The sequence below is a fragment of the Perognathus longimembris genome, chromosome 24 (assembly GCF_023159225.1).
Source record: "Perognathus longimembris pacificus isolate PPM17 chromosome 24, ASM2315922v1, whole genome shotgun sequence".
Taxonomy (NCBI): Eukaryota; Metazoa; Chordata; class Mammalia; order Rodentia; family Heteromyidae; genus Perognathus; species Perognathus longimembris.
Window position 1 is genome coordinate 11,884,711 of NC_063184.1, and position 72,089 is coordinate 11,956,799.

The 72,089-nt window shown below is 36.8% G+C and overlaps 1 protein-coding gene and 1 pseudogene across 1 annotated transcript; both read right to left on the reverse strand.

The window, feature by feature from the left end:
• Positions 1–23,517: 23,517 nt before the first annotated feature.
• Positions 23,518–24,382, reverse strand: LOC125341451 (40S ribosomal protein S4, X isoform-like). The gene has a single exon (XM_048333507.1). The coding sequence runs from the start codon at positions 24,380–24,382 to the stop codon at positions 23,717–23,719; it is 666 nt and encodes a 221-aa protein (XP_048189464.1). The 3' UTR covers positions 23,518–23,716.
• A 47,113-nt stretch (positions 24,383–71,495) lies between these two features.
• Positions 71,496–72,089, reverse strand: part of LOC125341480 — a 656-nt pseudogene continuing 62 nt past the window's right edge.

Below are 72,089 nucleotides of genomic sequence, written 5' to 3' on the forward strand. Positions count from 1 at the left end.
CTTCCAACTTCAATGCAGATTGCTGCTTCCTGAGTGGCTGGGATTACAGATGCGCACTCCCATGCTCACCTGAACATACCCCTTTTAAAGGAGAGGTATGTCTGTCTGACAGATACTTTGATGGGCCTGTGTGTAAGGTGGCCTCAGTGTCCATCACAGTGATGTCACGGAACTTCCCCCAGAGGCGGAGATCACAGCTTGGCGCCATTATGATATCCCTGTGCTCCAAGACAGGAGGTGGGGCTGGTTTGGGCCGCCTTCTGGTTCTGGACCCGGGGAGAAGGTAGTAGTGGCTAACAGCCACACAGCCCCAGGGCGGGAGAAGGAGCGGTCTCTCAGAGACCGCCCCTCAATGCCAAGCTGATCCTCAGCAGTCAGCTACATTCAAATTCTCCAAACTTAGAAACAAGCAAAGCCTTGGTTGAACTATGACATTCCCTCACGCTATCTCCCCCAATCCCCTGTGTCCCCCAAGCAGGCTGTGTTCTGTTCTGCATGGGGCAGAGACATGAGTAAAGTAAGACGTGATATGAAAACCCTGCAGAGGGCCTGTGGGGAGGGCCCTGAAGCAGGAAAAGGAGGGAGAGGGGTGCAAGCCAGCTGCAGGCCAGAAGTATTAACACCACAAGCTGAGACTCAGCGCCCCTGAAGGGGCCTCCTGAGTGAGGAAGAGCCTGCTGCTGTCCTGGCTGCCCAACCTCCTCTAGTGACAGACTACACTTCTGTATGCACTAAGTGAGAAATCATCCAGGCAGGGCAGCGCAGGCCTAGAATCCCAGCACTGGGAAGAAGAGGGCCCGACATTTATACACCCCAAAACTTGTGCTTTCCTCCGTCAATTCATCCCCACTAAGTAGTGACATGCCCTAGAGGGTGGCCTGTGCTGCGGGGGTTCCTGAGCTGCAGTGTCTCTCCTGTAAGATGGGTGCAACTATTGTTATGCCAAGTCACGAAATGACCACCAAGAAGGCCACCGAGACTCAGACGTTCCGAAATGCAAAAGCAAGGCAAGGCTTTATTCAGGCGAGCTGCAACTCGGGCCTCATCCTACCCACCGACACAGCGGAGGTTAGGAGGGAGCCCCGAGCTGTGATTACACAGGGCTTATAAAGGCAAAAAACAAAGTTACAGCAATCAGGTGTTCAAGCAAGCAAAATTAGGACACGGGTGCAAATGTGATTGGCTCAGGGCTCGAGGCATTCTAGGGGCGGTTAGAGTTAAGCATTCCCAGGGGGTTAGAGTTCTTGATCATCTGGGCCCTAATAAGCTTGCCCTGGGTTTGCTCATAGTTTAAACAGACAACAAAATGGGGGCTGCCTGAAAATGGGGTTTACTTTAACTCTTCATTCCCCCCTCCATTCCCCCCTTCTGATAGGTAACTTGAGAACCAATCGTGGTTCGCCTTGCTTATTAGTTTCATTCTGACTGAGAATCGGTAGGGATAGATTGGTATTGTGCCCGCAATACCATAAGTTGTCATTGGTGCTTTACTCAGTTGGTAGCAGGTGTGGCTCAGAAGGAGGTCCAATCTAAAGGGCCTTTAGCTTGAGCCAGATCTTTTGGTGGACTTGCTATAGGGCTCTGAGGGGGCGATAAAAGCTCATAACAAATGCGATTGCAAGTTAGGAATAACATTTAGATGACATCACACAAGTCCCTTAGCCCTGCAGATGCAGGTACAGATAAACATAGTTTTACACCAAAGCCCCAATTCTGCCCCTATTTATATTATAGCCAATTTGATTACATACCAACTTTACTCATATGCTCTAATTTTAAAACATACTGATACCATTTGTTACATACTCAAACTTTCTAGGGATTGTCTTTCTCACTTTTAACATACCAAAACCTTTTAATCTAAAGGAAACATTTTTGTTTTCTCTCTCTAAAGTCTTTCCTTATACAGTTTTATAATCTGTATCTTATAAAATTTAACATATCCCCACTAACACCATCTTCTACTTCCTCATACCATCAGTGACTTACTGGAACATTCTGTGGCAATTTCCTTTTTAAATCCCTTTCTTATTCAGAGGAAACCATTTATTTCTCTATCTCTTTCTCCAAGGCTTTCTATACTAACTTTCCTCTTTACATTTCCTGGGGCTTCTTTGCTGCTAGAGTTTTAAACTGTCTACATTTTCCGGTTTATCTCAACTACATCAAAGCAATTTACTGTGACTCCACCCACAGGCTGTTGGGGAAAACAAAGATGGGGCAACGGTCAGTCCAATGGGACTGCTGCTCCTAAGAAGCCAGACCAGAGCCAACTATTCTATATCTATATTCTATATTCTATATCTATATTCTATATCATGAGCCAACTATTCTAGAGTGGATTTGTCCAGTTTCCAGTTCCTCTAAGTGCCTAAGGTTGGCCAGTGGCTTCTGTAAGATCCACCCCCCAGGAGGGCTCCATGAAGATGCCCCCAGCAGTTTAAATCTCTGTCCAGTTACCTTGGTACCTGGCACACCTGATGGCAGTTACCTCCCTCTCTTCTGAGGTCACACCCTAATCCATCTGGACACATTTTAATACTCTTGGACACACCTCCCACCCCAGGCATTGCCTGGAAGTGACTCTCCAGCCTGTCATACATGCTTGGAATTTAGCAGCAGGCCAGTCTGCTTGAAAATTTCTTACAATATCCAATTTTCTTAATAGAGCTAGTTAACTCCAGTCAACTCAAGAATGTCCCCCCAAAATTTAAGTTTTAGCAGATCCAAAGCACTTTCCATCAGAAATCAGCTGCGTGTGATAAGAGTCTCATCTGAAGATGTAGATTCTTCCAGATGACTGTTAGACTCTCCTTGATCCTCACTCAAATGCAATGGGCAGGAGCCATGGTGGTGTCAGGCAGCAGTGGCTCCCAGTGGTTCCAGTAGAATGTTACACCTTCTGCTGGGTTGCCTGCAACTTTCTCCATAGACTGGTAAGAGAAGCTTAACCTAAGTTAACCTAAAGCCTAACTTTAGTCAAATTTCCTAGTATTTTCCTGATTCCTTCTTAAGCACACTAGCTTTTGTAGGCTGGCACATCACTGAAAGTCAAGACAGCTTTAGGCAATCAATGGCCCTTGGGTCATTTTTCCAGGGCAATAAGTTTAAATCAGATATTTCCAATAAGGCTAGGATTTTTTTTAAGCCAACACAGAAGGCTTGGCCTGTAACCATTTCTCACAAGTGCAGTCTCTGTATACTGTTACCTCTGTTTTCCCTGCCTCTAGTTTATCCTGCCTCATCTTCCCCAAAACAACTCTGGTCCCTTGGTCCTAAAAGGGGGTGCTGATGGGTGAATATTATCAATCTTCTATAACTTCTTCATGCTGACTCAGGGACGTTGACCTTACCTAGCCAGGAACCTTAACCGTAGTCTACTTTACCAAGGGGCTGAAGGATCAGATGTCCATTAGGAGCTTTACTCCAAACTGGAAATTACATTCAACATTTTAACTTTCAACTATACAGACTTCTTTTTGGGCTACCTCAGTGTAGCCTTTTAACATTCTAGTTTGTAAAAGCTTTTTTCCTGACTGGCTGGGAAACTGATCTCTGATGACCTAAAAAAATGCCTACATTACCTTTGCAGGCCTTTAACAGATCTCAATAAGGACACAATCTCAGGTCTACAAGCTTTCTTTCTGAAACAGATGTATCGGCTTAAAATTCTCACTGCCAGTCAGAGCTTTGGCTGGAATATGCGTCCTGTCCATGTACTCTCCAAACGCCAGCCCATCCAGAGCTGTCCCGAACGTTCGCGAGTGTCCTCTTCCTCCTCCTCCTCCTCCTCCTCCTCGTCCTCCTCCTCGTCCTCCTCCTCCTCCTCCTCCTCCTCCTCCTCCTCCTCCTCCTCGTCCTCCTCATCCTCCTCCTCCTCTTCTTCTTCTTCTTCTTCCTCTTCTTCTTCCCCTTCCCCTTCCCCTTCCCCTTCTCCTCCGCCTCCTCCTTCACACTGTGTTCTCTGGGGTTCCCTTGCTTCCCTTTCTGCCAGGAGGCCATCTGCTCCTCAGTCTCCTTTCGCACTGAGCATGCGTGCAGCGCATCCCCAGCCTCATAGAGCCACGGGTCCTGGATGGAGAAGGTAGAGGGATCTCAGGCCCTTTTCTCCTTCTTGTGTTTTTTGAGCTTCTTGCCACCCTTGGTCACTCCCTCACTCCTTCTGCGCTCTAGGGAAGTCTTGAACCAAGAGCCGTGGGAAGCAATCATAGGTAATAACTTCCTCTTCTTTTTCTTCTCCAAGCAAACATACTCCAACTGGTCATGAGCCTGCTTCCCAGGGCTGTAAGACTTAGCTTGCCTGGCACAAACAATTTGGGTTCAGGTAGCTGGGGCAGCTCACCAATGTAGCTGTGGCCTTTCTTTGTCTTCTTTTTTTTTCCCCCCATACACATCTCAGGGACTGCCCCTTGGCCCATGTTAAAGTGGGAGGTGGCCCTTGTGGAAGACTGGTCAGAAAAATAATTGTCATTATTTAACACTGAGTATTGAGTCTCTGGTTCTTTAGCAATCATCTTTTTCTTTTTCTCTGAGAGCCCAAGGCCCAGGTCTGCTTTGTGGGTCTTTGTGACCATTCCTGTGGGCCAAACCTCCTGGTCTCTCTTATGTTGCTTTGTATGTATTTTTTTTAAGTTTTTATCATCAAACTGAATTACAGAGAGGTTACAGTTTCATACATTAGGCATTGGATACATTTATTGTACTATTTGTTACCTCATCCCTCATTTCCCCTCCCCCTCCCCCTTTGTCTCCCCCCCCCAATGAGTTGTTCAGTTCATTCACACCAAACAGTTTTGCAAGTACTGCCTATGTAGTTGTTTGTCTTTTTTCTCCCTGTGTCTCTGTCCACTGCCTCCAACTATTGAATAACATGGCGATACAACACACTTATCCACACCTCTAACTTGAGTCTGTCTCCACTTATGCAATCTTCCTATGAAGAACAGTTTCTATGTGTAGCTCTCACAGATCTATCTGACAGTTTCTCCAGGATATCATCTCAGAAGCAGGATTTGTATTGTTTTACTATGAGTCGTGTGTGTGTGTGTGCATGTGCCAGTCCTGGGGCTTGAACTCAGGGCCAGGGTGCTGTCTATGAGCTTCCTTTGCTCAAAGCTAGTGCTCTACTTCCTGAGCCACTGCTCTACTTTTGGCATTTTGGTAGAATATTGGAGATAAGAGTCTCATGGACTTTCCTGCCCTGGTTGACTTCCAACTGAAATCCTCTGATCTCAACCTCCTGAATAAATAGGATTACAGGTGCGAGCCACTAGCACTTGGCTTGAATCCATAACTTGTCTTAGAACTAGCATCTACATTGTATTTCAGAATGTCTACATTAGCCTAAGTTTCCACATCTATCTCCTTTGGAGATTTTTCCTTATTTGTTTATCTTTGTTGAAATTGATCCTTTCCCATTTTAGCAATAGAGTTGCTACTGTCTTCTCATTGATTTGTGAATTCTAGCTAAAAGTTCTTTGGCAATTTTAAAGAGTGAAAGTTCTCTTGTTTTTTTCTCTGAGCTGTCATTTGTATACTAATTCTTTTTATGTTGCCTTTTCTCAGAAATAGCAATTTGTCTTAATCAAATTAAAATTTAATAGAAAATTATTTTTGCTCTTGATGGTTATTCATGAAGGTATTTTAAAAAAAAACCCAAAATGTCTAATTTTAAGAATAGTTAAGCAATATGGGGGTTTGCGTTTAAGTTTCTAATCATTTTAGATTATTCATTGTATTATATTTATGTACAGTGATACACTGTGCTATTCATTGCAAAAATTTCAATGAAGTACAGAAATCTTATAGTTTGAGAACTCAGTTTCCCATACTGTTATATTAATATGGTAGATTGTCATAATTAACAAGCAGCAGACTAAAATCTCTACTTCAGTAGTAGTTCCTTAGTTTTTACCTAGGTTTATACTAAAATATGTTGCCATTAAAATGATTTTACAGTTTTGTACAACGTGACAAAAGACTTGTAATATAATAGTAAGAAAAATCTGATGTTTTCTGTCTTCTTATGATATTTAAATATATGTGGAACAAATATGCATATATCATGAGAGTAAAGCTCAATGTAAATCAGATACCACTTTATAATTGAAATACAACCTTGAAGCAAATATCTCAATGAGATATCAACAATCTCATTCAAAAGTATTTAAAGTAAAATATGTGTTCCTATCCCTGTGGTACTAATATAAAACATTGCAGTGGGCTTCATCTGGTACAAAGCCCGTACAATGTGCTACAACGTCAGAAAATAGAATGCAGGATGACACATAATGACACCCATCAAATATAGGCGGAAACTAGAAACAGATACTGCGCTGGGGAGTAACGGCTGTTCTAATGTTATATGGTGTGATTTGAAAAGGTTACCTAAAGTAGGATGTGTAACTCTTTTGCCCCAGGACCATGACTGTTGTACTCATGATTTATATAAACATGTGGCATTCTACAATGTTCTCTCTCTCCATAAAAATCATCCTTAGCCAGCTGGGTGATGTTAACTAGGAACTAATCATAAACACCTGGGTAGTTTATATACAAGTCGCTTTCCCCCATACATTGTTCTTAAGTATCTGTCTACCTTCATGCAAATTATTTCACTTTATTTTATTTCTTCTTGAAAAAATGAAGGAAATGCATGTTTTATCATCTTTATAAGTAGTTGTACAAAGGGGTTTCAGTTCAACAAATCCATGTATAAGTACAAATTCATTTGATCCATGTCCTGGCTTCTATCGTTTTCCCTATCATTCCCAACCCCTATTATACTCCCAAGTTCTGTGATTTCTTTTTAATGTGGACCATTAACAAACACCAGCCTGTTTCTGTTTGAAATTGTCTCTTTCTTAGCCTTGTAGGAGAATTGCTAACATTTTCTATTCAATGTACCCATCCCTTTTTACTTTTCTTCTTCTAAATAATGGCCCATGATAAGGTAGTCTATTAGGAGAGAAATGATTATAATTTAAAATTGGTTTCATGTCCTTTTTCCTACATCCCAAATATCAAATTTCACATAAACAGTTTTCATCAGAAAACTGCATTCAAGCTTCCAATCACTTTTCCTTTCCATATTATATGTATGTCAGATTTTGTGCCCTTTATCTTGCTTTTGTGCATGTTGTGCTTTATTTCTCTAGCTATATTTCCAATGAAGTGGGGAAAATGTTTTCAACTGATAAAATTCTCTGCAGAATATTGCTGTCATAGAATCATGACCGCAATGATACTTTATACTCTTTACAGAGATGCAAATTCTTGTCTTTTCTGCTAGGATGCTCTTTTAAACTGACAGTTTAACTTTATTCCCATTTGGTATTATCACAATAACAATTTTAGGCAAAAATAAATATGATTACAATATACTAAATTGGGTTTAATACTTTTACAAAATGCTGCAAGAATAATTCTTCCAAGTTACTTGATGAATTTTTTAAATGACTGAAACTTATTTCACAAATGTGATATATACCACAGACATTTGATGATTGATTGATTGATAGAATGGGGACTTGAACTCAGGGCCTCAATCTACAGCTTGATTTTGTTGCTAAGGTTGCTGTTTTGCCTCTTAATATTGCAGCATTTAAAAATAAGAGAGAAGCTGGGCACCAGTGGCTCATAACTATTATCCTAGATATTCAGGAGGCTGAGATCTGAGGCAGGGAAGTCTGAGAGACTCTAGTCTCCATTGACCACACAAAAGCCTGAAGTGGAGCAGTGGCTCAAGTGGTGGAACACTAAGGACAAAAGCTCAGGGAGAGTTCCCAGGCCCTGAGAGTCCCAGGACCAGCATTCACACACACACAAAACAAAAAACAAATAAGAGAAAGAAAATAAAAAAAGAAACAGTACTGGTGGCTAACATCTGTAATCCTAGTTACTCAGGACCAAGTCCCTGAACCTCCTTTTTCCAAGCAAAGGCCAGAATTGCAGCTGTAAAACCAAGCCAAATGCAAGGCAAAAAAGCCCTGAGTTAAGTCCCAAGGCTATCATCAATGTAAAAATGTAGGAGAAAAGTTGATTTTGAATACTTCCCATTTATTAAGATAATTATTAACATTCAATATTGCATTTAGTATTTTATATACTTTATTATGTCCTACCTGATTATTACTTTTACTTTATAGATAAGGAAGTTAAAGAATTTTTTTTTGAAGGTTGAACGGGTAGGATTTATTACAATGACAAAGGAGGAAGGGGAAGGACTTGGGCTGACCGACTGATTGGCTGACTGGGCTGCCCATCAGGTGATGTCATGAACCTTCCTCTGTGAGCAGGGACTACAGCCCCCCCCCCCCCATGGGCCGGGCCCCGCCATTAGACATGTGGCCAAGGCGGTAGGCCAAGCCGAAAGCCTAAGAATTTAACTTCTGTTTACCTGGGAAATAAGTCATGCCCATGTCCATGTGAATCCATCTTTGATCTCAAATATACATAAACAAAAATGCAAACTGGCTGTTGGGGGACTCAAATCTGTAATCCTAACTATTCAGGAGGCTGAGATCTGACAACTGCAGTTCACAGCCAGCCGGGAAAGAAAGTCCATGAGACCTTAATCCCTATTTAATCCCCCCCCCCCAAAAAAAAACCCAGATGGCTCCAAGGCTATCCTTGAGCAAAAAAGCTCAGGAATAGCACTCAGGCTCTGAGTTCAAGCTCCAGGAACAGAACCAATAAAAACAAAACAAAACAAACAAACAAATATCCCAACAATATGCAAACAGAAATTGAAGTCTCAAATATCTATATGGAAGTTGAAAATCAATTTCCATTTTTCTCTTACCATTCTGGGTTATTGTCACTAATAGAGCTGATAAATGTCTAAATTCTTTTATCAGGTAGCCTCAATTTCAACAATTATCCTTTCTAACCTGAGCTAACTCTTTTGGCTCTAAACTCATCTCAGGTAACTTTGAGTCACCTAGAATGAAACATATTCCTATGCAGAAAACCATAAGAACTCTACAAGGAGTCAGTGTATTTGGTCTTGGGCTGTTTTCAAAAGGTAACATGTTGTAATTGTGGTAGTTAAATATTTAGACCAAAGCAGAGGTATTTTATCTTCTCCCCAGAGGAGTGGAATGAATGGTTAATCAGAAGTTTATTTTTGTCATCCTATAGTATGTCTTCCAATTGAAGCCACACTGCAGTTAACATTTAAACTTTAAATTGTGTACCATAAATCTCAGGGTTGGGGAAGAGAAGAAACTGGGCAATGGAAAATACAAACAAATATGGTGCTTGTAGAGAAAGCAAGGCTAAACGATAGATCATGTGGCCTTAGTTTTCCTCACTATGATAAAATTCCTTTAATGCAACACTCGAAGTGCCATGTTAATCTCATGCCAAGTGAGGCTGGTTAATTGAAGCACTATATTATTCTTTCTCATTGGGGGTAAGAGTTTTGAGCTATAATAATTTTTTATTTGTTAGATAATTTTTTTTCTCAGAGCCATTGCATCAGATAAAATATCTTTAAAGAATATGTGATCTATTGGGGAGAATAGACATGGATTTAAATAGCCAAAAATAATGGCAGCCATTGCTAAATTGGGCTGTAGTTACATGAGAGAAGTTGAATAAAGTTCCAAAGAGCAAATGATTGTTGGGTAAACCTTATAGGGTAGAAATCATTTAGGTGTACATGGAAAGGAAAGATGTTCCCATGAACGATATTTCATAGAAAATAGAATGAGATATTATCTAGAAATTGAACTTGAGCATGGCTGGTGGTTAATTATAATAAAAAAATATGATAAGTGTGGAAAGATGGCATCAAGCCAATTTATATGGATGTGACCTATAAATGTTGCCAGTACAAAACACTGGATTATTTTTGATGTTGTGACCATGGGCAAACCTTGGTTTTCTTGGATATAAGACAGAAACACTAGGAATACATATTATATGGGACTACTACAAATGATAAGATCACACATTCACATGTATTAACATTGCTTAATATCACAGTAAGTACTCAATAAACTTACTAATGTGTCTGTTGCTGCCTCTCTATCTATCATCTATCTATATATCTATCTAGTCATCCACCCATTCACATATGTGAAGATACATAGCCAGTGAGTATTTCAAGGCTTGAACTTCATGAACTAAAAAGTTGAATTTATGACTGAAGCTTTCCAGTAGGGCTGGGGGTGGGGGTAGATGAATGCTTGGTACAAGTCTTGGTAAATTTTAGATTTTTGATAGTGCAACCCAGTTTACATACTTATGTAGTTGGAACTGAATTTGAGAAAAACCTACATACAGAATAACTATTTAGAAAAACAGAGAGAAAAGATATTGAGGGACAAAGGAAATTGAAAAGAGAAGGGAACATTTAATGGGATAAAGAAGAATGTGCAAGCCAGTTGCTGCTGACTCACACCTGTAATCCTCAGGAGGCCAAGATCTGAAGAGCACTTCCAGCAAATTTGTGAGACTCCTATCTCCATTTAACCCCGCCCCCCCCCCTCGCCAAACCTGGAAGTGGCACTGAGGCTCAAAGGAGGAGAATGCTAGTGCTAGTCTTGAGCATAAAAGCTCAGGAACAATGTCCAGGCCTTGATAATACCACCACCACCAACAAAAACAAGTCAAATGGATATGCAAATTGTGATGAAATAAAGACAAAGAAGTGTATAGTGTATTCTAGGATGTAGAAAAAGGCAATAAATATGTGTATTTTATACAGTGGGTCAGAAGAAAACTAGGTTTTATTCTTTAGACATTTGTAATAATGTCAATTTCAGAAGTATGTCACATTTACCTCTTTCATCATACCTGTGAATGCCAGTTGCTATGGAGATCTGCCTACCAAAACTGATTTATGTCATCACCCAATGATTTTGAGCAGATTTCATTTCATTTTCACTTCAGAACACTCTGAGTGAAGTGTGTGGAATAGATTCTGTTGAATATTTAATATATAGTGGATAGAACTGAATCTGATCTCCAAGAATTTCCAATGAGTTTGAAATCTAGTTGTAAAGATGAATGCAACATTTATTTCAAGGCTATGAAGAAAGTTGTTGCTTGGTGGATAGATGGATAGAATGCCATGAGGTATGTGTTTAGACTAAAGATTCTAAAAATAACTGGTGCTTAATCTAAGCTAAGAACTAACACAAAATGAGATGCTAAGGTTTAATGCTTAAGTCTCATAGAAACTCCTAGAAGGAAGAGGCCAGTGTGGTCACGATTCTCATGATTTCTGTTTTCTCCATACTAAGAATTATAGAACTGTTCTAGTGGTAGAAGATATATATCTGTCTTCATGATATACATGATACATAATATTATATAATATACTGTGTACATGATATAATAATACATATAGTTGTGTATATATGTATTATATATATAGAACCCCAGTACTTCTGCAAGGTAGGGAAGTTTTACCTCCATGCTTTATCTACAGCTATAGAAGCTATTATTTATATATCTGAGTGATATTTTATAGTGAAATTAATTACTGTATGTGATTTATGCACCCATCAATAAATACAGAACATCTCCTAGATGTCCTACCAATGAGTACATGGAAAAAAGATGTTTTATCTTTTTTCAACGAGTCAATGTTACATAATCACCTAAGCCTTTCTATTTCCTCTGGAAAGCTTTAGGAACATAAAACTCATAGTTTATGAGGAAAATAATAGGCCTTGGATGCAGTTCTTTAGAATCTGGGTTGCACTGGGACACAGTATTGAGGATAATCAAACTGAAATCGGGTGCTAATTGAACTGACGTTAGATGCTACATTTTCTACTTTACAAAGTTCATAAAATGTAATCAGTTTACAAAAAAACTTCTAGGTCCTCAAACATAAAGAATCTCTCATAAGCAGTACTTGAAAACTTCTTAGGAAGAAAGCTGGGCAATAATTTGGTTTTGTGATTCGGATGTTCTCCACCAAAGTTATTTGGCTGTGTTCCTTAGTACAAAGCCATCTATGGACTGTTTGTAAATACATAAGGATAACGATGTTGTAGTTAAAAGTTACTTGCATAGGCAAGATGTGGACCATATGAGACATTTAAAAGTTAAATTTAAATGAATTAAAATTATATTTAAAAATGAGCTCAGTTTTCAGTTCCACTAGGTATATTTCAAGGGATCAGTAGGCTTATTGTGACCATATTATACTGTACAGATGATCAAAGATTGTTACTTTTGAAAGTGCCATTGGACAGCACTGGGGAGCACCCCATTATCCTATTCTGGACATGAATTGAAGGAATATTAAGAAGAGGTAGATGAATTTCTTCTTCCTGATCTTCAGAAGAGAAATAAGTATATACAATACATAAAATATATAATACCTAATATATTTATATAAAATATACAAATACATATACATATATAATATTTGTAAATATATAGGAAATTTGGAGATCTATGAGACTTAGCCACTTGATATATATAACATATTTATATACAGATATATACAAATCTATAAAATATATATGCAACAATATAAATGCATATATGCATATATATTATATATGTAAATATAATGTTTATAAATATATAAATAGGAAGTTCTGAGATGATCTCTGCAACCCAGAGTTAATGTCTTCATAATCTTCATACAGACATGAATACTGGCTGTTGTATTTTATTTTATTTTTTACCAGTCCTGGGCCTTGAACTCAGGGCCTGAGCACTGTCCCTGGCCTCTTTTGCTCAAGGCTAGCACTCTGCCACTTGAGCCACAGCACCACTTCTGGCCGTTTTCTATATATATGGTGCTGGGGAATCGAACCTAGGGCTTCATATACATGAGAAAAGCACTCTTGCCACTAGGCCATATTCCCAGCCCTGGCTGTTGTATTTTAATCCACATAGTTCTACATTGTAAAAACTTGATATCAAGGGATTTTACTAGCTACAAATGTCATGCAGCTGTTTCTTAGTGTGCACATTTTTTCACTGACTGAAGATTACTCAATGGGTCAAGTACCTTGATATTTCCTCAGTCTGCTGACTCTGAGTCAGTGAGACAAGACCTGTGTGAAATTGTATTTTATTTTCTTTCTAAGTTCAAGCATTTGTCAAGAAAGCATTATAAACTAGTTCAAGTCTTCTGGACAAATAGACAAATCTTCTGGATAAACATAAGTTAAGAAAAGAGTACACTTGGATCTGAAGCTTGTGAGAAATCAAATACTGATCTAATAGATCAATAGAATAAAAGGACCACATATTAGAGTACTTACATTTAATTGAAACTATACTTGGAGATTCCAACTTGTGGTTTTGCTAATCAGACTGCAGATAACTTGGCAAACACCTGTAGCTCCAAAACTAGTGTTTCAAAGTGAAAGTTCTTCCTTCCAGAAATTACTAACTACTTCAAGTAATTTTTCATGGCAAATATTTACACGCTCAGGCCACCAGCTCATTCCATGGTAGCTAGTTTGTTTTATGCTCCTCTGTTCTATTTGGTAAGTTTTGATTACCCTGTGTATCATATAAGATACATAAGAACTTCCTACTCATAAGTCCTTTGCTATTGCTTGACCTTTTATGAATTGTATACTTGGCTGCCATTTGAGTGTTTCTAGAAATGGTCAGAAACAATGATACATGCCTTTGAATATTATGTGGTACAGGAAAATAAATCCTTTTGAGATGACAGTGTTTGCAATTTTGCTTCTACTTTTAGGGATACAAATGTGTCTTGTGGCCTTCTTTCTCTTCCCTACAGACCTATTTCAGCACCTCTTCTTACTGCTGTCTATTAATAACCTTAAGATACAGGGCATATGGGGGACTTTGTGTTACCCCCAAAGTAGAATAGGGAAGCCGATAACAGCCAACCCTAAAGGGAAAACACAGTCCATTGCTCAAAGTGAGTTTATCTACCACTGAAAGACTGGTGGAGCCACAAGGGGATTTAAACCAAATGTCCAACGGAGTCTCCAAATGTCAAACCTGATACTTAAACCGTGAACCATTCCCTTGTGTTTGTCCAGTGTGATTCTTACACTGACCCCTGGATATTAGAAGGACCCTGTACCCTTGTGGAAGCCAATCCACATGCTCCCATTATGAAATGAGTTTGTTTAGCTCTGACTTCAATTGTGATAGTAAATAGTATTTCCCACGTTAAAGAGTGAGGCTGAGCTCGGGGTGGAGCACACCAGCTCACTTAATGTCTCCAGTGATTTTTCTACTTTGGAGACGAAGTGTGAACCTCACAAGAACTTTCAGATAATGCAGGGCATACTGCTCGGAAGTTGTCCTCTTCATCACTTTTAGTGCTTTTCATTTTATTGACTTCCTTTGATTATTTTTTAACAAATTCCCCAGAGTCTGTTACATAGGATTTTTTTCATTTGTTTTTTTTCCCCCCCTTTAACTATCATTTCTTCTAGGACAAATCCTCAAACATGCGCAAAATTTGTATTCCATTCGAGCTTGGTGTGGAACAGCACTTGAGAGCGCGCTCGCCAGCTTCGGCCTCTGGAAATGCCGGGGGGCCTCTTGCCTCACTCGATTGGCTCCATGAGCACGGTACACCTGTGCTCGGCGGGCTGCGCTGATTGCCTTTTAGCTTCTGAGTGCAATTCAAGGTGATCATTTTAATCTCTCAGGCCCCGTATGGCTGGGGACCCAGTTATCTGATAAATTGCCTCTCTCCCTGGGCACAGCAATTAATATCGGAGTGCTGCTACTCATCATTCCTGGTTCTTAGATGAACTGAACACGGAACAATGAATGTGTGGATGTGTAGATAGGAGATGCAACCACTGGTATCATTTGCACTTCTTGTCACTTCAGGTGAGCAAGCATTCACACTGCGCGCACACATACACACACACACACACATTGCCTTTGCTGTCAAACTTTCTGACAGTCTAACTGCTTCATAATCAATTTTTTATATTATTCACAGTTTATAAATTCCCATTTATAATTTTTTCCATTATTGTTATGCTTTGTGAATACCCTGAACTTTTCAATAGGTGTGTGACACTTGCAAACTAAAAGTGTCCCTATGCCATATGTTCTCAGAAACACAAATTATAGTTGGATTTAGCAGGAAAGTAAAGTATTCTTTGAATAATAACTGAAGAAAGATGCTGGTTGGAAAAGGAGGATGAGTCTCAGGGTGTCTCAAGTACACTTTTCAGCACTAGAGATAGAAATGTAAATGGTGCACATATACCAAAAAGGAACTGCTGCCCCAAATTAATGGTTGGCAAAGACAATGTTTCCAATTCTGTGCATAAAAAATTAGAAATGGTATTCAATGAAATCTGTCAAACACATTTCATAATGCATACAGTCCTACATTCTGACTTTAATGGCATTGTTTACATTGCATGCTTAGCTTATACATGGATTAGTAATATTAGTCATATGGGTTCAGATCTCAGTTGAACTTAATTGTTGAATTGTGGTAAGAAAAAGGAATGCATTGGAAAATAAGAGAAACTTATATCAGAATGAAAAAATTCAACTTGTGTGTGGGTAAGGAATTTGGAAAATGCTAGAATCAGGTGCAAGACTGTAGGAAAATCTCTAGAAATAATAAAGATGCTTCTTTCAGGAGACTTCCATTTTAACAGCTTTCAGGAACAGTATCATGCTACTTCAAACTCAAACATCAGACACTACTTCAGACAACAAACATTCACTACAGAAACAAGGGTGGTTCATCCATTTGATCTTGGCAGATGGGAGCTTCCTCTAATGTCTACTTTGGTCATGGTAATTAACTTTATTTGTTCCCCAACTACAGATGAGATTGTTTATTTTGTAATACAAATGTTGGCTCAAGATAGAGAAGGTATAGAAGTTTTACTCAACATTCTGATATGATGTTGCTGCAGTGGTCCCTAAACTCAAATTCCTTTTTCTTTCTTTTTAGTGCTGGATACTGGGGCTTGAACTCATGGCCTGGGCTTTGTCCCTTAACTTATATTGTTTAAGACTAGTGCTCTACCAGTTGAGACACAGCTCTACTTCTGGAGTTTTGATAATTTAGTGAGACAATTGCCTCCTAGACGTTCCTGCCAGGGCTGGCTTCAAACTAGCCAACAGGGTCTGGCTTTTCCTAAACCCTCGTTTCTACATTATAATCAGAGAAAGACTCTTCTGCCTGAGCCCCGAGTATTGCAGTAACAGTAATTATAAATTGTCTCTTGGTTGTATAGTCTTCTCAGACAACCTATTAATGCCTCAATTATCTCTGCTAATTTTCTTACCGTTGTTTAAAAAAGTTGAGATCTACTTTGTTTTGAGTACTATTAAAAATATTTGCCACTTCTATCTCTTGCAACAGCCTTTGTCCTTGTAATGGCTTCTGATTACAAATTCGTTTGTTGAGTTGATTGCTGGTGGCTCCTGCCTATAATCCTAGCTATTCAGGAAGCTGAGAGCTGAAGATCACGGTTCAGAGTCAGCTTGGGTAGGAAAGCTCATGAGACTCTTATTTCCAAGAAGTTACCAGAACGCTGGAAATAGAGCTGTGGCTCACTCAAATGGTTAGAGCACTAGTTTTGAGCATAAAAGTGTAGGGAGAGCATCCATGGCCTGAGTTCAAGGCCCTGGACAAATTTCCAAATTCAGTTTTTGGTATCTCAATATCTAGCTCTAAATACAGGTGTATCACAGAATATATTTACTGCACATATGCATTATCTATGTGTTTCCCCTCCAGTTTTTGTTTCTATTTATCGTATTCTTGATAGATATGGGAATAGAAATGCAGAACAATGTGGCAGAGCTGGGTTAAAATCCATGAACTTTGTGTCATTTAGTTGTCTTAATGACGCTACTATATTTTTCTGGTTGTAAACTGTAAAGGATTTTGTATTTTTAAAAAATTTTATAGTTATTAACTCATGTAAATAACATGTCCTATCAAAAAAGTTTGTTAGGTAGATTCTGATTGAACTAAAAACATCAATATAACTTTCAATTTTATCTTTTAAAAAATATACCTCAAAATCAGTTTGATGCACCAGATATTGTATATACATGTATTGGAACTAGGGAAGGGAAAGGGAATATCAAAATCAAGAGACAAAGGATAAAAAGACAAACCAATGCAACAGCAATATTTACAAAACTATATAGCGTAGACAAACTGTACAACTCATGGGGGGGTAGGTTGAGGGGAAGGCAAGGAAAAAATGAAGGAGGAGGTAACCAGTTGGATAAGAAATGTATGCACAGCCTTATGTATAAAACTGTAACCCCTCTGAACATAACTTTGGCAATAAAAAATGAATTAAAATACTAACAAGAAATTTTTTATAAAGAGAGAGATATCCCACAAAATAACCGTTTTATCTCATGGTTGGGTATAATTTCAGTTGTGTAAAAATTTATCCTCTGAAATGATCATCAAAGATGGTTTTGTGGCCCAGGTCTGTTTCAAGTTAATTTTTTAAGAAACTAAAGATTTATCTTAGTCATTTTACATTATGGACGTAGACAGCATAGGTAGTAACAACAAATGTTGTCTAATTTGACAACAACATAAAGTCCTATCAGAGATTTATGAATAAAATTCATCTACTGTATTTATGCTTCTAGATTGCTTTTGTAAAAGCGTTTTGAGGGTTTCCCCCCTACATTTATTTTGAAAATTGCCAGCGTGACTACATTCTATTCCATGTATTTCTAATGTTAGCACTGTTCAGGGAAGAAGAAATAAAAGTCTCAGAAGATTATTCCCACCCCTTGTTGTCTAAGTTCCTCAACCATGCAGGGCTGTTTCGTCTCAGAACAACTGGAGTGCACTGTTTGTAATTATGGAGGCGGCTCCGTTCAATGACAAGCACCAAGAGAGAGTGAGATCTGTGATCTGGTTGTGATTGAGAAAGATAGAATACTTCCATGAAACCTCAATCCTCTTAGGAGCTAGAATCAGTCAGAGTTTGCAACTCAGTGAAAAAGTTGAAGTAGGGAAGAGATGGTCAAAGTGGAAATGGCATCCTCTTTCTGCAAAGGACAGATTTCAGCACTGTTTTGTTATTTTTTCTTATAAAGATGGTGTTCTGAACACCAAGCAACACCTTCATCCTATACCAGAGTGACGAGTTAAATGTAAATGAATCTGATCATGAAGATTTTTTCTTTTGAACTATACAAGTATGAAGACAACTGAGGTATGCTATTGATACAAATCATTTGGGAATTTTATTAACTCCAGTACATTCAAGGACATTGCAATGCTACTACTGACCCACGGATTGTATCTGATAGTTTTAATATTAATAAATATTTTTAACTCAATTAGTAATAGGTGATAGGAAACAAAGTAGAGTGAATCTTTTCCTTGGCTTATTTTTTTGATAAAAGATAATCTTGTATTGAGTTAACCTGATTCTCAACATAAGGTCTCCTTTTTCATGTATTGTTAAATTCTGCTTCTCAGTTAGAATTCACTTGCTTTTCCAGGATTTGTTTAGAGTCAAGGGCGATAAGGTCCATGGGGAAGTGTGCAGGTGGAGAGCCAGGAAATTATACCCTGGAGAAACACTGGGAGTTTTTAATCACAGAGATCTGACCCATAATGACTGATGAAAACATTCTGCTACTGGCTAGTGAGTTGCAGACGGTAGAGCTGTTCAAACTCATTTGAACTTGTTTCTTCCTTAGGTGATCAAACATCTGCATTTGTGAATGTATGCCTATCCGTATTGGATTTCAATGGTTGGTATTACCCCTAATTTCAGTTATTTACAATTGAGATGCTAAGTATGATTTATCCATGCCGAGGATTATGGTACATGAGCCTTTCACTCTGTATGTTAAATCAGAAACTTATGTTCCATCATTTAGTCTAGTCTCAACATGGATGTGCACAAAGACAGGCCTGTGCACACACAAGTATACACACACGTGCAGCTGTGGAGTCAAATGTGCCTATGTGTACACATATGTGCACAGAGATGTACACAGAAATGTACTTGTGTACTCATTCCCAAACTTGCAAATACTTTTTTTGGTCTCAGAACCTTTGTATTTGCTAATATAACTTGGCAAGTGAAGCAATGAGCTTTTTTTTTGTTTCAAATCCAATATATACAGAAATAAGCACATATATTTGCAAATGCCTGTGTATACTCATATATGGCCAAGAATTTGTGGTATTGGACAAAAATAAAACACATACTTATGAACCCTAAGTGGCATTTAGTGTGTTATCCAAATATGATTTGTAAGGTGCTTTGTGCATAGAGCTGATGATAGAAAAGACACAGACCTGGCAGATTGAGAAGAGTCAGAGCTTTCTTTCCTAAATTTTGCCATGCAGTGTAATCTGTGTTTATATAATTCATTTTGTTTGAGAGGGGCAGGAACTCCCATCTTCACTCCTTTTTTCCCATTGATCTCAATAATTCTTTTGGTCTTTTAAAAATTAACCAGAAAAGCTACCTCAGTTAAAATGAAATCTGTATGATTAATTGAAATGGTTAAAAAGAAGTGAGGTCTCTATAGTAATATTTTAAACATAGGGCATATTCATGTAATTTTTAATTTTACTTCATTACCAAAATAATGAAGTTATATTACTAAGAGTTACTGTTATAGCTTGTTTTTTTTTTTTTTTGGCCATTCCTGGGCCTTGGACTCAGGGCCTGAGCACTGTCCCTGGCTTCTTCCCGCTCAAGGCTAGCACTCTGCCACCTGAGCCCCTTCTGGCCGTTTTCCATATATGTGGTGCTGGGGAATCAAACTGAGAGCTTCATGTGTAGGAGGCGAGCACTCTTGCCACTAGGCCATATTCCCAGCCCTATAGCTTGTTTTTTGATGCACCTATTAGGATAAAGTATCAAACTCTCTATGAACAATAAATTTGAATGTTGTTTTTAAATTATGTTACTATAAGCAGTCATTTGTAGAGAATTTTAAGTGATTTAACTTAAAAACAGTTGGGGAGAAAGTTGCTTTTTATCCAAATTTGTCGGGCTCGGGTCGCCTCCCCTGGCGTGGGGGTCAAAGCTCAGCTACGCTTCTCACAACTCTCTTTCTCACCCTCTCCCCTGGTCACCCGGCCCGCAGGTAAGGCCAGGATGGGGCGGGGGAGCCTGCACTGACCTCACGTGGGCGCGGCCAAACGAGAACGCTTACCCACCTCCTTACCAGTAAAGAAAGCCAAGCATATGTGGATCTCGGAGAAGCTTCAAGAGCAATCTGATTTATTAAGGCGGGGATAAAGGGAAATGATAGGAAGGAATGAAAGGAGACTGACCGGCCAGGACGCTGATAGGCTGTGAGCTTGTCATGTGACCCCCTCATGAGCTAACGTCACTCCAAAGGGCCGGGCCAGGGAGAGACTGGGGGCGCCTGGGCTGGCAAGAAAGTTGGGGGCTGGTTGCAAAGCTGATTCTTCTGGTTCCGGACCCAGAGAATTGTGGCCTGCTTCCCCATTCCCCAGGGCTGGGGGGAAGGGTGGCGTCTCGGGTGTGCTCTCCAATGCCCTTCACCCCGAAGTCCATAAACCTGGACCCCAACACAAATTAACGCGATTTTCTAAGGAAGATTTCAGATTATTCTACTTTCTTCTCATAGTATAAGTTTGTAAGATTGGTTTTGTAACCTGTGACACTAAATTTTTGGTAAAAAATTTTTGGTAAAAAATGGAGCATGTCCATTGGGTATTTTCTCTACTATGATGATGAATATTATTCAGTGTTTTAAATAATTTATATGTATGTATGTGTGTACACAAATGGGTATATGTTTATATGTATATACATATATCTTTGAACATTCACAAGTAAAAGAAAAGTCTTATAAGACAAATAATAAGTTTCTATGGATTTCACTACATGATGAGAGGAAAACACAGCTTTGAGCTATATATTAAACATAAACATTTAATTATAATAGAAATTTAACTAAGAAAACATACGAATAGCATTTGACAGTTATCTCAGAGTACCAGCTGTAGACACATTTCCAAGTGAAAACATGTTAGGAATATAAATAAGTAAAATCTGATTACTTTATTTAACATTTTTAATATTTTCAATCAAGCTCTTGAATGCTCAGTGATGTGCAAATACTTTTTGTGTGTTAAAAGTTTATATAGCCCTATGTTTTTGAAGATATAAAGCTACTGTTTTGGAGGAAAGTAAACCACCAGATACTGCAACTTATATGGACATAGACCGAGTTAAAATACATGTGTTCCTTCCCTCATATCTCTTTTTTTTGTTTCTAAATATATATTTGTTTGAAATCTGTGTCAATATCTTTCTTTATACTGGAGTAGTTTGTAGTTTCTCTAGACTCAATACAGTAAGTTGTAAGTTGAAGAAGAATTTGTCCCAAAACAACCACCTCATTGTCCTGAGCAGATCCCAGCATTGCTAGTGATGGAAAATGGCCTGAAAAGGGATATTAACATTTTCCAGTTCTACTTACACTTCCTCAGTTACTCCTGTGCATCAGGCCTGTTGATGAATCAGATAAAATAAACTTGATTCTTAATAGTCTGAGCACAGCTTGGGTGGCTACTGTCACTGATTAAAATCATGCATACACCAGACATTGCAAATATTCCTGACAGGCCACTAACCTGTAATACCACACAAAGGTTTAGATTTTTTTAGTAAAAAGATTTCATTATTTTCTCTTTTGAGTTTTTATTATCTTTAAATACTTGTACAAAGGAGTTACCATTCAACAAAGCAGTTTATGAATACAGTGCATTTTGATCAATGTGGCCCATTTCAGCATTTTCATCCATCCTTCCCAACTCATTTCTTCACTCACTTTTCTTAATTTTTAGGTTATATATTGATTTTTTTTAACCATTTAACAAGGCAGTTTGTATGTACATTGCATCTTGATCTATGTCATCATATCAACATCTTCACCTCCCTTCCACCCATGGCTTCCTGTGTTTTTCTCAATTCTATGGCATACACAATTAATTCTGGACTGCATTCTTTGCCCTACCCTTCATTCATCTACCTTTTCCCTTGGTATCCCCCTCTTCTTGCAAGCACTCATGTACTCATTTCCTGGTACTTATTTTGTTGGGTTTTGACTTAGTCTTTCTAAAGAATACTAGACTATTTAAGCTCTTTGCAGATTCTACTGCAGGGTTTTTGTCCTAATGTCCTAAAGTAATTGCCATTTCATGGATCTTTGTCTTTATATGTCAGTGGAATATCTTTTCAAATGCAGGCAGATTTCTCACAACTATTTTTCAGGAAGGGAAACTTTGGATTCATTCCCTTGGAGTTTTCTGTGATGAAGATACAAATATGTCCAATGCAAGTAGAACAGTAAAGATAGTGTACTGCTGAACCTGTGCACATTCTGGACATGGAACATTTCTAAGTATTGCCCCAAACCAAAGGGTGAATTATCCTAAGGAAATGTATCCTTTGATCAGTGGTATTGAAAAAGTGGCATGCACTTTGAAATGACTGATACTGTTCCTTTGGAATTTCAGTCAACACACAACCCTGAGTAGGCAAAGCCTCAGTTAAGACCAGACTTTCCAGTGTAGATGGAATAGATGCAGAAATACAAAAATCTTCTGAGCTTGCTTGGGGCTATAATAATCACATGGAAACATCCTTCCTTCTCAAGCAGTCTGAATTGTTTTAAAGTTCTTGTACTGGGTCTTTCTATAATCCTACAGAACACTTGGAAGGCCAATAACCCAACAGTCTTGCCCCATTTCTTTGTTTAGAGCCCCATCTGGCTATAAATATTTCTATTCCTTGGAGATAGACCAGAACTCCGGGCCCAATTTACATGGCTAAAGTGGCACACGTATCTTTTCACTCGTATGGCCTCCACAAGCTGCAATTGATTAATTCTGTGGTTGATTTATTTTGCAAGGACTTTGTAACAGCAGCCTGTGGCCTTTGGACCACATGGCTCGATTGCTTTCCCCAAGCTCTTCCCATGGCTCTCAGCACAGCTTCTCCCCAGCTCTAGCTTAGGAAGAATGCAGAAGCACAACCTCTCCTTAATGTGAGTCACCGCATCAGATTTGTGTGTCTCCTCCCCAGTTTGGTTTGGACTGCTTGTGTGGTTGACTGACTCTCAGTTGCCTTTGCAGTCTTTTAATGAGGAGTAAACATTGTTTTGGGGTGGCACAGCTGAGGAGCAGGGAACTTGGAAAAAGATGTTGTTTTTGGCAGAGAGGGAGATATGATCAAGCCTAACAGCTGGTAATAGTGCACTTAGTGTGATTAAAAGAAAAGTATACTAACTGGTAAAACCCACCGTGGAGAGAGGTAAAGCATCAGTTAGCAGCTCAGACTGTGACCTCATACATCTTGCAAATCACTGAACCTGGAGTTACTGCTTCTAATAGTACCATCATATTAGTATCTCCTTAGCATCTCTACAGGAGTATTACTACTACTACTACTACTACTACTACTACTGATATTAGTGTGTTCTGGTCCTGGGGCTTGAACTCAGGGTCTGGTGGCTGTCCCTGAGCTTTCTTGCTTAAGGCTGGCACTCTACCAGTTAAGCCACAGAGTCGCTGGTGGCTTTTTAAAATTTTTAAATCACACCATCATCCTTTTTATTTAAAAATCCCTTGATTCTTATTTCTGATGTAATACATACCATTTCATGATTCTTATTTCCAATGGCACATAGAGACAGTAAATGAAATTCACCCACTGCTCTGTTTGGCTTCCAGCCTCTTGTCCCTCTTTTCAGCAATGGTGAGGCAGATCCCCTTTCCTCAGCGAAGAGAAATCCATGGTTTATTGCCTTTGCCAATAACAAAGATGTTAGAAAGTCGGGTGGCAAAGCTGTTGCCATTGGCATCTTTCACATGAACCACATCAAAAGAACCTGGGTGTCTCTCTCTGTTGGTAATCACACCAATTCTTCCTAAGTTAGCACCTCCCATCACCATACACAGTTTACCGGTGTCAAACTTGATGAAATCTGTTATCTTGCCGGTCTCCAAATAAATTCGAATGGTGTCATTGACCTTGATGAGGGGATCTAGGTAGCAAATGGTTCGAGCATCATGAGTCACCAGATGAGGAATTCCTTTTGTGCCCACAAAGATCTTTCTTACTTTGCACAACTTGTACTTGGCCTCCTCAGGTGTAATGCAGTGAACAGCAAGGTGACCCTTGGTGTCATAGATCAGACGGACATTCTCCCCAGTCTTGTCAATGCTAATGACATCCATAAAACCAGCAGTGTAGGTGATATCATTTCTGACTTTGCCATCAATCTTAATGAAACGCTGCATGAAGATTTTCTCGACTTCATCTCCTGTCAAGGCATACTTAAGTCTGTTCCTTAGGAAAATGATGAGAGGCAGACATTCTCTCAGCTTCTGGGGACCAGTGGATGGACAAGGAGCAAACATTTCGGTCAGTTTGTCCAACATCCAATGCTTGGGAGCGGCTACCTGCTTCAGATGCTTTTTGGGACCATGAGCCCTGGCTCTGCTGGGAACAGAAAGAGGCCCGCCTTCTTCTGGCGCTCAAAAAAATTAGGGTCGGAGGCTGCGTGAGCTGAGCTGGGGACTGGGACGCTTTGCCCAGTGGCATTTCCGTCCCCACGCCCCCCGGTGGCTTTTTGGTGGCTAATTATAGCTGTTTTATGGCTTTCCAGCCAAGGTTGGCTTTGAACCATGATACTCAGATCTCAGCCTCCTGAAAGTTAGGATTACAGGTACTTGTCTATATTATTATTAAGTAGTCACACTTCCATAAATAAAATGTTTCTTTGTATTCATTTTATCAGTATTTGCTTACTTACTATTGGTCCTTCAGAAGATAAAATATTTAAGAAAATATACCCATCTTGACTTGGGTGACAAATCACCCAAGTCAAGAGTTCAAGGCTCTATACTAGCACAAACAAAGGAGAAAATGACAGAACACACTTTTTTATAAACAAACTACAAAGTAAAACTATACCAGATTAAAAAATAGAATTCAAAGAGCATAACATTATATCTATAAGGATTCATTTTCTGAAAATAAGAAATTTACAAACTCCTATCAAAATGACGAACATTTAGCTAAAACTCAAAATGTACTTGCAAGCTGGGTACCAATGGCACACAACTGTGATCTTAGCTACTCAGGAGGCTGAGATCTGAGGATCCCACTCTGAAGCCAGTTCAGACAAGAAAGTCTGTTTGACTCTTTTCACCAAAATGCTGGAAGTGAGACTGTCGTGTAATTAGTAGAATGTTACATTTGAGCAAAAAAGTCCAGGGATAGTACCCAGGCTGAATCTATCAGGTTGAGTGAGCCCATCATCTTGATTGAAGCATTGCATATTGAATGCATGAGCTTTTAATCTGTGCCTTCCCCATTAGGTTGATCTCATAGAAATGAATAGTTTAATCCTGGTGACCAGAGGCTGGAAAGGAGGAGGAATAGGCAAAGATTAGTTACTACAAAGTTATCATCAGATAGGAAGAATGGATTTCATATTCAATTTCAAACTAAGGGAATATAACAATAGTGTATTGTTTATGACAAAACAGGTAGAAAAGAAGATTGAAATTATTCTCACCCTAAGGAAATGATAACTGTTCAAAGTACTGAATATGCGAATGACTTGTAGTATTAGACTACACTCAGCAAACACACACACACACAAATTAAAACATTGCATTGTACACTGTGAATGTGTATACTTATTATATGTCCATTAAAGGTAAAATGAATTTTTTGCTATTATAATCACCATTTTGTTTGTTATTGGCTTCTTTCAAATGTGTTTTTAAAATTATCTTTGAGTAATTTTACAGAGAGGTTTCCAATCAATGTGTCAGTTTATGAGCACAATGCATCTTGATCAATGCCACCCCATTCAGCATTCTCTTCTATCTCGTCCAAACCCATCCATCCCTTCCACATAAATCCTTAAAAAATCATATCATGTGTAAATTTCTGTATAAGACACACAAGACAAACAACCAATTGAAGCAAATTATGTCTTTTAGTTAGTCTTTATTCCTAGATATAGTCTTATTTCATAGAATAACAAGCAGTACAGCATACAAAAAACTCCATCTTTCTAAAAGAAAGTTAACTTCACACAACCACATCAAGAATGATAAATAATAATATAACAAATAATATTTAACATTTACTTGGTGACTGGGATAAAGAAATATTTTAAGAGAACACAAACATTCTGTTTTTCTAAATTTATTTCATGACTCTCTCTTTCTCTGTTTTTTCTTCCTTCTGTATACCCTCTTTTTGGCAACTTCATATCATTTGATTTTAATTATAACCTGCCACATAACATGCAGGAAGAGAAGAATTGAGGAAGTAATTTCGATGCTCGGTTTCACTTATGCCACAGATTATCTTTATCAAGGAATTCCAAGGACTCAACCTTTAAAACATATTCAGAATCCAGATTTTTACATATTCTGTTATCACCAATCTTAATCAAGAACGTCTTAGGTTAACTGTTACCTTTGCCTTCTGCTTTTGAGCTGCCATTGACAACACGACTAGTACTATGTATCAGCTGACCTAGTCTTTTAATTTTTTATATGATCTTGCTAGGCTAAATGGAATGGAACCCAGAATGAGGATAAATGGATTCTAAAGATAAACTAACTGATGAAGTTCTTATACAGAATATTGTTAAGAACTCATGAATTCTTAAAGTATCTTGTGGATTCTTACATGATAACTTCTTATTGTTTCTGATAGTTGCGTATAGTTCAAAGTGTTACCATTCTCGAGTAGATGAATCTTGCAAAATCACATGAAATTGATCCTAAAATTCTGATCTTTTCTTCAATTCTTAACAATCTACGGATTTAGAAAATGCTTTTGGACTTTTATAGCTTCATAAGGTTCCCTTTAATGAAATTACTTTCCATAGCCCAACAATGTTTGACTGTGATATTTTCTCCTCTTGTTTCCTTAAATTTACTTTTTCAAAAGCTTTTAAATATTTAAAAGATAACTGAATTTGTATTTAAATAGCATGTTTGTTTTCTCAGAGAAAAAGCACCTGAGAATGTGAAACCACTTTTACAAATGAACAAGAAAATGTGAGGTCTGCTTATGTTTCAGAAATAAAAAAATTTATTTTTATTTTCAAGAAATGCTAAACTTCTCAATTATATTTTTAACTGAAGCAATTTTATCATGTAAATGAGTGTAAGGCATTCAATTAGAATTAATTTATGGAATTCATGTAAATTAAAAATTAAATGCATTTAATCTAAAGAACATTTCATATGTACCATATCTTTAGCACATGTATTTCCAGTTTTGATTCTTTTTGTAGCATTCATTTATAGAATTCATACTAAGATGACTAAGTGATTTTGATTCCAACAGTATTTTTTGCTTTGTAATTGTGATTCAATGGTTTCTCATAATCCCTAATCACTGAGTTTTTGTTCCAATGAATAGTCTTAGCACTAAAGTATATTGGCCTAGTGGAAGCTAGTATTTGAGTAATGAAATAGAATCATGTGAAAAAGTACAAGAGAAAATAATATTTTTCAAAGAATTTTAATAGAATATTTTCCAGAATATACTTTTAAGAACTGAAAACAAATTGCATAAGTAAACTATAGAAAGTTCTATTGTAACAATAACTTTTTTTTAAAGCTTTCCAGTCAAAGTTTAATCATGTGGACTGAGACTTAACACTATTACAGCAATCAGCCTCTGAAATGCATGTTTACTATCTGATACTGTGTCAAGGATGAATGTTTGTGTCCATCTTGGATTTCTGCCCTGCTGGAGAAAAAGACACTGTCAGTTTGGAGAAGAAGTTACAGGTGCTCAGCAAGGTGTCTATCATAAGTTCCCTTGAATTGGGACAAATACAAGAATTGTATACTTATTTTAAGACAAAACATGTCTGTCAAGGAAAAGAAGACAATCAAGAAACAAGAACCCTATGATTATACAACAAATGTTGAGGTTACAACTGTTGATTCTCTTTTCAGAGAATATGAGCCCAATGGTATCTAAGTGCAAAGAAAAAAAAATTCATGGAGCGTTTTCCTAGTGCTATGCATCAGTAACTGATTGCTCTGTATTCAGTGGGAGACCAAATTAGACTATTAAAATATTTCCTTAGAGTCTAAGTGATTATATCTTGTCTCTTCTAACCCCCTCACAGACTGCACACAGTGAGCCTGTCATTATTGCAATGATTCAAATCACTTTTCAATTTGGGAGCACATTATGATTTCTGTTAAATAGGGACATGGATAGGAGGGAATACATTGGATTAATGTCTAATTTACTTTATTTGCCTTTCTTCTTATAACTGGACAACTACTTGTATTCTCATAATTTTTGAATCATCACCCATGAGTCTTTGGTCTTTAGAATGAGCTCTCTGAGTACTAGTTATTAGTTAGCAAATTTAAAGAACAGGATGCATGGACCAAATCTCCATATGCAAACCAAGAGAAAGTGGAAATTAAGTGATCTCGTGTAACAAAGGAACAAAATGAAATTATTTCTCACAGTATCCTTTGTTTGTCTATTCTTAACCACTATCCTAGAGAAGTGTAAATTAAAACTGAAATGATTTATTTCAGAAACTAAATAAATAGAGCCTACTGTTGACTTTTTTTTTTTTCATTTCCTTGTGTATCTTCATTTCTGGTATTTTTTTTCTCCCCATCCTACTGCAAGTGCTATTTCAACAAGACCATGTAAAAGTCTATAATTGCAAGAGAAAATGTTAATATAACATTTACACAGTTCAACAGCTTCAAAGCTGTTTCATTGACTGTGCTTAAAAGGAAACTTACACACAGGGCCTCAAGCACACATAAATGCCAGTTTAGTGGGGCATTTTGTGACAGAGCCTTAAAAACAGAAACAAAAATGAAGGGAATCAAACAGTCCCATCTCCCAGCCTAATTCGAGCCATTTAGAAGCTCTGTGGTTAAGCCAAGGATTAGTAGCGATACTATCTACATCAGCTTTGCTGTTCAGGAAGAAATGTCTCTCTTATTAAAGAGAAAAAATGGGGGAGGGGAGGAGGAAAAATAGTTTAAAGCCAAGTAATTCAGCCTTGCATAAATCTTTAATGGGTTCTGTCTTCTTATGATTGGCTATGCGTTCTTTTCTCTGCCCAGGGGAAATGCTATATGTCTTAGAGGAGAATAATAGTAGCTCCATCTTGTGTGTTATATGATATCTTCCAGTAATCCTGAGGATTTGGGCTTTGTCTGCCATAAACAAAAGGCCACCCATACATAATGTGTCTGGGCTATTCCAGACTCCACACCAAGCAGGTGACACCACAAGATGGACTGGAGAAACTAAGCCCATTTGTAGCTAGAGGCAGTTTTGCCTCTCAAGACACCTTGGAAAATGTTTTAAAAGAAGAAGAAGAAGATGAAGAAGAAGAAGCATATTTTGCTTCTTCTAAGAACAAAGTGTGATCAGCACCTTGCAGTTATGTCAATTTTCTAGGCTTTTGGGAGGAGTAAGAAAGAAATACCAAATAATACCCTGTGTTCTGTGAGCTGATGGAGAAAGTGGCATGTTTGTAGGTTAATTTGTTAGAAATAGATGGATGATTTCAAAGCCTCTCCGTGAAACCACAGAAAGAAAAGCGGTCAGAGGAATAAAAGCATTTACCATTTACATGCTAAGATTCCATAAAAGAAGAATACACAATATGTAGAGAAGTCTATGTTATCATTATATCGCAGCCACTCACTCCCCCTGCCCCAGGGCAAGGCTTATTGAGCTAAGTTTGAGCAGTTAATCTTCCTAAACTGAAAGATTTATTCACTCAAACAAATTCCACCTATTACCTGCAAGGAACTAAATTCAACTTTCAGCAGGTAAGAAAGCTTTGACTATAGATATCTTCCACAGACTGACTTTGACAATATTGAGAGGAGAATCAAGTCTGAATATGCTGTTTGGTTAATTGTCTTTGATATATGGATTTTGATATATGATTCTATGATTTCTAATTGTATAGCAATATAAATAAGCTGTTTTTATGTCACTATTTACTTAAATAGTACCAACAGATAGAGGGAAGTTTTTAAGTTAATTGGGTAAAACAAAGTATTTGAAAACCTGAATCTTATACCAAAGAGTACTTTTAATTTAAGAAAAAAAAGAAAAGCTGGGCTGGGAATGTGGCTTAGTAGTAGGATGCTTGCCTAGCATGCATGAAGCCCTGGGTTCGATTCCTCTGCACCACACAAACAGAAAAAGCCAGAAGTGGCGCTGTGGCTCAGGTGGTAGAGTGCTAGCATTGAGCAAAAGGAAGCCAGGGACAGTGCTCATGCCCTGAGTTCAAGCCCCAGAACTGGCAAAAAAAAAAAAAAAGAAAAAAAGAAAAGCATAGTTCCTGCTGTTTTACAATGACAGCAGAAAATATGTCTAGAGCACATTTAGTTGTTTGCACAGATGCATGTTTACTTAAAATTCCTAGGAATTTTGTGTGTGTGTATGAGATAGGAAGGTCATGTGCTTTGTCAAACTCAAGTTCTGAGTGAAGAAATAAATTATTATATGGATTATTATAACAAACTGATATGTTTTTCAGAGACAAGTTTATCCTCACTCAGAAGTGGAGGCGTAGGTCAAATGGTAGAACAGAAACTCAGGGTGATAGCTTGGGATCCTGCGTTCAAAACTCTGAACATGCACACAGAAAAAGATTGTTTTCATTGAGATTTTGCATATGTACATACACATAGAGTACACCTGTATATGTATATGTTTTATACACACATATCTGTATATGTATATTATGTTACACATAATGCTTTATATGTAATCTTACATGTTTTATACATCCACACATATATGCATATGCATATAGTACATATATTATACACATGTTATATATAATACATTACATGTACCATAATACATTATCTGTGATGTTCAATATATTATATGTAGATATACACATATAAATTATTAATATGGTTAATGTGACAACTTTGAAAAAAGAATTAACATATACTTTAATAAAAATATTAGGAAGTCTGAGCATATCCTGTCTGCAGTGTGAGCAAAGGTGGGGCTCAAATGAGCAGAGAGGGTGAAAGAGAGTGAATTTAGAAAAAATGCTTTATTTACATGAGTGAAAATGAGTCAATAAAATCTGATGAGATTGGTCTGGCAAAGGGAGAGAAGGAGGAAAGAGAGTGACTCAGATCAAGTTACATTATATATATATATAATGGTTATGACAAAATGAAATTCCCACAAACAGCTAATTAAAGCTAATAAAAAATAAACATGAAAAAGAAAATGAATCCCACTTTCAAGAGACTTTCATTGACAAACACATATATCAATTCTGCTATTATAATATGCGATGTCAACTATACTAAAAAAAAAAAAGCAGGTTTGTCGTAGTAGAAAACTTTTTCCTGAGTGTTATATATTAGCATCTTTTATATAGGCACCAAATACCAATTTTATAATGTATTTCCAATAAAGAGTAATAAAGTTAAATTTGAAAGTTTACCCCTAGTATGCCCAGCATATAAAATAAGAATAAAACTGGTCAATGAATTGTTCAACAGATCAAATTTTCCTTGATCATTATCATTCTCTCATCTACAAACATTACACATACACACTATTTTTAATCTCCTAAATTCCTTATAGAATTTATTACTCACCAAGAGATGTTAAGAATTTCAGTATGGACTTCCTAGCTCTTGATTTCGTTGGCTGGTTCAAAAGCCTGATAGTGTCCTGATATCTGAACATATTGATATTTCACTGTATTAAAACTCTCATATTCTACATAATCAACTTGCATTGGTTAGTTAGCATGCATTGGCGTTAGAATTCACTTGTGTGATATACAGTAAATGTTATAATGTTTTGAACACTTATTATCTTCAATGGCTATTAACAAGAGTAATATTAGCTGTCAAAACAAATGAAACTCAAGATTTGGGAGATAAAGCATAGTGATTGATTTTCTAGCATGGCAGTTCAATAGAGGTACCTCTGGTTCGTAGGTAGCTTGCTTAGTGTGGTCACTCAGAATCTCCAATTCCTGACAATTATGGTGCCAACAATTCCTTAGGCGAGGATCTCGGTGCTCTGCCCCTATCCTAGTCTTCTGTAAGAGTTCATACTATTGCCACACATTCTCTTCCAAGGACCAGTGCCAGGGTATTACAGGAAGTACCTCTATACATCACGGATCCAGGACGGCTGCCTCAGAGAGGTGCTTTAGGTTTAGGTTTCAAGTTACCTGTCTCTATTTCTTTTCATAACTAACACTTTTTTGTGTGTGTGCCGATCCTGGGGCTTGAACTCAGGCAGTGTCCCTGAGCCTCTCTGTGCTCCAGACCAGTGCTCTACCTCTTGAGCCACAGTGCCACTTCTGAATAGGTAACATTTAAACCTACATCACCTAACTTAAAAACTACCAAGTTCCTACCATGACATTATTAAGTTATTCTAGATAGAATTATTCTAGTAATAGGAACTAACATAAATTTTGCTTGCCCTCATGAGGTTAACACTGTTGTTTTTAATGTTTTCCTTAATGTTATCTTTAAAAGCTACTAATGGGACTCATGTTTTAACACAGAAGACATATAGGCAAATTCAAATTCACCCAGGTCAGAAATTATACAGCTATAACTTGAAAACCTGTCTCTAGGTCTTTAGCCATTTTACTCAATTGATTCTTAATGCAGTTACAAAGGGTATAGACACATGTTCTATATCCCTCAGCACGTGTGGAAATCGACAGTCTAAAGAACATATGCACTGACCAGCTACCCGGGAACTTCTTGGTTGTGCCAAACCCCAGATCCACACTGATGGAAACCTTCTCTGCCAGGAATGGCCGCCAGCTACCTGTGTCTGTATCAATCAAACAGGCAGGATCCTGGATGACTTCATGAATACAAGTGGGTCAGCTTTTGGAAGTAAAATGGAAACTGAGGCATGTCACTGCTGCTTTCTCTTGGTATCACTGCGCACTCAGCACCTTGGTGCTAGTACATCACAGGCTCAAGAGCGTCCGTGGGGACTGCACGAACCCCTTTAAACCTCCATGCTCACTTCGGAGCCAGAGACAATCTTAAAGGAAACGTGTTGTGGATATCCAACGATATAACTTTCTTTTATATCTGTTTGTTGACAAATAAGATCAGTAACAGGAAACATTACAATGAACCTTCCAGCTACCCGGGACCCTACTCCACACCCTTCACCCCTACTTAAGTCTCTCTCCCCCTGCCCGCATGTTGCCATGCCATGCCCCTTGACTCTCCTCATGTCACATGGCATTCATCTTCAGCTGTCCACTAAAGTTGATATGCTTTGTTTAAACAAAAGATGATAACCCACACCAAATTAAAGAAATTGAAATAATGTAAATGTAGCCTGCACATTGAGTTACTGTATATTTTTTTGGAGGGGGACATGGCAATCCAGCTCAACTCACATGATCTTATTTGTGAAAGTGGATACACAGGTTCTACTTTATTTTATTTGTATTGCCTTTAAATAACTGTACAATAAAATTACCACTCAACAAAGCAGCTTATGGATACACTACAACTTGATTAGTGTCATCCTTGTCATTATTTTTCCCCGCGTCTCCGAATCCTTCCCCTTCCTTCAATCATCTTAATTTTGTCGGATATGCAGGATATGTAGAATTATTCCAATCAACTTTGGTTTCTTCATATACAGCTTCATGTATTTGGGAACAATGTCTTGTTTTTCTTTACTTTTGTCTTCTACCAAGCAAACAATTCTCTTTCATGAATTCTAGTGTAAAATCCTCTTAGGGCTTGATGTTCTGGAAAGTTTCTCATTTTTTACCATGCCTCATAAATGCTTTTCTTCATAATCCAACACTCCATCATGACCATTGCCAGCTCCAAAGGAAATAATTTCCATTTACTGCTCAGTATTCTGCTTCTGTTAAGTCCATTTAAGACTAAATTACTTTCTATGGCAGTCACATCATAGTATTAACTTACTTTGAGCTATTCAACTTGCCACTTTAATAACATCCAGGTCTTTTTTTTTTTTTCCAAATGAGTTACTGATGAATACAAAGAAATATAAGCTCAAGGTGTCCTAGCTTTCCTTTAATCAACTGGTGTGAAAGTTAGTGTGTCTGAGCAAAAGAGACTAAAAAAGGTGGAAAGTGAACACACCTGGGTTAAATTTCTTCATTATATTTGTCTCAGCATAGGTGCTTGTTGCATATTAGAGTCATAAATATTAATGTGCTCCTGCTTATGCCTTCTTAAAATTTTATCCTTACTTCTTTGGGCCTTTCAAATATGGATAACAATGAAATACTGGATAAAAAAGGAAAATGCAGTCTTTTCATTGAGATCATGTTAGCTTGATGTCAATAAGCAGGTATGCTATGGTGTTATTCAAGTCTTCATTGCAAATCCAGATGGTTTATCTATCATATTCTGAGAACCCCTGTCTCACAACACTTACCAAAAAATTGGATGTATTTTGGCATATTGCTTCCTTCTCCTAAAACTTATAACTTATCATTTTATAATCTATTGTAGAATTTGACTGATTGGGAATGTTAAATTGTACCCTTTGGGGTAAAATTAGAATAAATCCAATCTTGTATATTTTATGACATACTGCTGAGCACTGTCAATCTCTATTTAGTGGTTTTCAATGATTCATGAATTTTTTAACCTAAAAGTCAGTATCAACCAAGAGACATTATACCTGAAGCAGACACATAAGTTGAATTTTCTCTTCATTTTATCCTTATATTGCTTAAATGCTAAGATTAAATTTTAAACCTTTTAACAGTAGATTAATGTTTCACCATTTTAAATTATTCTACTTTAACCTTACTTGCTAAGAGTAGCAATAAATGAATTCAGGTCAGCATTCTTCTTGTGAGAATATTATTAAATAGTTTCTTTTTAAAATCTGGGGCAAAGATGACACTGGGACAAAAGGGGCTGGATCTAATTTAAAAACTGTCACATCAAGCCAGGCTCACATGCAATTCTAGAAGGCTGAGATCTGAGGATGGTGGTTCCAAACCAGCATGGGCAGGAAAGTCTATGGAACTCTTATTTCCAATTAATCAGCCAAAAAAAAAAAAAGCCAGAAGTGGAGCTGTGCCTCAAGTGATAGAACACTAACCCTGAGCATATAACTCAGGTACAGTACTTATGCCCTGAATTCAAGGCCCACTACAAGCACAGGCACACACAAAATCTTCATATCAAACAAAACAATTAAAATGTCATATCTATACACAATGAAATTTTACACAGCCATTAGTAAGAATAAAACGTTGTCAATTGCAGGGAAATAGATAGAGCTAGAATAAATCATATTAAGTGAGGTAAGCCAAGTTCAGATAGACAAATGTCATATATATTTCTCTGATATGCAGAAATTAGATTTAAATGGTCTGGGATATGATAAATTCTACAGGATTCTAGATATTCACACAGAGTAAGACCAAAGAAGGATACTCTTAGGAGAGAAACACAAAGGTACAATGCCAAAATGCCTCTTCAAATTTATTTAAAATAATATACATACTGAAATGAACTCCAAGATAAGGAAATGACACTTTTTGTTTTGTTTTAGCTTTTGATGATTCTGTCTTCTTACCTTATGGTGTACTCAAGTGTATATCTTAGGAAGAGTTGCAAGCGGGGGGGGGGGGGAGTACAGAACTTGAGGGAAAAGGGGTGAAAAAGTAAAACCATGGAGGTTACTTGGACTCTGATGAAAGTGAACTATACAACTCATTGGTTGAGAAGGGAGGGAGGGACTGGGAGAGATGAGGGAATAGAAGATACTGTAGGGAAGGAAATGGACTCATAACCTAACTCATGGAATTGTAATCCATTTGTACATCACCTTTAAAATAACAATAAAGTAAATTGATAAATAAAAAAGAAACATCCAGCATATTCAAAGGGAGAGGGAAGGGGAAAGAAAACCCAACTAACCAACCAACCAAACAAAAAAAAACAGTAAAAAAAAACAAACAAACCCACAGCCAGTGAATGGACAGATGTAATGAACGGACAGTTCTCAAAAGAAAAAAATAAAATGGCTAGTAGATAACATCACCAGACAGGAAAAAATGTGAACCAAAACTCCAGCAGAATTCCAACTTAACCCCATTTGTTTCTCAAAGATCAAGAAAACAAACAACAAATGTTGGTAAAGCTAGAGAAGGGAAAGAACCCTTGCACATACTGGTGGGAATGAAAACTGGTACAACCATTCTAGCATTCAGTCTGTAGGTTCCTCAAATCACTAACACTAGACCTACATTCAGAGTCTGTCATATCACTCTTGGGAGTCAATATATGAGGAGATACCTACATCCCCTTTTAATGAAATTTGATCTTTAGCCAATAAGTGAATCAAGTTGGCTCTTGAATTTAGTAGACTTTTGTATGTGTTTTGTTTATCTGATATGCCAACTATCATCTCCCATTTGTGTGTGTATGTGTGTACGTGCACGTGTAGATTTCATAAACTTTAATCAATCTTATTCCAAGGACCTCTGGTTTATTTTAAAGAATCATAACATTCATATTCACACACAAGTTGGAAACTAGTAGTACTCAGTGCTAATGAAATTTCTTTTCTGTAAACAGGATTAAATAGCTGTTCATTTATTATGCCATGTTTAAAGATTATTTTCTGTGTTCATACTGATCGAACTCAAATTCAGTACACTGGAGATTTGTAACATGCATGATTTGGCATAGCCTTTATGTGACGGTTGGGATTTTCTTTTTTTTTTCTTTTTTTTTTTTTTGGCCAGTCCTGGGCCTTGGACTCAGGGCCTGAGCACTGTCCCTGGCTTCTTCCCGCTCAAGGCTAGCACTCTGCCACTTAAGCCACAGCACCGCTTCTGGCCGTTTTCTGTATACGTGGTGCTGGGGAATCGAACCTAGGGCCTCGTGTATCTGAGGCAGGCACTCTTGCCACTAGGCTATATCCCCAGCCCCAGGGATTTTCTTATTGTTGTCTCTGTGCCTTGAAGCACTATGTGAGAAGTTAGACTGCCTTCGGTCTATTGTGCTATGAGTACTCCAGCCCACTTGGGCAAGATGTGGAGGGTGAGTTGTATGAAGAAAAGGAAAGTACCCAAAACATCAAGGTGCTAGGTGTGTGTGTGTGTGTGTGTGTGTGTGTGTGTGTGTGTCAGAGAGGGAGAGAGAGAGAAAGAGAGAGAAAGAGAGAGGAGAGAGAGAGAGAGAGAGAGCGAGAGCATAAGTTACATTTGCATCCTCCAGCTTTAAACCCTGTATCTGATGCACATGCTTGGAAGACAAACTATGTGGATAAGCTTTTCCTAAATCCTAAAAGTGTTAACACCACAAAATTTTGAACAAAACAAAATGACTGCTCTGATAGTGCTTTTTGAAATAGTTCTCACCAAAGCAATGTCTCTCAGATCCTTTTGAAAGAGTTCAATGCAGTTGTTTATTTTTTTCCTTTTATTGTCAAATACATATTTGTAGTAGTCATTCATTGACTATTGGAATATTACTTAGCAGCTCATGTTTCATTTTCTATGTAGTATCTTCATGTAAAAAAGGGATCTCAACACTCTATTTGTGCTAGTTTAGTTTCCCAGATCATCCTCCCTTTAACTCTGCAGATTTCCCTCCTCACATTTTTGTTTTATTTAAGGGGTAATACCTTGTCATCTACTTTGCCAAAAATGTATCATTATTTTGTTCTCTGGTAGATCCATTTCTACATGAGGATTCAGGAATTTCCCCAAATGACATTGCTGCTAACTTCACCACCTTTCCTTAATTCCTTCATAATACACTAAATTGTAAAATTATGGGTTGGCTAAGAAAAAGTGTTTAAAAGTACAGGGCTTATCCAAGAGACTCAATTGTTCTGAAAGTTTGCTTTGTACACACAGGCATATAATTCCCCTTCATTCACATTTGACCAAAAAGTAATATATAAATATAATAAACAGTAGTTAAGCATCTAATTAACTGTAATTTTATTTGTCTTAACATTTAGAAGAGTTTTGAAAAGAAAGATTTGGGTGAATGCCTGTAAAATAAATTGTATCCTGACTTATGTGTAATAGTTGCCCTTTCTTTTGCCTTGGGGAACAAAATGTTTTTAAATTTTGCTTTACTCAGAACATTTAGGAAGCCTAAAATAGTTAGTGCTATTAGTTTGTTAGAAAAAAATGCAGAATATTACTAATAAAATGCATTCATTAAAGTACAAGTGTATGTTTTTTTTTCTCTTTTGATCACCAATTATAAATTGGTCAAATTTGTTGATCAATTCCTGTGTAACTTTTGGTATACTTAATGAAAATTTAAAAAAAAAATCAACCCAAAGATTAAGCAAAATTAACAGTCATGTGGCTAATGATAATAATATAATAATATATAATAATATATAATGATAATAATATAATAATATATAACGTATAACACATTATATATATACTACATCTCATGTTTCTGTATGTAGGCCCCAGCACAGAAATACTCATTCTATATTTAGAAAAGCAGTGAATTTTATATCTTCTTAACATTTGTGAAGAGAACAAAGTTCATCTGTGTCATTCTCACCATTTCCGAAAACTATTAATTGTTTGAAAGGATAAATTCCTCATATAATCTTTCCTCTTGATGTCTATTCCATTAATTATAAATCACTTGACTTTATTTAGTCACCTTATTAACCAAGTCCACTATATCAAAAGGTCCTGAGTTCTTTACATACAAACCATGTCTTCTGCCTTGTCAATGACCTGGCCAGCGATCTTGGAAACATGAGGGATAAAAATGAGAGCATTCTTGATTAAATCAATCATTTAATCAGCTAGAATTAAGAGCTATGAGGGAGACAGGAAAAAACCCACTGAAGATAATTACCTCTGCTATCAAAAAGCTTATAGTCTTGTTAGAAATGTAATACATGCAAGAGGTGATTAGAGACTAAGACAGAACATAATGAAGTGTTTAATTGGGGCGGGGGATGCAGCATCTACCACTTTTCCAATGAACTGAAGAAGCAGACAAGACAGACCTGGGCCTCTTTCAGTCATACAACCTCCATTCTGAAGGGAAAGCCTTTAAGGATCAACTCATCTTTTTTCTAGCTATACTATTTTCTCGATCTTGCTCTGGAAATTGAGAAAATCTTCTCTTCACTAGAGAGTGTAATTTAACTGATCTTTATATATGTCCCTAAATGTGGAACATATATATGCATATGAATATATGTGTATATATACATGAATATATACATATATAATCTACTAAGAATAATAACCAACAAAAATGTGACCATTTAACATCACTGGATTACTCTTGCAAAAAGTAGACAAACATCTTATTAATGATAATCAATGTTCAAAACCAGTAGAAATAACATCTGGTTAGGTTTGAATGTCATGGGCATTAGAGAAAAGAGTCTAGTTATCTATACTATGCAGAGACATCCCAGTTATTTTAAGAAAGGACTTCATATGGAGGCCAGGCATGAGTACAGCATACACTGGTTCATAATGGACATAAATGAGAATGAGCAGACTGTGCTCATGAGGGTTGTTGTTCCTAAATAGACTGGTGGTATTTAAAAGTCAAGTCATATATTCTCATAAGGATGTGAGAAGACCATGACCAACAACTCTTAAAAAGTCATTGTTTTTGCCAGGTGCTGGTGACTCATATCTGTAATCCTAGCTATTCAAGTGGCTGAGATCTGAGGATAATGGTTCAAACCAGCTTGGGTAGAAAGTCTCCCTCCCTCCCCCCGCCCCAGACTCTTATCTCCAAATAACCACTCAAAACTGGAAGTAGAGCTGTGGCTCAAAGTGACAGGACACTAGCCTTGAGAAAAATAGCTCAGGGGTGCCATCCAGGCCCTGAGTTCAAGCCCCATGATTGCTAAAAACAAAAACAAAAAAACCCAAAAGTCATGTGTTAACATCTGTAAGCACAAGGAACCTCAACAGACTTCCAACAAGACTGGCTAAGAAGATATGTTATAGTCTGATCTTTTCTCCAATTCTTGTGAATCTTAAAGCACTTACCTACTTCACAATTCTTTCTTATTTGAATATCTTATAAAGATATCTTATGATAAGAAAAATAGAGGTTTTTTTGAAAAAAAATTTAAGATCCAACCTGAGTTTATAGGTCAATTGTGGCTGAATGTCTTACAATGGCAAGTGTGGAACAGAAGTTGAGAGCTAACTTTCAAAGTCTCCCCTCTGCTCTGGATCACCTACTTTGTGCTCAACTTGGATATAGATCCTATAGGGGTGTTATCAGATCAATAGTTAATTTGCACTTCCCCTTCTCAGCAGTGATTATCATAACTTCAGTGATACGTTAACTTTAAATCAGTAACTGCTCCAGAAAAAGTCTCTTCATTAAAATGTATCAAACAAAATCTCTAGTTCTAGGTGGGTGGCAATGTATATACAATCACCATTTCTTTATTACAAGAAGCAAGGATTTTCTTTTTGTCATTCATCTTTCAGTAATAATAGTATAATGCCTCTCAATTATCTTAATTTGTCCCCTTCTGGCTCTCTTGAAATCCATTTTTCAAAAACTATAAGTATTTCACCAATCTATAGAGATTCACAATGGCCCACTCCATTGATGCCAGTGTGCTTTCTGATAGGAGACAGTGGCAGGAAATAACTGTAATCTGCATGTCTATGTGAGATACATGCTTGCAAGAAGGTTGGAATGACATCCCCCACCCCCAATTTTAGTAGAAGTCCAGAAATCCAGTGGTTGTCCATGCACAAGGTTTGAGAACCTGTCCTCAAAACTTAAAAAGTTGCACAGCTACCTCAATTATCATTAGGAAACAAGTACAGGTGCTGGAGCTCTTTAGATTTTGAAGTCACTGAAATCATGTCTTTCCTTCTAAATAACCCATTTACTAAATCTATCTTTTGTCCTGGACATAGAATAAAGTTGCTCCAGGCTCCACTAAAGGCAGCTTTTTCACTTGTTTTTTTGAATCCAACAGAAATAACTACACTTCAACATTAGAAACACATGTGACTGCTTTGGCAATGCCAGATAGCAGAATTGCAACCCAGGCTCTCTATGTTGTTTAGCAAAGATTTCTACAATAGCAATTGTCCTGTTACTGGAATACATTGAGCACACTCGATGGCCTCCCTAGTCACAATTAACCAGTGTTCACACCACAAATAGTTGGATTTGGAGCTGTGTGATAGAAGACTATCATTAGGGTGAGGTTTTAAGAGATTAACCTCCAGTACTTTTTTAAAGAACAAAAAGTAACCCAAGAAGTATTTCTAAGTTTCATACTTGTCCGTATATTTGCTATATTGCCACTCTGCCCTTCATTTATATCCTGTTAGCCATAAAGAATTCCCATAAAACCATTTCATTTTACATACCATTGAGAATGAAATGCTTTCTGTCCTCATAGTAGATGATTCCAGCAATATAGCTGTTTCTTAGAGATGTATTTGAAACCAGGCATAACTGTGAGATACATATTTCTAGATGAAGATAGAACCAGCTGTGTGTATAGCATATGTCTGTAATCTTAGCTACTTAGGAAGCAAAAGGCAGAAGAGTGATGTGTTTGGAGTCAGCTGGAACTAAGTTATAAATCACTGTTGCATGTCATGGTCAGGGTGAAGATTTTGTCCATTCCAGTGACTGTCTGTGAGAGAATCTTTAGGAAAGTGTTGGCCCTAGAAGACAATTTAACAGGAGGCGTGGGGAGAATTTTTAGGACAGCAGGTTCTTATTGAAAGAAAAAGAAATTTGGAATAGATCTTTAAGGAAGGAATCTATAACATGTCAACTCCGATTCTGACTTTATAATCATTTGTATCAATAGGAGTATATTTAGTACCCACGATATGTACATATAAACAGAAAAAATGCATGGACACTTTCTGTGAGGTAAAAATATTTCCTATATAATGAGATTTAATTGGGTGGGTATAGTTCTTTGCTCTGTGTATTAAGAAGTAACTAGTCTACTGGCATACAAAGATGATACTCAAGAAAGCCAGTGGTGATTTCATTTTGTCATGCCTGAAAAAGCATGGTAGATTAGGAATCTGCCTCAATCCTCACATATTACAATGACTGCAATCACTGCTGGTATAAAATGGTGAGCATTGTACATGAGCTAGTCACTGGTGGCTCACAGCTGTAATCATTGCTACTCAGGAGGCCAAAATCTGAGAATCAAGCTGTGATGTCACCCCAGGGAGAAAAACTCATTAGATTTTTATTTCCAACTAGCTATCAAAAAGCCAGCCATGGAGGTATTCCTGAGGTGGTTGGTAGAACATCAGCATTGAGCAAAAGAAACCAAGAAAATATTGCACGGGTAGCTCAAACCTGCAATCCTACCTATTTAGGAAGCTGAGATCTGAGGATCACAGTGGGAAGCAAGCCCCAGCAGGAAAATCCATGAGACTCTTATTTCCATTTAACCACTCAGAAAATGCTAGAAGTGGTGCTGTGGCTCAAGTGGTAGAGCCCTAGCCTTGAGTAAAAGAAGCTCAGGGACCAGAGCCTAGGTCTTGAGTTCAATCCCCAGTATTTGTTCTAAACAAACAAAAGAATCGTATATGGGATGGAATATTTTTGTCTTGCTGTTCTATACTAAAGGTACCCAGGGGTGGAAAGTCAATGCCAATTGTTTTTATACTTTTCTGTTACTTGTATGGATTACTGGTATTTTAAACCTTTTGTGTAGAATTTCTATTGAAATTTAGTCTTAGATATCACATTTGAAATTATAGGTAGTACAGTCTCCTCTTCTATGTCAAGAATGTTGAGGCAGAACCATCTTGTTCCATTCATGTTGTTTGGTATTATTATACTGTTACTGATGATAAATTAGCTTGAGCTTGATCTAGTCTATTCCAGTGAAAACCTGAATTGTCTTTGAATTCCTTCATGGTTTCTCATGCTTTTCAGGTGAGAGGATTATTAGTAAGTAATGAGCTCCACCATCCCTCAATAGTGAATTTGTAAAGATTTAGAATAAAGAGGCAGGGGGGCTGGGGATATGGCCTAGTGGCAAGAGTGCTTGCCTCGTGTACATGAGGCCCTGGGTTCAATTCCCCAGCACCACATATACAGAAAATGGCCAGAAGTGGCGCTGTGGCTCAAGTGGCAGAGTGCTAGCCTTGAGCAAAAAGAAGCCAGGGACAGTGCTCAGGCCCTGAGTCCAAGCCCCAGGACTGCCCCCCCCCCCCAAAAAAAAAGAATAAAGAGGCAGGGCATTCTTTATTTATAACTAATATTAAGTCTTACATTTAAGTTTCTAATAGACTGAGTATATTTATATTTTAATATGGTGAGAAGGCACATGATGGTCCAAAATCATTTCTTATAATCTATATTGTTTCTGTCCACCTTACTGTATCCTTTTTAAGTTATTTATCTATCATCTATCTCCCTATCTCTTGCCATGGCTACTTCTCTATCCCTTTATATATTTTTTAAATTCCTCAAGTTAATGATTTGTTGATTCTGTTTATTTTTCAAATGTCTCAGTCCTCATTTTGTTGCCCTACCTATTGGTTTTGTAGGGTCTCAGTTTTGTTCATTTGTTTTTTGCTCTAAAATTTCTAATTTTTGAGCTTTTTGCTATTTTTTTAGTTTCTCATGTTGCCATGTTAGGTGGTTTATAGATCTTTCTTCTTTTTGGTATATGTATTTATTGCTATAAATTTCCCTCTTGGTACTGAATTTGCTCTGTTTGGTTTCTATTTTCATTTGTGTCAAGAAGTTTTGTAATTTACCTTTGAATTTCTTCACTGGTCTATTGGAAGGTCATGATAACATTGCATAATTTCTATATATTTATTTTTAAGGTTCCTCTTGTTATTGACTTCTACTTTTATACTATTATGGCCAGAAAAGAAGCAATATATGATTTTAATTTTCTTAAATTTTTAAGACGATTTGTAATCTAGCATATGATCTGTTCTGGAGAATTCCATGTGTGCCTGAGAAGAATGTGCATCCTGCAGCTGTTGAGTGGAGTATCTGTAAATAACTGCACAGTCCATTTGGGCTAGAGTTTAAATATGATGTCTGAGTGAAATATTAATTGCTGACATGTCCACTGGCAGGTTGAAATTCTCTAGCATTATTGTATTATGGTCTATAATCTTTTAAGTGTATTAATATTTGACTTACATATTTAAGTGCTCTAATGTGGGAGATATTTATTAGTGTTCAATTTTCCTGAATTTCCCCTATAATCATTATATACTAGTCTTGCTTGTTTCCCTTTATACTTATGGACTGAAATTTTATTTTCTAATGAAAATACAGCTTCTGCTCTCTTTATGATGTCTATTTGCATGTCATATCTTCCCCCGAACTCTTTACATCTGTGAGTATTTCTAAACAGTTTTTTTCTTTTATCACTTAGCCTATTTTGTTGCAAGTAGATTGTTCCACCTCTCTCCTGTGAAAGAGTCTTCCATTTAGTGTAGGTAATTCTTCCTAATGTGCTTGGCTGAAGCTAATCTTAAAGATAATAAATTGGTTTTCATCACAAGTTAAATAAAATGAGGGCAACTTATTTTGTCCACTTATATTAATACGTTTCTACAGACTTTGATAGCTACTTTGCAGTAGTTGAAGTCATACCTGTTTAACTTTAGCAGGTTTCTAGAGTGTTTCATAATCTCTCAAGGAATAGTTTTTTAAACATATTTTTCTACATTATTTCTTTGGAAAGCTGTGCTTTTCTCTTACCAAACTTGCTTCACACCGTCTGAAGTGTCTAGAACACAGGCATGCTAGCACTTTGAAATGACCCCAATTAACAAACTTGACAATTGCTTCAAGAAATGCAGTCAGAAGTGGGAAAGGTCCATTTTAAGTGGTACTTCTGAGAAGTGTGAACACGCAGTAGAAAACATACTCACATAATCACTAATGAACAAATCATCTTGAAAAGTGGCTCTAAACAAACATGCTGGATATAAAATACTGTGGTTTTCTTTTTTTATAGAACCAGTACATGTGAACCTCTCAGTACATTGTGTTTCAAGTCTTTGCTGGCAGCCATAGGCAGCAAGCTGGTGTTATCTGCGAGGACCAAGGAATATGAAACCGAAGCCCACAGAAGTTCCTACTTAATATGATTGGCGAGGATGACCTGAAGAGGGATTCTTGAGCTAAATTCAAAATCATTGCAAAGTTAAGGGACATAATGAAAATTGAGAATCGAATTTAGTAAATGAATACTTGGCTTACTTGTCTGTCATAACTCTTAGGTGAACTATAAAGTAGATAACAGGTCCTTTCTGGATTGATTTTACATATTCCAGGGAAAAGTACGAGTTTTCATTTCTCAAATTAACAAGCACCAAAGGATAAAAGAAAAGCAAGATTCTTTCCGTTAGCAATTTCACCTTTTACAAATATGTATTGGCCATATAACTGGGTCTCCCTAGCCTTAAAAGCTTCTATTGGAGAAGTAGGTCCTATAAAGAATTGAAGTGTTCACTTCGTTCGTTAATACAGAGAATATTCACAAGTCTGAATCTTGGGAGAGATGGATTTTGTCATTGCCTTTGATAGAACTCTGCTGGAAATCAAACCTGATTTTTATTCTGGGGGATGATTACTGTGTCTTGTTTAATTCTCCCCTAACAAATGTCAGCACTAATGTATTACAGATTATTCAGTCAATTTGATGGTTCCAGGTGAAAGAAAGGAACACAAATCTCTTCTTTTAGTGTAAAAAGGGTCAGCCGGATGACTTCCCCAGCAGGAGCTGAGATGAGGCTTGACATGAATCAATCAAGAAGGCTCAATTTTACAGTTATAGTGCCTAATGCCTAAACATGAGCGCGCGGGTGGAAATTAGCACCCGATTATGAGCATACATGATCTTCCCCTGGAAGACAATAATATTGGCATTAAGCTTCTCAAGAGGGAAGATGCTGCTGGTTTTTAATATGTCTTAAATTATGTCAGGAAAAACACTGGAACATCACACAAAAGCCACAGTCAGTGTCTATTGCTATCTCATAAAGCTGGAGATCTTTACAACAATATTGACACAGGAGCAGGCAAGCAAATGTCAGCCAATATAACATATGAAATACTTAACGTAACCAATTTTCACCTGTCAATCAGCAGGGAATAATGACTGATGCAAGGAATCAATACGCTGCAATTGAATTCCAGCTCACAAACTTGTTTCGTTCTGTGCTATAAAAGACTGTCAAATGTCACACCCCAAGAGATGCAACAGGATTCCAAAGATTTATTTATTTCAAGCTCTGAAGTCTATTAGCAATAGTGCTCCTTTGCTATTGGAGGTGGAGCTGCGATGACATTAAATTTTCAGAAATGACAACTTGCTTCTGACAAATTAATGATAGGAATTCTTTAGTCCCATATTTATTTATTTATTTATTTGCTGGCATGAGGTAACAATTATACTCAACCAATTCTTGGGATTTCACAAAGCAAATATTTGACATAATTTCTCAAGTAAACGGCTCATAAACCAACTATTCTTAAACAACTTTTCCTATACATAGTAAATAACTGGAAACTGCATACTACAAACACTGGGCTTATGTTAAATCTAAACCTGCACATCATTCCAAATGCTTGATAATAAATTTAATAATAATGTCAAACTCTATTCTTTTTATAGGATGATACATTTTTAGGGAAAACAATCTTTTCCTCTGATAGAAATTTCAGTTGATAGCCTTTACCTGTGATTTTTTAAAAAACTAGTTGGGGTTTGATAAAATATGTTGAAAATGTAAATCTTACGTTTGTATTAACTTGAGATAAGCTCTTTATAACTAGAAAGAGAGAACAGGAAAAAACAATCAAACATTTTTCAGAAGCTCCACCAGAAACCTTTTTCCTTTTCAGCTTCATGATTTTATATTTTGCTCAGTCTTCTCCCTAATTAAAGAGGGAAAGAATCCCAAAGACTATCTTTTTAAACAGAAGTAAAATACCCCCCACTTTACACTGAGGCCGAGGGAAACACAAGTTACCCACTTTTCTAAGCCAAATGAAGCAACATGCTAGCTCCCCATCAAAATCCAGTTGTATGTAACAGAAATACAAAAGCTTTGCACCATCTGCAATGGCTATAGAGACAGGAAGGGCCAAAGACAGTGCCTTCCTGAGATTACAGAGACATCACACAGTACCTTAGGTCTCTGCTGAGCCCTTGCCTGATACTCTTTATCAATCTTTTAAATAAAAAATTATCTTTAAATATCTGTACAAATGTGTTTCATAGTGGTAATGTGATAAGATTGTGGGTAAGAGAGACTGTGCTCTAGTTGGGCTGAAACCCAAGACAGTTTTTATGACCTCACAACACCCTTCCATTATTACTAAGTTGATCTAAGCATGAAATGTTTAAAAGGAAATTTTTCTTTAGATGTGTTTGGCTTAAGAATAGATAAAACCCAAATACAGCCTGGTGAGAAGCTGTTGCCTGTATCTGAACAGAGCAGTAAGACATCTGCCTTGTTTAGAAATGGGAATAAAACACGGTTAAGACTGAGTTCCTCATGTGGTTGAGTGGACTGATTAAGCCCAGAGAGAACACCTTGGCTGGGCAGCAGTATCCTTCATTTGTTCTTCACTGAAAATGATAACATCGAACTGCAAACGTTGAGATTGAAAAGCCACGAGCGTGTTGTCTAATTTCAGCCGCCGAAGCCGCTATGCTCTCCGGATGACTTTATGAGGGAATAAGATTATAGGTCACACGAGCTTCTTTATTTCCCACCTGTAGCTTCAAGCAACGTTTTATTAAGGATTTTCCCATCTTCTCTCTCTGCCCTATCAGGATTGAAACCCTAACAGCTGTTACAAGACCCTGACCAATATAGTATTAACATAGATTAGTGATTCTACAATGAAATATCCTTTACCAGGGCTCTATTTATGGATGGCTACTAATATTTTTACAGTGCTAATAAGATAAACAGAATATATCATTATGTAAATAGAACGCGAGCCCTTAATTCGGCTAAACACTTAGAGCTTCATCTTTGCTTCAGAGAAAATCCATGCCAAGCTATTGTTATTTGAGGGTTTAATGTTAATTTGTAAAACAAACATGTTGGAGAGGACGGCCATAAATAACTTCTTGACAGGCGGCTCCTTCCTGTCTTTTTGAGGTGTCTTCTTAGTGTTTCCCTTTATGGACTCTTTCTCCAAAATAAAGTAAACTAAACTAAAATAAAATAACTGAGAGGAGGAGTTTAAGTGCACATATAGTATCCACACTTATCAGGGGATATAAATTCTCATTCTCAAGGATCATTTTTTTTTGAGATGAGATGTGTGATATCTTGCCTGGATAGTTTTGAAGAGTAATGGGATGATATTTGTGAGGCACTTGGAGAAAAGGAAAGGAGCTAAGTGCCCCACACCATCAATAGTCTTCACTCAGAGGCATACTTTAATAAAGGCAAATACAACAAAACAATGACACCCTGCTCTTTTCACTCTGATAGGTGAAAAATTAGAGGCAACAACAGTTGTCATTGGAATGTCTGAGGTTTGTTATTTTCTTAATACTACTTTCTTCTAAGCCAATACGGTTTCATTCTTTTTTAAGAAACAAAATGTATTTTCCAGACATTATGTCATCAATCTTAAATCAATGCAGTCCCAGATATGGTATTGCAAGTTATTTTGAGCCTCTTAGTTTTTATTTCTAAAACACTTGACTCAAATTTCTACCATTCTTAAGTCAGTTGACTGTAGAGTCTACAGGTTTCCTGTTTGTAAAATTTGAAAAATAAATAAATGTTATTTCCATTTTTCCCATAGTGAGATAGAAGACTTGAGAATATTTTTGACAATAATTGTGTTGATATGAAACTGATTTTAAAATAAAAATTAGTCTGGTGTTTTCTTTTGTTTCAGTGACAGAATTGGATTGTCTGTAGAACTGATTCAGTTGACAGTGGCAAATCAGTTTATACGGCATCCCAGAAGTGGTGGTAAAGAAAAGATAAACTAAAATAAAGAATATTAAGTCTATTTACCTGGGAGCCAGTGTCTCACATCTATAAACCTAACTAAGGATCTCGGTTCAAAGCCAGCCAGGGCAGGAAAATCCCTGAGACTCTTATCTCCAATCAACCACCAGAAAATCGGAAGTGGAGCCATGGCTCAAAGTGCTAACCATGAGCAAAAGAGCTCAGCAAAAGAGGGCCCAGGGCCCCCAGTTCAAGCCCCATGATGGACAAAAAAAGGATGAACAGATTCAACATGGCTGTGACATATTTACTTATTTACTTAAAAATCAAAAGCTGGGTACCAATAGCTCACACTCTTAATTCTATCTATGCAGAAGGCTAAGATATGAAGATCATGGTTCAAAGCTAGTCTGGGTAGGAAAGTCCATAAGAATCTTATCACTAAAAAATTAGCCTCCAAAAGCCTGAAGTGGAACTGTGGCTCAAGTGGTAGAGTACTCCCCTTCAGCAAAAGAAGCTAAGGACAGTACTTAGGCTTCAAGTTCAAAACCTAGAATGTGTGTGTGTGTGTGTGTGTGTGTGTGTGTGTGTGTGTGAGCGCGCTCTCTCTCTCTCTCACACACACACACAGAGAAATAGAGAGAGACAGAGACAGAGAGAACCAACTATAATATGCTGCTTTGAGAGGTAGTTTTCTAGTCTGCAGTTACTTATGAACATATATGATAAAAGGGGTAATAGAGAAATTACCACACAGAGGAATTGTTTTATTTTGGTAATCTGGAGTTTGAACCAGGGCCTCATTCCTAGAGGTTCTCCACCACTAAGCTACATCTTCAGTTTCAATTCGCAGTGATGATTATAAAATAGCATCTCACTTTTGCTTGGTCTTACATCTAAAATATGATGCTTTCATCTCACATTCCTCACTCTAAGCAGTATGACAGGCATATCTGAGGGTACCTAGCTATTGGTTCAAAAGGAGTTTTGTGAAGTGTTTTAACACAGGCTGACCTAGAATCCTGTTCCCCAATCTCAGTCTTCTCAGAAGATATAATGACAAGCTTGAGCCACAAAGCTCAATTCACATGTATTTTTAATTATTTGACTAGATGGGACTGAAAAACTTCCAAAATTGATCAGCTTTTTCCTTCCACTTAAACTCAGATTCCATGTTAGCAGGGAGGTTCTTCAGTGATGAGAGTGAGAAGTAAATAGCAGCAGTAATGAATGAAATCTGTGGAGATGAGGTGGTTGCCTATGTGGAGTAATGCATGTTGCATAGGACAGGAGCTATCAGGCTAGGCCTTGTCCTGTCTGACTCGTAAAGAGGCAGTTTTCTCTCCTGTGAGTTCCTGTGAAGTCAGAAGGACTCTGCCACCAAGCTTTGATATAAACAACTACCAATGGTCCACCACAAACCCAGAGGCACAGATTGATCCTATTTTATGCAAATAAAATATTACCAAGTCTGAACTTATCAAATTGAATCAGGGGCACACAGACACCTGAATATAAAACAAAATCATCTTAAGGAGACTCAGCTGTATGACTGTATCCAACAAACAACATCAATAAAAGAAGTTTACCTCATCAGGTTCCTATCAAATGAGGAGTACCTAGCATGGATGCATTGCAGCACCTACCAATGAATACTAAGCCATCCAGTGGTTGTCTCAGGGGTTCAAGAGTTGACCCACTCCCAACTCTGTGTACAGGGCATGCATCACATCTTCTGTCCTGGGGCCTCTGTGTCTGCACAGGTCAGTGATCAAGTTTGTCTCAGAGTTCACCACCAGCTATCTCTTTACACGGGTATGAGCTCTCTGTGTGGGCTTCAATAGAGCAGTCATAGGCTTTCTTTGAAGCTGTTCTGTGACTTATATGTCATGTGTGGAATGCAATATGTGACCTAAGAATTAATATTCATCATTAACATGGGAGTGGAATAAAAACGTCAGTGCTTGACAATGGCAAAAAGTACCACATAATATGAAAATAAAAATTAACATTAAAATTGACCTTGCTTATGAATTTATTGCTATTAAGTACATTCTGGCATTGAGGAAAGACATGGATATACTAACACAGCAAGCTATTGACAATATGTCTCAACTATATCTGAAATAAATGAACATGCCCCCCCCATATATATATATATATATATATATATATATATATATATATATATATATGTGGATATATAATCCTTCTGTAAAGGAAGGGAATATTCAAAACTTATTTGATTTTATTTTAGATGCTTTCTCTAGTTTTCCTTTATCTGTCCTGTTCTTTTCAAGACAGTGTAATCCTTATAAAGAAAGTCAAATATTCTCATGTATACATCTTCTTTAGAATATAACTGACCTGAAAGGCAAAAGTACATAACAATGGCTAGTCTCGGTGTTGTGGGTTAAAATATGACCTCCCAAAATACGTTGAAGTCATACTTTCAAGTTACTACATAGGCTATTATTCCTCAGAGCCCTTAGAAAGAATCAGCCCCCGCAATATCTTCATCTCCAACCTCTACCCTCCAGAGTGCAGGGCAGTGCATTGTTGGTCTAAATTCACTTCATTTGTCTTTTGTTGTCTCCCCTGTAAGAAATCTCTGTTGCTTGACTCAGAATTATTGACTCAGAAGGACCGTCAACTGGTTTTGTATTTATGTCTATGCAGAAATCATTTAACTATTAAATACATATTCTCTGTGCCTTGACAAAGTGAATCTATTCCTCCAGAACTAAATATACAAATTAAAATTAGTAAGAGCAGTTATAATGTATAGTGATTTCTCTATGTGAAATGATTATTTCATGGTTAACATCTTTTAATCTTGAAGAAAAACACATTTATTTACTTAACAGTCATTTCTGTCACATTTAATTATTATTCAAGGTGATTCATAACTAGACAGTCCTCCTAAATGAATTTGTAAACTACTAAGTGCTACAGAAAATTTAGACTTTCTTATGGCATACATAATAACCTAAGATTTCTTTATTCTCTTTCTGGGTGTCTGATTCTCTGTGTGTCTCTCTCATTGTCTCTATTTCTGTCTCTTGTCTCTCTGTCACCTTTATTTGTGAGTAGTACCCTTGCATAGGTGAGGAACCTTGACATAGCACACACAGTAAGCTTGGAAAAACAGTGAAGTCACTGAAAAAGTGAGGTGAAGCATGTCCAGTCTTCTGATTGGTAGCCTGATATAATTATACTCCAAACCCAACTTCCTGTCATGTACTTAGCATGCAATATATATTAGGTTGAAAATGATATTTTTGAAGCCTCTTTGCAATGCCAAAAGTACCATTATGTAGCCTATTCTCTTTATTAAAAGATAATACTAAAAGGTTATGTAGCGGCAAAAGATTAAGTCGTTGAAAGTAAAAATAAGGGCCTTTTGCACTTGAATTCTTGCCTGCATTTTATAAAACTAAAATGAGTTTATTTTGCTAAGTCAAGCAGTAAAAAGAAGGAAATACTTCTTTTTTTTATAGTCATGTACCTCTAAAATCACTGTCCAGGAATTTTCCACCACTAACAATTTTATTCTGCTGAGACCAAAAATATGCAGATAAAGTTAAGATAAAGCAGCAAAGATTCCACAAATGTAACCACGTTTTACATACTCAGGGGAAAAACAAATCCATAGTCTTAACACAAATTTTTAAAAGGGTAGCCTCATAAAAATGTCAGTCAGAAGCCAGTAAGGATTTTATTTATCTACATAGTGTTGGATCTTCACACAAATTCTCTGGTCAGATGATGGCCCAAGCAAGAAACATCTTTCTCAGTAATCAATTAAAAGGCTGAATGGGTTTTGAGTGAATTATTTTTTCCATGAACATATTCTTAATGCCATACAAGGTTTCTTAATATGCTGGCATCTTGCTAACTCCAAGAAGTTTGGGAAGGAAAGGAGGTTGGAGTTGGGATGTGTCACAGAATAGAGTTGATTAACTCTTCTTGAGGCTCTCCAGAATACTTCTACCAGTCGTAATTTTTCTTGCTTTTACCCACAACAGATTGTCATAAAAATTGATATACCTCACTTTGAAATATCTCACTCCTTAAAGAGCATCTGGCTGTTTGGAGAGTAATAAAGTCAGCTATTCTAGAACCCATGGAGCAGATCCCTCAGATAGACTATCTGGGTTCAGTAACTCCCGATTAATTTACATCACAGCATTTATCATCCTCAGTCTTTCTTATCATTCATATTTTTAATGAAATATTATATTAAAATGATAGATTATTTGTGTGTCAAAGCAATAAAAATTCAGCCTGTCACTAGTGACTCACACCTGTAATTCTAGCTCCTAAGGAGGCTGAGCTCTAAGGTTCATGGTTCGAAGTCAGAAGGTGCTGGAAAGTCTGTGAAACTCTCATTTATAATTAACTGACAGAAACACCTGGAAGTGGAGCTGGCTAAAGTGGTATGGCACTAGCCTTGAGCACAAAATGCAAGAACAGTGCTCCAGGCCCTGAGTATAAGCCCCAGGACCAGCATTAAAAAAATTAAAAAGAACAAAACAAACAAATCAACCAAAATTCATTTACCAAAAGTGAATATGCACATTACTTACAAAATTTTTTCCTTTTACGTCCTCTTTAAAAATATTACAATAAGGCCAAGAGATAGTGACTTACAGCTATAATTGTAGCTACTCAAGAAACTTTTACTATTTTCATTCTGCATAGATTCTATTATTATTTAATTAATTCACTTATAACTGCTTGGTTGCCACACAGTGTGTTTACTTCTAGATTTATAGGCATACTCAAGGTCAAAGACCAACAAAGGAGTAGCAGGAAATGGATACCTTTGAGGGGGCCACATCAAGAGGAGTGGGATTGAAGAATAAATGGGGGAAATGAGCAGAATTTAAGCAAGAATGCATTGTATATGCCACAGAACTGAGAAAAATAAGGGAAAGGGTAGGGTGGAAGTTGGTGGGGATATTGAAAGGATGACACAGATCAAGATGTATTATATACATAAATTGCTTAGTTAAATGGCAAAAATAATTCAATATATTACGTGAAAATGAAGATCAAGAGGCACTGTATTCATAAACTGCTCTATTGAATGGCAACTCCTTTGTACAATCACCTAAAGAATTTTTTTTTAAAGAGCCTGAGATTTGAGAATCAAGATTAGGAGCCAGTATGAACAAGAGAGGCAGGGAAGTCCATGAGATTCAATTGACCACCACAAAGCTGGAAATGGAGCTATAGCTCAAGTGGTAGGAAACTATCCTCAAATGAGAACGCCAAGGTACAGTGACCAGACTCTGAGTTCAAGACTTAGTACTTTCAAAATGAATATACAAATAAATAAGCAAATACATATACAATAGTGAGATCAATACTATTTATTATTTTTCATATTAATATTTAGTATATTGGAGGATGAAGCTTTTATATTCTAGCAGATAGTGAATGTTTTGTAAGTATACATAGTGATATTTTTAATCTTGTTTTTTAGGATCCCTTAAGTACTCTATTGATATTAAAAGAGTCTTGAGCTTTTGGGTCTTAGAGATCAGTACATTTTATTTGTAAAAATATAGACATGTAAGAGAACCAAGAACAATTTAGTTAAGCTGAAATTCTTTCTATTGTGCCAAGTAGGGATATTATTTTCAAAAATGTATTCCATGTATTTTATAACAGAAAGTAACTCTTCATAAAACAATTAGGAAGGGCAGGTTCTTGGATGAAAAGGTGAGCCTTCAGAAAACATTATATTTGAAAACCTTACCTTGACATATGCAAAAATCACATTTCCTATTATTAGTTTGTCCTATTCGTGTGAGTACTTGCTCAAAACCAGTCCTCTACTGGGAACTGGCACCTGAATGTCACAATCATGCACCTCACTAAGAGGAGATGAGAATGAAATGTGAAGTTTGCCTTTGGAAAGTACCTGTTGTAAATTAAAGAAGCCTGCCTGAATATTTTGCTATATGGCTATCTAGTTGCCATTATAATACTTGAATGTGTTTTAAGAGACAAGCTTTCCAGGCCTCCATTTCTTTCAGGAACCAAAATGAATCTAACTGTTTAAATTCCACATCCATCCACACAGACCAGGGAATGCGATGCTGGCTGACACTAGAAGAAAGCAAAGAAAGGTGTGTTGGCTATGTTGGTGATCATTGTTGAAATAGCTCAGTTGTACCTTTATATGAATTTTCATTTTGTGGTACAACAGAGACAGATCTTGGATAAATGAATGTTGTAATATTTCTGAAAAATATTTTGGACAGTTTCCTGCAAACATTCAGATGATATTGACTTCACTTGTGTATATTTTAGACTAGAAATGGAACTCGTAAGTTCTATGATCGCCATAGTCAGGAAACAAACAACATGATAGTAGCTTTTGATAGTTTCTTTTTCCTTAACAGGAGAGAAATTCAAATTCTATTTATCTTTAATTTTCATTTTGTAGGTTTTCCTTTACTGTGCCTCCAAAAAATAGAAATATTTTGTAAGCTGTATTTTGACTATACATATTATTGTATTATAGTATAATAAAGTTAATTAAGATGAAAGGTAAAATGAGAAATTATAGCCAAGTGCTAGTGGTTCATGCCTATAATCCTAGCTACTCTGGAGCCTGAGATCTAAGAACAGTGGTACAAATCCAGTCAGGACAGGAAAGTCCATGAGACTCTTATCTCCTATTAACCTCCCAAAACTGGACGTGGAGCTGTGGCTCCAGTGGTAAAGCGCTGGCCTTGAGCACAAAGCTCAAGGACAGTGCTCAGGCCCCACGTTCAAGCCCCAGAACTGGCACACAGATACACACACACACACACACACACACAGATAAATTATAAGAAGTTTGGTTAAGTAGATTAACACATGGATGGCTTTCTTTATAAAATTCCAAGACAATCTCCTTTAAATGCATGAAAATTAGGTGATTCTTTTCCTCACTTAAATTTTAATATAATATTTTATAGAGCATGAAATTAATTAAACCCATGAAATAAAAGATCTTTTAAAACTAAATATATTATCACTACTATATTTAAGTAGTTGTACAAAGGAGGTGTCTTTCAACAAATTAGTTTATGAATATAATGGGTCTTTAACATGAATCTGCAGTCCAGGATCCTGATGAATCTTTTCTATTAAGTATTTCCTCTGTATCTCAAGCAAATCTTTAATAAAATTGTTACAGAAAATATGTAGTGAGCAGGACAGATTATCCATTTAGATAAAATCATTTCACATTTGTGTGTTTCACTCAGGAACTTAACATTTTAAATTTAATGTGTTATTAATTGGAGACCCATTTATTCTTTGGAAAACCTTTTTGTTCCTTTTTAACATGTAGTTTCATAAAACTTTGTCAAGAGTTGATAGATTCTTAACAAATTGGTGAGAACAAAAAATGTTTTAAATTGATATTGGAAAAAACTCTGTCTAACTTGCATGTGCTGTTAGATCACAAACATTCCAGTCACAAATAAATTAGGTTTGTATGAACATGGTACAGTGTCCTGAAGCTGAAAGTCTTCATATGTATTTATATCTTATATCATGCTAAATATGCAACTAAGCTACTAGAAGTATTTCATCACAGATTTTGTAATACTGTTGTTCTTTTAAAAAAAATTTCCAAAGTATAATTTACTGGATCAGCAATAAAATAAAATAAATGGCAATGATCCAGTGATTCTCCATGCTCAAGTGTTTCTATCCAGGTAGAAAATCACTTTACAGACTCTGAAGCTCCTTGACCTGCACAGAATTCTGGTGAGTTAGGTGGCAAGCGTTGCTCTCCTCAGTTCATAGATCAATGAATTGGTGCAGCAAGAGGTTAACTGATTTTTCCAATTCACAAAACAAGTCATGACACTAGGTGGGTCACACAGAATTCCCAGCTACTGCTTCATCTGAGGATCTACTCTCCAGTTGAAATAACATACCAACGTGATTGTAATTTGATGGAAAATACTATCCAGCATTTGCCCAATAAATCACTCTTGCCACAATTAGACTATCCAATCCCTAAATAGACAATTACTTTTTTTCTTTCTGAATGTAATGATGATTTTGGACCACTGAAGTTGAATGATTAAAGGAAAAACTCCAGGTGTTTTTTTTTTGTACTAACACAGATAGACAGATAAATGCAAGAACAATTTGTAAGAATTCATAGGTTGTACTCAGCATTACGTATGAGGAATCACTCATTGTATTTTCTATAATGGAAAATTTGAGCAGACTGAGCTAGTCTAATGCAACATCAAGTTGATATCTGTTATCTTTAGATGAAGGACATTAAAAGGTAAGAGTCCTACTTAAACATTTGCTATGATTTTATTGAAATTACGTTATGAATATGTAGGAGGTTCTTTTACTTTTCCATCTCCTATTGTTACAATTTTGAATTCTATATTACATATTAAAACAAATAATTCTCAAGGTATTGGTAACATATATAATAAGTATTACCGAAAGTCGGACAAGTAACACATACATATGTTTGAGAGCATACATAAATTTCACATGTTTTGGCTAGTGATCCAGTGTTACCCTGCACCAGAATCTAGTGTCAGGTGGATTGAATATGCTGAAGCCAAAAGTACTGCCAGATGATCTCATCTATCAGCTCCATTTCCTAGGATGGAACAGAAAAAAGTGAGACGATTTGCTCCATATTTAATTGTCAGCGAGGCCCAGGGAGTCTCCTCAAAAATGTTTCCAAGAATTTGGAGATCTTGTTTGAACAACAAGAGCAGATTCTGCCAACCAAAGCCTGACCCCTTAACTTAAACTCTAATTGAATGTGGAATTCTCGATAGTTTAATTATAGTCTAAAGAATTACAATGGAGAGGAAAGGAAGCAAGCTGGAGGAAACACAAAGGAAGGAAATATAGACAGGATGGAGCCAAGAGGTTAATTCTCAACAAAAAAGAGATTTTCACTACACTTGGAGATTTTAAGTCTGGCCTGCATTTTCTTTCTGTCCTCCATTCTATTAATTTTGTATGTTTCTAATGATTTATCTTTTGAACTCTTACAAAGGAACGTATAAGACTCTTCAATTTCTCTTTCCTCTAGCTTCAGTCTAGATAACTCAATTACTAAACTGCAACTCATCATACTAAGCCCTTCACATAAGAAAACTACATTTTGCTGTTTTCTGCCAAATTAGGAAAGGATTCTCCCATGGAATCATACCCTCCTCACGGTATGATGGCTGCTCACTTTTCTAACTGCATTTCCAGCCCTTCTACTCCTTTGCTGACTGATGTTTTTGAGGAATACATTGGTTCTAGGGCATTTGTGGGAGGGCATTGGTCTTGAGTGAAAGAGCTCAGGGACAGTGCCCAGGACCTGAGTTCAAGCCACATGACAAAGAGGAAACAAAAGAGCTAAGACTAAATCTAAGAATCACAGGGGCTACAGGACAGAAAAGATAGTATGCACATGTGGCATTAAGGAAAATTATTCATTTTAAATTTGTGATTTTATTGCTTTCAAATCTTTCAATCTTGAAAAGTAGGAGACAGTGAAAGGAGTTGGGGATGGACTATACTAATCTCTGCTATGGCTATAAGATTGGCATAATTCATTCTTTATTTTGTCAACTATGTAAGTGTAAGGTTCAAAAATTTTTAAAGGTATAATGTCGCTAATATGAGTTCTAAAACTATGTTTACTTATTGCTCTATCAATATAATCAACACAAAATATTAGATTAAAAGAATTCCAACAAGCCAAAGCAACAATTTTAAACAAAAGTTTAGGGACATTAGAGTGTTAGATGATGTTATGTAAGCAAATAAACATATAATGAAAAATCAAACAAATCTAAGAATAAGATTACTTGCCTTCATTGGTGGTGAAATTATGAATTTTTTATTCTTTATAATTATTTTTGTTTCCAGGTCACTTTTTTGTTTTTATTGTTTATTTTTAAAATTTATTATCATTAAGTAGTTGTTCACATGAGTTTCAATTTAGCAATTCAGTTTATGAGTACACTGCACCTTGATCACCTCTTTTGTAATTCTCTCTAACCCATCCTGTCCCCTCAATTTTCCAACTTCCATTTTCACATATCTATGTTGCATATTATAACTGAATTCACTTACATCAAAAATTACTTTTGTGCTCAAAATTTACAATTTCTTTGATAATCAGAAAAGTTTGCTTCAAAAGAGAAGTAATAACATGTGGCATGTTTAGGAAACTTGAGATGCACTTAAGGATTTGAAGCAAGAATTTAGAGGCTCGTGTAAATATATATTTATATTTACATATATATTTTATCTATATTCATAGTATATTTACATACTACACGTATATATATATATATATATATGTATAATGACCTAATGAAGGAGAAGTTTGGATGATTTTGTCAGCTATGTTTTTCTCAATTTATTTATCCTTAAGTATAATTCGAAGGATTAGAAAACATGGTAGGCACCAATAAAATAATGTCTATAAGGTATATATTTTGTTTCTATTTCTTCCTTTCTTCTTTCTTTCATTCCTTCATTCTTTTCCTTCCTTCTTTTCCTGCCTCTTTCCTTCTTCCTTTTTTCTTTCTTTCCTTCCTCTCCCTCCCTCCTCTCTCTTTCTCCTTTCCTTCCTTCCTTCCTTCCTTCCTTCCTTCCTTCCTTTCTCTTTTTGTTTCTCTTTCCTCTAATACAAAACATTGAAGCTTATTTATCCATATAGGAAACCTTAAGATTCAAAGTAAAATACTCGAGCACAATATAACTTAGTACAATACTGAAATATAAAATAAAGTGAGCAATTGTTGTGAGTATCGCATTTTTCCATTTTATTCTTTTTTGTAAATAAGTCAAATTATTAAGGAAAATTTCTTACTTTGCTTTATTAGTGCCTTACCAAGTATTTGGGAACTACAACTACAATAACTTTTTGAATACTCAACCACCAAAGTCTCTTTTACAGATCCAGTCATCAGCATTGAGTAAGTGATGAGAAGCTTAAATCATGCTTTATCAGGAGTAATGTCAGTTACTAGTGCTCAGAATCATAGATTAACTTCTGTTGTTTCATAGGAAAGGAATAATCTTGAAGGAAGTCAAGATTTGTCAATCATAATTTTGTATTTTGGCCTTTAGGTTATGAGTCACACAAAGCAAGAAGCAACTCCTGTCCCCTCCTCTTTCATTGTTGGCACCAAGTGTATAGATCCCTCCAGAAAAATGTCACCAAGGTCACTCCAAACATAGAACTGGAAATTGGTGTAAATAACTGTGGCTGCTATCTATTTCATAGGGCTCTCTTTGACTCATTCTGAATGTCTCAAAATTTGCTCAGTATAGGACTTGGTACAGTTTACTAAATCTTTTTAAAAGAATGATTGGCTTATTTGTTGATTTCATCTTTCCTCAGGCTTTTATTGAGTATTGAGAACTTGTCCTTTTCGCTGAGGGATAAGATAATAAAGACAAATAAGACACATTTCTGTCCTTATGAAGTTTATGGCCCAGTGGCTCTGGCTTTTGAAAAGACACTTTATGTCCTAAAATTTATGATTTTGTTATTTCTTCTTCAGAGAACTTTAGAAGACATAAAGGAGGAGATGGATAAGTATGCCAGTATACAGTGGAATTTACCCCAGATTTTCTCTCTCCTTGTGAGAGTCCTTTCTCCTTCCTTCCTGAGGTTACAAAGAAGGTCTGGTCAAAAGGCAGCCCCACCTGCCTGCAGGGGTCAGTCTCTCCTTGAGAATCCTTCAGATCACCTAAAGCCACTTGGAAGAATACACACACCGAGGGAAGAAGAAGCCTTCCAGAGTTGTACTTGCATAGAGAAACTAGTTCTAAGTTTTCTTTCAGGCGTGAACTGAATCTCAAGCAAGCACTTGCCTTTGATGGAGGTAGAGGGGCTGGGGAGGGTGGGAGTGATTTCCAGGATTGCATGCATTTTCCTACGTCTTTGAAACCTAGACAAAGATTTTTGCCTTAGGCCACTAAGGGAGTGAATATCACAAAAGGGATTAGAATACTCTATAGCATCAGATCTTGTATTGGGGTGTTAGATCATACTTTTAATTCCAATAACCTCACATATGTCCAATCCAAGGGAGAATAATGAAAGCATATGATGTGGGCAGGGAAGATTGGCTTTCATTTAAAATAAGTGTATCACTATAGTTTATTAGAAAGACAAAGGGAATCTTGTACATGATGGCAAGCTCCAGGAAAAGACCATCCTACAGCCAGAGTTCTGTGCCATTGGATGATACCTTCTGTCTTAGGAGCCCCTAACTGTATTCTACCCAGTCTTGACTCATTTAGTAATCAACAAAATGAAAGCTTTCCTTATGGGGAATTTTGATTTTAGAAGGAGGAATTTAATTTACAAGTGTATGCAGTTAATTAAGATGAGTAGTTACTGTTGGTTTGCAATGGATTATCTTTAAAGAATATCACACTTCAGATTGCCCAAAATGTTTATATCTGGATTCTGAAACAAAACAAAACAAAAAGAAAAAAATCATCCCCCTCCATTGCTTTTTCTGCTCTGTGAATGGATGTTCAGTTCAGGTGACTGGAATCTGAACCGTGAAGCTACAAATTGAAGATGATGGGTATGGGGAAGCTATTTTCATACACAGATGCTTTATTTCCAAGCACACTTAAAAGTAGCACTCATTCCTTGATTCCATTATCTACCCATCACTTTTTTGGACAATTACTCCTTTTAAAAAATTTCATCACCTTTAAGTAGCTGTGCAAAGAAGTTCAATTTAACAAAGGTATTTATGAAGACAACACATCTATCAATGTAATCCCTTTCAGCATTCTCATCCCTCCCTCCCTTATCCACACTTCCTTCACTCTTGTAATTTTGTAAGATAGACATTGGATTCTTGACTACATGCTCATCCTCTTCCCTTCCTCTTTCTCCATGACCCCACCCTACAATTATTTCTACTTTGTTATGCTTAGCCAAAGAAGCAATATTTAGATTATTTCTTTCTTTCTTTTTTTGGCCAGTACTGGGGCTTGGACTCAGGGCCTGAGCACTGTCCCTGGCTTCTTTTTGCTCAAGGCTAGCACTCTGCCACTTGAGCCACAGTGCCACTTCTAGCCATTTTCTGTATATGTGTTCCTGGGGAATCAAACCCAGGGCCTCACGTATATGAGGCAGGCACTCTTGCCACTAGGCCATATACCCAGCCCTATTTGGATTATTTCAATGAACTAATTAGTTTAAATTTTTTAACTAAGAATCTCCAAATCTATAGTCAATTTCAGCTAGTACTCAGCCTCAGAACCAGGTGTCCAAATAGGTGAAATCTGTCACTATTAAGCTGACGAATTTCAAGCAAATTTTTATGGATTTGAATCCCCCAGCTTTCTCAGCAACCTAACTTTGTCCAACAACATCAGCAATGCCAATTTAAATACTTGTAAATACTCTATGGACTTCATTTCCTTTCACTGATCAATTTCAATGAATGTGTCTAACTATAATTAAATAGGCTTGCTCTGTTTGATCATCCGTAAAAAGGTGATGCCAATAAGAGTTTACGAAGCCTGTTCCTGTAGCCAGAAATCAAATCTGTCCTAGTAACTAAATTGTAATTTGGTCTCTTGTTGTCATCCAAAAGATCTTTTAATTAGACTCTGCTATTAGAAATATTAGTTAACACATATGTACAAATTTATCTCCATTGATTACACTTTGATTCTTCTGAAGACAGGTGAATGCTTGGAACCATTTTTTTATATAATTAACCGAAAACTTACTTTTTCATCAGAAATAACTAGTGCTTTGAAACAAGATTATATGACCTACAGCATATATTTAAAAGGATCTCTCAAAAAGTGCAAGTGAATTTTTGCCTGTAGTTTATATGAATATAAAATTTTGTTAAAATTTGTGTTGTAATGGGCTATAGCTGGTTTGGCATTGTCGGAAAGATATCCAGAAAACAGAAGTAGTACTAACGTTTCAAAGACATTTACTATGTTTCATCTATTTTGATTATATCACAACTTACATTTAAATGTGTATCATATGGGAGTACACCTGAAATAAAGAGAACTTGGAGAAAATGGATCATTATAAATTACTCAGAAGTTTACAAGTTTGGGGAAATAAATATGAAAATTATCAATATCAGGAAGGTTTTTAAGATAAAATTCATTTTTGAACATGCAGAAATGGATCCACCCACATCAGAACTTGAATTTTTCTTCCTCTGTGTTTCTCCCATGAAAAGCCTTGATAGTTTACTTAGCTAATTTATGGACTGACCTTGGCCATTCATTCTCATTAATTTAACCAAAGCTTTAAAGCCATTAGCAGTGCTACCTTTGATCATTTGGTAAATTTGGCCCAGGACTCCTTTCTGAAAGCTGTCATTTGCCTCCCCCATTCATTATGATATAATCCTCCATCATTCACACATGTTGGGTGTTCCTTAGGTGTTGATCTGTGCCCAGTAAATCACTTCTCTTTTCCTTAATGGTCAGGAATAGGAGTTTAGGGGGTTTCCAACTTGAACACACACTTAGGTGCTTTTGAAGGTATGTTCCTTTATGGGTATCTATGCCAAAAGCAATGTGACACAAATGACAATTTAAAAATTAACATTTTACTTTTCTTCAAATATAACTACTAGGCAAAATGAGGAAAGAATGATATTTGCTTGCAGTTTAACCTACAAGAAGAAAAAAAGTCTACAACTGTCACTTAAAAAAAATCCAAGGAATATATTATCAGTCTCAGAAAGCATTGCTAATTTACACACACACACACACACACACACACACACACACACACACAAACCCCAAACAAATGAACAAGAACTGAATTGAAGTCAGTTTGTATTACTGACTGAGAAGAGAATATGGTCAATAATTCTAACGGTCAGTACAGAAAATTGCACTCGCTTCTCACAACTTCTATCCTGTTTGTGAGATGTTCTACCCTGAAGTAGTGACAAGTCCAGCACAAAATCTTTTACTTGGTTACCAACATATAACAGTGGTTTTTCCAACAGTCTATCAAGAAATAGTGACAAGTCAAAATGGAAAGGCTGAATGGTAGACCAAAATGAGCATAATAATTGAAAACGTAAAAATAGTAATACTTCAGTGATTAAAAAAATGTCATCAGGAGATGAAGAAATTTCGAATATGCTATTGTGAGACATAGCTGATACAATTCACTAACAGGACATATAAACAAATTATAGAAACTACTGAAAATTTTGTTGTTCTTTTATGTGTACACATATATACATGTATTGACATGCTCAGATGAAAACTTATGGAATCAAACATTATTTAGGACAATTTCTTGGCATAAACTAAATGAAATTATCACTGTTTAGCTATTAAAGTGAAAGAATAAAAATCTGAGGTAAGAATCAAAAGAACAGAGAATTCATTCAAATAACATCTGTCAATAAGAAGCTATATCAAATCTTTTGTAAAAAACACAGTTTAAAAAATTTAGAATAAGATTTTCATTTTTCAAACATTACATGCAAGAGCTGGGCACCATCTATCAGAAAGAATGACATTGTTCCATTTGTAAGGAAATGGAAGGACTTAGAAAAAGTTATACTAAGTGAAGTGAGCCAGACCCAAAGAAACATGGACTCTATGGCCTCCCTTATTGGGAATAATTAGTACAGGTTTAGGCAAGCCATAGCAGAGCATCACAAGGCCCAATAGCTATACCCTTATGAACACATAAGATGATGCTAAGTGAAATGAACTCCATGTTATGGAAACAATTGTTATATCACAGTTGTAACTACTTTCAACGTCCTATGTGTATGTGTAGTTTCTATTATTGAGGATGTTCTTGTATCACCTTCCTATGGTTGTACCTACACTATCTCTGTAATCTTATCTGAGTATATTGGAAACCGTGTTTACTGGTATTGGAAGTAGGAAATTCAAAGGGAATACCAAATTTGAGAGACACAGGATAAAAAAAAGAGAAATAACTACAAAAGCAATACTTGCAAAACTGTTTGGTGTAAGTGAACTGAACACCTGGGGGGGGGGGAGGGAAAGGGAGGGAGGGAGGGGGCCATGAGGGACAAGGTAACAAACAGTACAAGAAATGTATCCAATGCCTAACGTATGAAACTGTAACCTCTCTGTACATCAGTTTGATAATAAAAATTTGAAAAAAAAAAAAAAGAGCTGGGCACCAGTGACTCATACCTATGATCATAGCTGCTAAACAAGCTGAGATTTGAGGATCCCAGTTAGTACCCAGATCAAGCATTTAAAATCCATGGGACTCTTATCTCCAATTAACCACGAAACAAAAACAAACAAACAACAACAAAAACTCTAGAGGTGGAGCCATGGCTCAAGTATTAGAGCACTATCCTTGAGTGAAAAAGCCAGAGAACAGTGCCCAGGCCCAGAATTCAAGCTTTAGTACCAAAAAGAAAAATAAAGAGAAAATTATAGTGAAGTGTTATAAGAATAAAATTAAGCAAGCATAGGCAACATATGGAGCAAAGCACATATGTTATGATCAAGTAAGTTTTAATAATCATATAAATGTTCCAGGTACCATTAAAACTCTTTCAGATCCCAAGCCTTAATATTAAGACATGACCTCTGCTTGAGCATCTCCCATGGCTGAAAACTCCCATCTGAAAGATCTCATTACAGCTTCCTATAGTTGTGATACTTACATAAAAAGCTTTGCTCATGTTGCCTCCCTTCAGCTTCTTGCATGGGGCGTTTCCTTACTGCTCACCTAGCTACCAAGACAAAGTGTACTGTATTCCCACAGGATTCCCGATTCATTGTCCATCAACCTTGTCCTCTCTCCTCCAGTATACACTGAGCCACTATGAGAACATATCATATTTTTGTGATCATATTCTATTTACATATCATCTCAGTAGAATTTTAATTCATTGAAGATGGAAGCAAGGTCTGTATGTTTTTTTGAGGTGCATCCCTAACACTTGACAATACTTAGGTTGGGTCCTAGGGGTGTATGTGATGTGACAAGCATACAATAAATGCATAGGGAAAAGTATAATAAGTAGGGAATCTGGCAGCCTTTATAAAAGAATCTATTTATGAGAAAGTATATAAGATTGGGGCGAAGACAGAAGATATCATAGTAATTAATATCATATATCACCTATGTGTCATTTCTGTCATCATCTGTTACCTATCTGTCTTACCATAATGTTACATGTTAATTTCAAGGTAATATTTTAGGTATATAAATTTTCATGTATTTTTAGATATATGTAAGTTTAATATAATTTTGAAGGTACATGTTTTTAAGGTAAAATTCTCATGGAAAAATAGATGGGCTAACAATATCAAACCAACAGCCATTGAATCAGCATGTGCATGATGACATAATTTCCTATCACTTGATATTTGACAAAAAACATTAGCATCGAAACAATTTTTAAAATAGCTAGAAAGATGAGGCAGGTATCATGGTTCTGTGATATTCTCCAACTTCTGGTTTACATATCTTTATGTTTCTTCTCTGATATAAATGAACGATACCTGTAGCTATGATAGATTATCATCCCGTTGGTTAAAGTAGGTTATATAGAAAAGGAGGTAGAAATTTTAAGCCATGTATATATGGGAAGTAGAAAGCAACATTGCACATATTCTACAGATAAAATATGGTCTACAATGAGCTGTCTTACCATGATTAGGCAAAGTTCCCCTTCCCTTGCCTTTTGAGGAGCTCTTCTAATACACACACACACACACACACACACACACACACGCACACACACACACGCACACACACACACACACCCCAAACCAAACAAATTAGCTACTTACCTTTGTTGATGCATCCTAAAAACTGAAAGTAAAAGAGCAAATAAGCATTGGAAAGAATTAAAGAAACACTGCTTTGTGGATTTAGAAAATTAGTGAGAGATTAATGTTCATAGCTGTGCATTTTGAATGCATTTTGAAAACACTTTAAACAATCCCAGTCTATCACTTCGTATCTTAAACATCTGCTCAATTATCTTGATAAGCAGCCAATTAAGCCAATTAAGGCATTGGATATAGTAGAGAAGGCTTATTTTGCATTGCCAGTTCATGAACATCTGAGACAGGATTTATATGGTCTGAACATTGGCTTGATTGGCAAACAGTTCTTTACTTTGGAGCTAAGCTCAGGAAATACATCTTCCTCATTGAGAAGGGGAAGGGAGAGGGATACTAATAGAAATTTAACAAAAAGACAAATTAATAATCCAAAACAATCCAGCTATATTCTGGGAGAAGTCTAATAATTTTTAATAGCTATAGTAGAACTTTATGAATTAAATGACATCTTTCTTCCTAGTTTGCTGCTTGTTCTCTCTTAAATATACCCTCAAATTTTTATTTGCTCTCTTATTTTAATTGTTTTGGTGTGTTAACAGAGGTTAGGTATCTTAATTAGCATTATTTTTGTCAACTTCAGTTATTGTCTTGAGAACAATGTAAGTACTGGAAGGCAACTGCAATTAATTAAGATTGCTTGTAAAATTTATATTATTCAAGTCTTATCATTAATATTTAATATTCTTCCTTAATCAATGTTCAACTCTCAGCCAATCCCTGAGGGCAATATTTTAGTTTGACTCAGGTTAGCAGAACACTTATTGTCAAGTATGTGTTTTGTTAATCAAATTTATACTTCTAGCTTGGCACTGGTGGCTCACGCCAGTAATCCTAGCTACTCAGGAAGCTGAGATCTAAGGATTGAGGCTTGAAGGCAGCCAGGGGAAGAAAGGCCAGGAGAATCTTATCTCCAAGTAAACACCAAAAGAAGCCAGAAGGGGAGCTGTGATTCAAAGTGATAGATTGCTGGCCTTGAGCACTAAGGCTCAGGGACAACACACAGGATCTGAATTCAAGCCCCAGGATTGCACACATGCACACACTCACAGACACTCACGTACTTCTAGAAAGCTTAAGGGATCAATTTCCAATCCTCTATTTACCTCAGCTTATAACCACATTGGCAAAAATAGTTTCCATTATCTGAATGTTGCACGTGATTGGTATATGTCAGGAATAGCAAAGATCACCAAAAAACAAATGATTATTTTTTTGCTAATGTATTAATGACAGGAAGATTTATGTTTGGAACTTTCCTTAGAAAATCAGCATATTAGGCTGGATATCACCCATGAAAAGGCATTTTACACAAATTATTTTTCCTTTAGTTTGTTCAAATATTACAAGTATAACTGCTTTCTATTCATAGACATTGTCAAGTAAAATTCATTTGTCTTTGTGCATTCTTCTAATAACCATGTAGTTTGTTTATTGGTTAGACAAACATTAAAATATCCGTGCTCATATACATTTTAATTTAGCTCATTTTGAGTTTTAAGTTCAACTTGATATGGTAATGGCCTGAGAATATTAAAAAAAACAAGCAAACAACAATAAAAACCATATTTTGGGCTGGGAATATGGCCTAGTCGTAAAGTGCTTGCCTCACATATATGAAGCCCTGGGTTCAATTCCTCAGCACCACATATGTAGCAAAAGCCGGAAGTGGTGCTGCGACTCAAGTGGCAGAATGCTAGCCTTGAACAAAAAGAAGCCAGGGAAAATGCTCAGGCCTCCAGTTCAAGCCCCAGGACTGGCAACCCTGCCCCCCCCCCACAAAAAAACCCCACATTTTTCCAGATAAAAACTTAATGTCTGCTGAATGTTTGCCTGTTGTCTAGTTAATGATAATGCTCACATGAATTCGTACCTTTCTCAAAGGTATTCTGTCAAGTTAAATGCTCATAAGCATTAACAACAATAAATTCAAAAGTATCCGAGTTTCTCTTTAGACATACTTGTTCAATCTTTCATAACCTTATATGTTAAATGGCTATGGATGCAGCAGAATTGTAATTACACAATCTTGATCCCTCTTCTAATCATTTTATTCTTATGCAATTTATTATACTTTGCCTCCATTGTTAGGTTTTTATTTCATTTTATACCGGTTTTCTCTTCCAATGTGCTAGTCAGTTTTTACATTTGGCCTTTTCTCCATTCTTTCCCTGTCTCAGCTGTTCTTTATGTTTATTGAAAGTCATGCATTTCTGTAATCCTCCACAATTTCTAATGTCTATGCTTATTTCTAGACGCTCATTCTGGGCTGTTAAATTGTGGTAGATCGCCCTAGGACAGATCATTTTTCTTTGAGGACACTCAATAAGATTCACCCAGACATCTTTGTTTATTTTTTCAGCTGTCCTTTCATAATGATTTTAATAAAAATTGTGAAACAATTCCAGCCCATGGAGGCAGTTGACCCATGGAGGCAACAACAGTGTGCCAAAAATGCTTTTTTAAAAAATGATTTCTCAGATGGGTGTTAGCATTGAGAACAGCTTTCGTTTCACTCAAAATGAGGGTGATAAAGTATGAGCACTTGGCTGCAAACTCCCTTTGGATCATGTCTCTTGACATATGGAAGATGTTTCCTGACTTATGAAAACTAATATCAGGACAGAATTTACTAAAAGGCTGGGGTCACTGGGGTGAGCAGAGCATTAACACAATCCTTAAGTATAGTCTTTCTTAGTATGGGTGGGCCAGTACTGGGGCTTGAACGCAAGGCCTGGGTGCTGTCATGTAGCTTTTTGCACAAGTCTAGAGCTCTACTACTTGAGTCACAGCCTCTACCTCTGGCATTTTTGTGAGTGTGCTTGTGATTAATTGGAGATAAGAATTGCATGAATTTTTATGCTCAGGCTCACTTTGAACCTCCATCCTCAGATTTCAGCTTCCTAAGTAGCTAGGATTCCAGAAGAAAGCCACTAATACCTGGCCCAAAGCACAGTCTTTACATCAGAAATATCATACTAATGAAGGAAATATTCATTGATTTTTCATTGATTTTTTTCATTAAAAATAGGAAATATAAAGGTGTAATCATATACCTTATACTTTGGGTAAAAAAAGTTAGGTGGAGGCTAGGAATGTGGCTTAGTAAACTGCTTGCCTAGCGTGCATGAAGCCCTGGGTTCAATTCCTCAGTACAGAAAAAGCCAAATGTGGCACAGTGGCTCAAGTGGTAGAGTGCTAGACATGAGCAAAAGAAGCTCAGGGGCCATGTCCAGGCCTTGAGTTAAAGCCCCAGTACTGGCAAAAAGAAAAGATTTCAGTGAATCATTCTGTTTTATGAAAAATAAGGACATATACTAAAAATTACAATCATTTAACATTTCATGCTGATATGTGTGATATTTGTGATTGTATAGTAAATGTAAAGCTTTACTTGGATTATTTTGTTAAATAAAAACTATATTGGATTTAACATAAGTGAGCAAAATATAATATGTATTTGAGTTGATAAAATTTTTACTTCTAGTGTGGGTAAAACAATACTAATGAGGAAGATAACACTGGAAATCATTATAATCTCTGTGATCATATATAAGGAACATAAGGCACATAGTTGCCCTGCCTTATTTTCTCACAAAGAGAATTATTCATAGGTATTTCCCCAATCCAGAAAATTGACAAGTTAAAATGAGCCAAGTCATTTTTACAGATTTTCATTTGTAAATGAAAACTTTCAGACTTTATGGCTAACAATTGAAAATGACAACTTTCTATAAAATTGTCCATTCAGAAGTTTTCCAAAAGTATTACCTCCTCATTGTGACAACCCCAATACTACACTATCTTTAAAACTGTCTGTTGAAGAGAATCTTAGAAAAATAGCCACGTGGTTAAGAGTTCCAAATCTCTGTTGAGCACTGTATATATTTTGCTTTACTCTAGTTTAATTTTATTGATTTCCTGAGAAAATATCCCTAATCAGCACCAACACTGATTGCAGTTGGCAAATGTTTATCAGTAATGTCCAAATTATTGGTTCCTGAATTTTAATTAATTAATTAATTAATTTTATTTATGTTTGTATTTATCTATTATTGCCAATCCTGGAGTGGCTTGGATTTGGGGGCCAGGTGCTGTCCCTGAATTTTTTGCTCAAGATTAGCATTCTACTTCCTGAGCCACAGCTCCACCTCCAGCTTTCTGCTGGTTAGTTGGAGAAAAGAGTCTCACAGGTTTCTGCCTGGCTCTCAGCCTCCTGAGTTATTAGGATTACAGGCATGAGCCACTAGTGCTGCTGTTTATTAGGTTTTCTCATAGAGCAAAAGTAGACTATATCAGACTTTGCATAAAGTTCCTTGGTGGTATACACATCAATAAAGTCCTCAGTAGAAGATCATTAAAGTCATCTGAGAAGCCACAGAAGAACACCCCAAATGTCCCTGTATTTGTGGACTGTACCCTAACATGTCCCTGAAGTTTACAACTTTCCTAGAGGAGCACTGGCTACTCCATGAGACAGCTGTTTATAAGCTAAGCAATCTTTTACACTACTTTGATAAGACTAAAGCATTCATGTTCCCTTTCTTCTTCCTTACACTTCCATGAAGCATTTGACTTCGAGCTCTACCAACTTATCTTCTGGACATGGACAACTGAAAAAAAACTTTTCTGAAAAAGTAAAGTTTAATTTAAAAAATCATATACATAAAACAACTTTTGATTTTAAGCTCTCCCATTGGGTCTTTCACAGGCAAGTGTCAGTTTCCCATTGAATCCAGACTAGCTAGTTTCACCCAAGGTGGGCATGAGCCAAACTCTGCTTCACAGGTGAACAACAGCAACTTCTCTTCAGACTTGAATGATGTTCATGGCATGGCTGAGGAGCGGTGCGGCTGGCTTCCCAGGAAGTTCAGAAGGCCAGTTTCTTCATCAGCAGGTAAACTCTGGAATCTACCTCGAATCCATGCAGGTTGTTTGCGTCATCCTGCAGTCTCATGAGCAGGCCCCCATAGGATGCGTAGGTAGAGAGGCGTGTTGCTGCTTCAGTAGAAGTTTCATCTCCCTCAACCCTGTACACTTTTCCACACATGACATATTCGAACTGGTCAGCCCTGAAAGGTCTGTCATCTGTAGGGTTGTATTCACCATCATCCAGGGTACCAACTTCATATAAGGTACTAGCTATGACCAACTGGAACTTGTCACTACAGGGTAAATCTGAATGTTTACATCCAAGATGAGGTCCATCTTGAAAGACTGACTCTCACAATGTAGTCAAG

Coding starts and splice junctions, on each gene's coding strand:
- LOC125341451 (XM_048333507.1), bottom strand. CDS start 24,382: ATGTTGGACAAACTGACCGAAATGTTTGCTCCTTGTCCATCCACTGGT.